This window comes from Lathyrus oleraceus, chromosome 7, assembly GCF_024323335.1.
Source record: "Lathyrus oleraceus cultivar Zhongwan6 chromosome 7, CAAS_Psat_ZW6_1.0, whole genome shotgun sequence".
In the NCBI taxonomy this organism is placed as follows: domain Eukaryota; kingdom Viridiplantae; phylum Streptophyta; class Magnoliopsida; order Fabales; family Fabaceae; genus Lathyrus; species Lathyrus oleraceus.
Window position 1 is genome coordinate 507,150,259 of NC_066585.1, and position 72,089 is coordinate 507,222,347.

The following is a 72,089-nucleotide window of genomic DNA, read 5'->3' on the forward strand; positions in this document are numbered from 1 at the left end:
CATATAAAATTACCATGACCAGTGTGGATGGTGTTGTTGTACCTAAACCGGAAGCACAATGAAATACGGATGATGAGAAAAATGGTCTTGTGATTGGAAAGCAAGGAATATTCTAATCTCTGCTTTAGGAGTTGATGAATATTACCGTGTTTCTTATTGTGAAACCACTAAAGCTATGTATAACTCATTACTAGTTGCCCATGAGGGTACAAATAAGGTCAGACAAGCTAGAATCAATACTTTAAACCAAGAGTTTGAACTCTTTCATATGAAGCATGGTGAAACCATTACCGATATGCAAAAGAGGTTCACTCATCTTATAAATCATTTGAATTCACTTGGTAAGCCAGTTTCTAATGAAATTGCTACTAACAAAATTTTGAGATGTCTTAATAGGTAATAGAAACCTAAGGTCACCACCATCAAGGAAGCTAACAATCTATTGACATTAGACACTACTAATTTGTTTGGTAAGCTTGAAGAACATGAGAAAGAGATCATTTGTTTAGAGAATCATGAGAAGAAGATTAAGAAAGAAAAGAACAAGGAAAATGAGGTGGAAAAGAAGTCAATTGCTCTTGTGGCTTCTAGTTCCAATTCCTCAACAAAAGAGCATGATGAAAATGGATCTAGTGATAAGGAGAAGTTGGATGATGAAGAAATGGGGTTGTTTGTTAAATGGTATCATAAATACACTGTGATAAGGAGAAGTCAGATGATAAAGAAATGGAGTAAAGCACTCCGACAACAATCTCATCAACTTTAGAAGACAAGTTAACTCCTCGAAGCAAGATGAGAATAAGAAAGGAAATTCCAGAGGTTCATGTTTCAATTGTGGTAAAGCCAGACATTACAAACCAGATTGTCCATAACTTAATAAGGACAAAAGTAAGGGTCAATACAAGAAGTCTAACAAGCCTAGAATATCATACATAGTTTGGGAAAGTGGTAGTGAATCCTTAAGTGAAGGTAGCTCTAGTGAAAGTGATGAAGCGGTAACCTTTTGTCTCATTGCCCATCATCATAAGAAGAAAAATATAAGTCACTCTAAATATGAACCTTTTGATGATATGTATTATTCCAAATTCCAAATTGCTTTTGAAAATCTATATGGTGAAGCTGTAGATGCTTTTAAAATTCTTGCTTCAAATAAAATAATTTTTTCATACTTAGAAGGCAAAGTTTTAGAAACTGAAAAGAAAATGGAAGCTCTTAATCAATCCATGTTAGATGCTTCAAAAGTTGATGTTGGGGAAGATAAATCTTCTTGGTTTGGTTGTGAAACTTATGAAATTTGGAAAAAGAGGTTAATACTCTAAAAGCCAAATTAAACAAGGCTTTAGAACCAAAGGTCACGTTCACTATTGATCCTACAAAATTCAAAAGATCCTTAAATGTGTCGTACAAGAAGTATAATTTTTTTGTAAGGGAAACTAATAACAAAAGTCATTCACGCCATAATTTGACTTGTCACTATTGTTGTAAGAAAGGCCATACCATTTCTAAATGTAAATGTATGGGATTTTTGGTTCCTAAAGGTGTAGTTCAATGGTTCCCCAAATGAAACAATATTTCCACTCACCCTCAAGGACCCAGTGAAAATTGGGTACCTAGCATTATTAATTGACTTTGTAAGAAAAATGTATTAACTCCTTGAAGAGAGTATGGGATCTTAAAAAGGAAATCTCAAGGCATATAAAAGGTAAAATCTCATTATTCATTGACTTGGTGTCAAAGAAGAATGATGTTATGACCCATGAAGCTAACAAATATAAGTGCTAAATTGTGAAACAGGTAGTGTTGGTAAATCCCCATTTCACTACTATATTTTATATTATAATTGCTTGGTAATACTTACTATTATTAAGGTTGAATACATCACTTGTGACGTATTGTATCCGAGAAACGTCAGGAAAGGTTTTTTCTTTTTCATGATGCATATGAATCTCTAGAAGACATACTCAAAGTCACCAAAGATAGATTAGTCACTCGGAAATGGTAGAACTTGAGGAGGATAAAAGATGACCATCAATTCAAGAGAAGATAAGTCTTCTATAATATCTTGGAAACTTGACCAAAAGCATGACTATATGCTTTTAGATAATTATTTTCAGTTATCTCTTAAATTGCATTTCAATTCTTATCTTAAATCACTATGTTGTCCTCTTTGATGAGCATTTGCTTGGGGGCATGTTATTTGAGCTAAAATAATTGTGTGGGACTTTGTCCTACATTCGCGAGATGATCAATATATAGGTACCAAGTGTATTTGTGAAAACTAATTGGACAAAATCAAATTGATAACAAAGGGATTTCATTATTGGCTATGTAAGTAAAAGAAGTGTAGGTGATTACTTCCTCCATCTTTCGTCAGTGAGGTAATATTGTTTCACTTCTTTCTTTGTGTGTAAGTTTATTTTAAACTACATGTACTACTTGTATGCTATGTCTTATGTTATTTCTTGTTATGCTCTAAAATGTGTGATAAATGTGTTATATGATTAACCTCATGTGTTCCCACTTCCAAAAACTTCATTGAAAAACTTTGTGTTTTTCAACCTATAAGTGTATAGTGGCTTCATGATATTGTCTCATATGCATTTCCTCTTAAAAGTTAGTTACATTTTGATACATTACATGTTTAAGCGTGTTATTTATCATTTCATTCATGAAAAATGAGAGTTTTGCATGTTCTAAAGACTTCAAATCATTTCAAATGGACGTGAAAAGTGATTTCTTTAATGGCTATATAAATGAGGAAGTCTATGTTTCATAACCTCTAAGTTTTGAAAATCATGAGTATCCAAATCATGTTTTTAAACTAAAACAAGCTTTGTATGGTCTCAAATAAGTCCCTAGGGCTTGGTATGAGAGACTTAGTAAGTTCTTACTTAACCAAGGATACTCTAGAGGTAAGGTAGATACAACACTTTTCATTAAGCGTCAAGGAAAACATTCTCTTCTAGTTCAAATTTATGTCGATGACATTATATTTGGTTTTACTAACATGTATCTAGTCAAAGAGTTTTATAAGCTTATGCACGGAGAATTTGAGACGAGTCTAATGAGGGAGTTGAATTACTTTCTAGGACTTCAAATCAAACAGCTCAAATAAGGGACATTTATGTGTCAAACTAAGTACTGCCAAGAGTTGCTTAAACGCTTCAGAATGGTGCAAAGTCAATTGACACTCCAATGCCTGCAAGTGGGAACTTGGACATGGATGAAAATAGTAAGGATGTTGACTTCAAAAGGTATAGAGGTATGATTGGATCACTCTTATATCTTACTGAATCTAGGTGTGACATTATGTTCAATGTATGCTTGTGCGCTCGATATCAATCCTCTCCTAAGGAATCACATTTAAAAGTTGTAAAGCACATCCTTAGATACCTTCATGGTACTTCTAAGTATTGTCTTTAGTTTTCCAAGGGTAACAATTATAGTTTAGTTGGTTACTCTGATTCTAATTTTTCCAGTTGCAAATCGGATAGGAAAAGTACTAGTGGAACATGTCACATCTTTTCAAACTCCTTAGTTAGTTTGAATAGCAAGAAGCAAGTCTCTGTTGCTTTGTCAACTGCAGAGGAGGAATATGTCACAACTGGTAGTTGTTGTGCTCAAATTATATGGATCAAACAATAACTACTTGGCTTTGATATTAAACTTCAACATATTCCGAAAATAGTAAGGATGTTGACTTCAAAAGGTATAGAGGTATGATTAGATCACTCTTATATCTTACTGAATCTAGGTGTGACATTATGTTCAATGTATGCTTGTGCGCTCGATATCAATCCTCTCCTAAGGAATCACATTTAAAAGTTGTAAAGAACATCCTTAGATACCTTCATGGTACTTCTAAGTATTGTCTTTAGTTTTCCAAGGGTAACGATTATAGTTTAGTTGGTTACTCTGGTTCTAATTTTTCCAGTTGCAAATCGGATAGGAAAAATACTAGTGGAACATGCCACATCTTTTCAAACTCCTTAGTTAGTTTAAATAGCAAGAAGCAAGTCTCTATTGCTTTGTCAACTGCAGAGGAGGAATATGTCACAACTGGTAGTTGTTGTGCTCAAATTATATGGATCAAACAATAACTACTTGGCTTTGATATTAAACTTCAACATATTCCGAAAATAGTAAGGATGTTGACTTCAAAAGGTATAGAGGTATGATTAGATCACTCTTATATCTTACTGAATCTAGGTGTGACATTATGTTCAATGTATGCTTGTGCGCTCGATATCAATCCTCTCCTAAGGAATCACATTTAAAAGTTGTAAAGAACATCCTTAGATACCTTCATGGTACTTCTAAGTATTGTCTTTAGTTTTCCAAGGGTGACGATTATAGTTTAGTTGGTTACTCTGATTCTAATTTTTCCAATTTCAAATCGGATAGGAAAAATACTAGTGGAACATGCCACATCTTTTCAAACTCCTTAGTTAGTTTGAATAGCAAGAAGCAAGTCTTTGTTGCTTTGTCAACTGCATAGGAGGAATACATCACAACTGGTAGTTGTTGTGCTCAAATTATATGGATTAAATAACAACTACTTGGCTTTGATATTAAACTTCAACATATTCCGATAATGTGGTATAATACTAGTGCGATCAATCTAACCTAAAATCCAGTGCTACATTCTCGTACTAAACACATTGAGATACATCACCATTTCCTACGAGACCATGTTGAAAAAGGCGATGTTGTGTTTGAGCATGTTGATAGTAAAAGTCAACTCACTGATATTTTTACAAAACCTCTTGCGATTGAATCGTTTTTCAATATTCGTCAGGAATTTGGCATTCTTGATATCTCAAATCTTGCCTAATATATGTTATTGCATGCATTACTTACATTTGTTCTAACCTTCATTCGAAAGTTTATTTGATCGCATGTTTATGATCCAAGATTGTGTGATATATCTTGATGTATGATAAATTTCATGGTTATTCACTTCTAAAAACTTTATTGATTACCCTTGAGTGTTTTTCAATATATATGTTTATAGTGACGTCATGTTTGATCTTCATCACATATATTTCATGCCACTCATTCCTTACATTTTAAGTATTATAATGATATTCATGTTTTAGCATGCACTTCTTGTTTCTTTTATGCTTTTATTTTATGTATTTACCTTTATGAACACTCATATAACTATTGTATGAATCTTATAATTTTGTTATAAGTGTGCTTGGGTTGTTCTGTTTATTTATGTTTTGGCATTTTCATTATTAACGTCATTATATGTGAATGTGTATTGATATTCTAATTCTTTTGCAAATGCCTCTAAATGCTTTATGTGTGTTTGAAAGATTACTTGATGCTTCTCACGTTTAGGTGTTTTTTTTCTCTTTTTCTTGATGTTGTCAAAGTGGGAGAAGTAAACAAAGACGAAGTCATATAGTTGTGATGCACATATTCAAGGGGAGCTTTCAAGATATCAAATCAAATACTTTTTAAGTTTTGCCATCATAAAAAATGGGGAGTATGTGAGTGCATTTACCTTCTAGTAGTATGTTTTGATTGATGTCAAAACTAAGACACTTAGTATTTGTGTACATTGGATAATATTCTCTTAATCTAGGTGTGCATTTACATGACTAGGAGTGCATAGTCATCCTTATCCGTTTAGAGTCATTTACTAAGTTAAGAATAATGTTTTGTGTCAAAATGAATTTTATGCATCAACTCATAAATGCTATAGGTCAAGTCATACTGCACAAATAATGTGGGAAATTATTTTCACTCAGCATGCATTGACTCATAGCTGCTACAGGTCAATGCATGAAAACTTTTCATTCAGCATGCATCGACTCATAGCTGCTACAGGCCGATTCATGATGACTCAATTTTTAAAAGAAAACTCACTGAACAGTATGAGTCGACTCACCCATGTTATAGGTTGATGCATAGAAGAAACTTTTCTTCTATGATTCGATGCATAACTCTATAGGTCGATGCATAAGTCGTGTTTTCATAAATCATTTTCTCTATGTCCTTCACGCATCGACGCATGGATTTTATGGGTCGGCTGATAGCTCCTTTTTGTAGAAAAAAGTTTGTTATTCTTTGCACGAATTTTCTGTTACATTTCATCTTTCTCACAAACATATAAATACATTCATGCATCTCATTTCAAAGTATTTTAATCTGAAAGATACAAAGATTTCTCTTCATCTTCATTCTTATTCTTAGCATTCATTCAACATTTATACATAAACATTCTTGTTGAGTGATCTAGATTGAGAGTGATAATGTCCAAGTTAGAATTTATAAAATCTTAATTAGGTTGAGAATCTTTGGCGGTTTCATTGCTAAAACCAATTGGGGGTTTCCCTCCAATATTGGGATTGATTTAAGGGTTTTTGACAATCGTCTCGCAAAATTGAATTCAGCCGAGTGAAAGCCTTGAAAAATGGCGGGTTCTATCAAGGGAGTAGCGGTAACCGGGGGATTGTTTTGGAGATCTTGGGTTCACAAGAAGCTTGCAATTGGATTCAGCCGAGTGAAAGCCTTCAAGAATAGTGGTGCCTATCAAGGAAGTAGCGGTAATCAGAGGATCAATCAGAGTTCTTGGGTTACTTAATCTTGCTTAAGATCAAGAGGAGAGAAGAATATATGATCAACATCAAATACTAAATTTGAGGGTTTGCATAGCTTTTTCTTTTCTTGTATAAGATTTTGCAAAAGGTTATAAAACTATCTTAATTCCCGTTTGGAATTAGGAGCAGACATACCCATAGCAGGGTCGATTGAGGAACTTCCTAAACAAATATTCTCTCTCTCTCTCTCTCTCTCTACTTTTCATTTGGTATTATTTTAAATTAAGTGTGAAATAGTTAATTGCATAAAATTTCTAAGTGTTAGACTGCTTTTCAAACTATTTTTGTGAAGAGAATTTCAATCTAACAATTGTAATTAGATTCCACCATTATCAACACATAGAGAAGTTATACTTCGTGATCATTGCACACCAAGTGTTTGACAAATTGCTTAAGTCAATTTTGTCAACTTGTTTCATTGGAAATAATTTAACAAAGTGTTATAAAGTTCAAACGTGTTTTTAGAAAACTATATTGATTCTAATTATCATCTTGGAATTGTATTAAACTTTACACATTACGGTTTATACGCATATCCAGTTCACTCTCCAATGTTTGCCCTTTAAAAATTTATTGGTCTTCCACTATGATTTGAACCATCTATTACAAGAGTTTGTACAATTACTAGTCCAAAAATAAATGCTAAAAATTAAATTTCTTCTTTTTTGGATCTTGACTTCTACATATCTCCACAAACTGAACTCTATGTGAAATCTTTACTCTAGGTCGCTTCTTGAATCTTTCAGCCCCAACAACCTGCTCCTAAGTTTCTGTATGCAGCAGTTTCCACACAGTTCCGTCGGTATCTTAAGTGTTAGTCTATCCGATGATTAAAAAGAACTCATACCCCATCCGTATACTTCCATATAGTACTACCAATGTCAACCTATAGAGAAAAACCTTCTTCTTTTCCACTGGAATTTTCATAACAAGTCATATCACCACACAATCTTGCAAGCCTCTGGAATCTTAAACAAATCTTCAAAGAAACATTAAATTCAAAATGAATCTCCTCAATCAATCATGAATATTTCAAGATAGGATTATGATTCATACAACAAGGGAAAAAGAATGAGATAAAGTATGAAAGAAGTCATTTACAAGTGTACAAGAAGTATCCAAAACTCTTATGAAAATGAAAGAACAAGTGGTTTGTGAGTTTTCAAATCATCAATGAAAGAATTTGTTTTTTTTAACATTGTAAAAGGTTTGAGAGTTAAAAATGATTTATAGGTGCTATAGATGAAACACAAAAAGAAGTGAAAAAATAATGTTTGATTGGAGTCAATAACATTTGGTGATTTGAATCAAATGTCAAAGTAATGTGGAACAAGATCTACACTTAAATAGAGACCCATTTTTTATGTGATCCGTGTCAAAAATGAAGCATGACTCGAATCACATATGCAATGATTCTAGTAATGGTTTGGTCACAATTTGACTTAAACTTGGCAGTGGCTAAAGAAGAACTCGTAATTTGAATAGTGTACAAACTGTGATTTGAATCACATACTGAATGATTGAATCAAGAGCAAGTTGTGATTCGACTCACAATCTTACACAAAATCATGATTCTTCTATGCCTTGTTTGATTCGACTCAAGGGATTGTGTGATTCAAATCACACATCCAAAATCTCAAAAATTATAGTTTCAAAGATGTTTTGAGATTCTACTTTAGACATGACTTGAATCAATCTCAATTATGGTTCTTGTTCCAAAAATTTGACTAGTTGACTTAAAGCATAATGTTCATACTCAAACACAAACAGTTAGAATTATGCATGCTAAAATACAGATCTAAAACTCGATCATTAAAGATGCGCAATTAAAGAGGAGACTCAAATGTAAAATTAAATTCAAATTAAATCTTAAGAGACAAGTAACAAAGCACATATATGTATCCCGCTTAATGTATTAGAGACATGCAACTTCACATCGGTCGAGCTCTCGAGACTGATGAGAACTCTTTTGATATCCTATAAAAATACTTGCAAACTAATGACCATGGAATCATATTTGTGAGGTAATATTCCTATAACATCTCAGTGTGAAATGACAATCTAGGATAATGATGTTACCTTTAATCTAGATAGTGACTCTGAAATATGCATAACATGGCATGCATATCTCCTATAAGAAGAACTCGGTTCTCACCCTCCTACAAACCATCTAATGATGGTATAGAGTGCACGCAAAATTTTCTTGGCATTTTCCAGGTCCCTATTTCTTCGTTGATAGGTATTTCTCTATTGACTTATTTTAGTTGGGGAGGCCTTTCTCCTACATTATGAGAAGTTCCCTACACGTATCTCCTTAAATGGCCTTCCTGAATTAGACGTTAAACCTCCCTCTCTCTCTCTCTCTCTCTCTTCTCTCTCTCTCTCTCTCTCTCTCTCTCTCTCTCTCTCTCTCTCTCCAATTGGTGGCAATCATCTATATGATGCCCTTCAAATTTATGATACTTGCACTACCTATCAGAGTCATTTCCAATAACATATTATCTTGGAATTCAGGGAGGTGGAATGACCCTAGTATGGTATACTTATTGTAATATTTGATCTCTTCTAGTGTTGAGAGGTGTACAATTATTTATCGGCCTTCGTGATGATTTGAATGCGTTCCTATCTATGGCTGAATGATTTGATTCTTTTGAGAATTTTATATGTCAAGTTTCCCAACACTTCACTCACTTGCATCTCTCGTTCTTTTATCACTGTTACTCCCATATCCTTTTACATAACTTTTGACTCTTTACACGATCTCCTCCATTGAATATGTTGCTTTGAGCGAGCAACTCACTGAATTGTCCTACCTCGAGGCCATTCTAAAAAACCATATGAACATTTCCTAATTAGAATGGACCGCCTCAATAGTTGCTTCATTAAAACTGACCAAATATTATTCCAGGGATTCAACATTGTAATACCCCAAAATTTACCCTTCATTTTTCCTGAAAAAAAAAAAAAAAAAAAAAAAAAATCGAAAAAAAAATCGAAAAAAAAAAAGAAAAAAAAATATTTAATTAATTAATTAATTAATTAATTAAATAAATAAATAAAATATAACAAATTATTTTGGACTTGGGTCTCCCTCATTTGAGCCCATTACCCACGAAAATCAGTCTATAAATACTGAAGTTTCAGTAGAGGAAAACACACTTGGAGTTACACTGGGAGATTCACTTGAGAAAAAGGGAGAGAAGCAAAATACTCTGAGGTTTCCTTGGAACAAAACCCCGAGAAAAAAGATAGTGAGAGAAGAACTAACAGAGTTCAAAGCAGCCTCCAAACCCTGAAGGGAAATCAACTTGTAAACCTCACGGGTGCAACTCAATTTCAATCAAGCTCTCCAATCAGGTTTGCCCTATATCCATCATCTTTATGCCTTTAATTTGAATGCTCTAAATGTATGAGGTATTATGGGTGAATTTGATACCTTTTTTGTGAGCCTTTTGTGAATTTTGATGGAATTATTCATGTGGTTACATTTTGATTTAGGGGCAACTCTGGGTTACCCTATTTTGTTTATTCTAACCTGTCTTGTGTTTCCATGGCATTGTTTTCTCTTGATTTCATCCTGCTGCTCTAACCCTTTGTCGAGTTTTGTGAGGGCTCACATGGCTTTCGCAGAGACACTCGCGTGGTTTCCCACTTTATTTGTGGGATACCCCCTGGAGTTTTATTCTGATTATTCGTGTTGACTGATTTCCTTTGACGGTCCAGCTGGAGACATTTCAGGGTTTCTTGCCCCTTTAACTGCTATAGCTTCGGATCTTTATCCGTGTGGTAATTTTTTCCCTTTCTCATACTTTATCGCTTTCTTAGCTGGAAGACCTCGATAGGAGGCAATGTTTGAGCCCCTGGGTGGCATTTTACTTTGAGATACATGTTTTGTGTTTTGTATTCATATCCCCACATGTAGCGCGGTTCCTTCGTCAAGGACTGCATGTTTGCCCTCGAGCATCCCAAACCTTAAAACCCAAAGCAACATGTTTACTCCTTCTACTACAGGCGAGTAAGTCTTCGAAGGTCGAGCATCCGGTAGATTGCGTAGTGACGTCGTTCGTCCAAAACCCAATCCATAACCCCGTAGTTAGCCGAACTACGGCTTGCTCTGATTCTCATTCCAGATGAGATACGTAGGCATAAGACGCGATGTCTTAGCGAGCACACATCCCCCCCAACCCATAGGTCAGCCGAGCTACGAAGACTCTGATTCTCATATTCAGATGAGATACGTATGCAGTGGATGCGACATCCGCGCGAGTCATTTCTCTTAACCTTTTAGTAAATAGTACATTAGATAAACTCACACCCTTTAGACAAAAGCTACAAAAGTGGATCCCGTAGAGTACTATGGATGCGTAGGGGTGCTAATACCTTCCCTTCGCATAACCGACTCCCGAACCCAAGATTTGGTTGCGAGACCCCGTCTTGTCCTTTCCTTTTTTCAGGTTTACTTCGAGCGTTTCCTTTCCCTCCTTTGGGATGAATAACGCACGGTGGCGACTCTCCTGTCATTCTCTTTCGCCGGTTGTTTTTTTCGCGCACTGTATTTTTCAGGTTGCGACAGCTGGCGACTCTGCTGGGGACCCTAAGAAGTTGACCTCTTGCTGGTCCATCTTCCCTAAGCGAGTCCCTCCTAGCTTTTGTAGTTTGTTTGTGTATTGGGTGTTCATGCTTTTGTACAGTTATTTATTTACTTGGTTTACCTTATTACATTGTGTACATATCATTGTTGTATCTGTTGGTTGGCTATGGCTGCTTGGTGATCTTTGTGAGATGAGTTCTATACCCGAACTCGAGTGCACTTAAGATAGGAGAATGGCATAGTCCTGTCAACTTGTGTGGAGTATTCCTTAGCGAGTTGACTTGCAAGCCCATTCACTTGGTGGAGGTCATGTTGAGATCAATAATGTCACATAAGTAAGTTGTGGTTAGACATTACTTGTTCCAATATAGACCTAAGAAGCCAAGGACCTTAGTTTACCTAACCCATCTTGGCCTATTCGTAGGACGTAGTGCGAAAGTCGTTCAAGTGTAAGATTTGATACGATTGTTACGCGATACTACACTCATAAGAGTCTCTCTTGAGAATATTGTTGGAATACGAGTAGTCGTTCCTCTAATAATATCCGAAAGATGGGATTATGACTATGGGAACCTTTTGTAGAACATGTTTGGCAGGTTTAAACCTTAGTACACTCCTTTTGGGTGGTTCTTAACCTAAACTCCATGCTCGTGACTTGCGACAAACCCTTGATTCATGGTTGATCCGATCAGGTATCCTTAATATCAATGAAACTCGGGTGTTGATAAGGTGTAAACCATAATCCGCCGAAATGGGTGGTTGATATTAAGGATAACATGATCCATCCCATGACCTTTGTTTGGTGTGCTCTTGATTTCTCTCCAGACAGTGCAACCTGACAGATGTTCAAGCAGATACAGCAATCCTGATTCCCATGCCACTGCACTGCATTCACATCATTTTGCATCACATCATTTTGCATTCATAATCATTCACACATGTTTATCCATTTCTGTGGGGTTTATATCTTCCACTTGATTCTAGTCGGAATTTTCTTGGTTCTCATCAACGGCTTAGTCTTTTTTTTACACTGTTTATCAAATGTGAGACTGGAATCAAGGGGGTAGAATACCTTTGGAATTGATAAACATGTCATTGCATTTGCATAGTCATTAGCATGTCTTGCATAACAGGTACTGCCGCAGGGGTGACCATTCCAGCTGTAGCACCACTACAACAACAACAATCACAACGTCAACCAGCTCAGTATCAACAGCAGCAACAACCGGGTAACAGACCCGCTTATCAACAGAGGCAAAGGATGATGGACCGACGTTTCGACACCCTTCCAATGTCGTACGCCCAGTTGCTTTCTAGTCTTCAACAACTAAAACTTGTGCAACTACGCACTCTGGCTCCTCCTGTTGGTAGACTTCCGGTGGGTTACGACACCAACGCTAGGTGTAGCTTCCACTCTGGGGCACCTGGCCATGACATTGAGAACTGCAAAGCTTTTAAGCACGTAGTTCAGGACCTCATAGATTCAAAGGCCATCGACCTTGCACCAGCTCCAAATGTCGTCAACAATCCCATGCCCCAGCATGGTGGTGCGAACGTTAATTTGGTAGAGGGAGAAGCCAAGTCCATTAAGGATGTGTTGAAGTTGAAGACTCCATTGTTGGATATCAAAGGATGCTTGCTGAAGGCCGATGTCTTCCCCGGTTGTGGGAAGGGTTGTTTGGATTGTGCCACTCAGAGTGGAGGTTGTTTGAAACTACAACAGGGTATTCAGGCCTTGCTCGACAAAGGTATCCTCCAGGTTGAGGGTCTGTCTGTCCAAGAGTCTGCGGAAGGGGTTGAGGAAGAAGGGTTTGAAGATGCTACTGATGAATTCGCAGATGTTGTTCCTACTGATTCTGTAATCCATGATGTAACTGAAATGGATTCCGATGTTTAGGATGTGTGTACTTCAACGCCTCAGACTCGTCAGGGGCCGATCACTTTCTCCAGTGCTAGCATCATTCAGTATGGTCAAGTCTCTGCAGTCAACGAAGAAGATGGGGATAGTGATTGTGACATTGACAACTGGGTGCGTCCGAGGATCCCGGGTGAAGTCATCAACAATTGGTCTTCTGAAGAGATTATCCAAGTCACTCTTCTTGAAGAGTAATTTTCTTTGTTTATTCATGCATGTCCAAGTCTTACGTTCCGCCCAGGGCGTAATGACTCATTGTAGGGCCCATCTATGTGACGCTTGCATTTTTTTATCATAAATAAAGGACGTCTTTTTGCATTCAAATATTTGATTCCATGTCTTTCTATTTTTCCAGTTTTTTAAAATAAATAAAAAATAAAAAAAATGGCAATGTTTCGTTTAGTTTTCACTTCTTGTTCACACTCATAAGCACATACCATCACTCATGCAGATGCACAACACCGGATCCTATTGATAACGGTTCTGCTATGGCTCGTTTCGACTTTGAAAATCCAATCTTTCAAGCTGAAGAAAAGGGTGATGAAGACTGTGAACTCCCTGAAGAACTTACCAGGTTATTAAAACAAGAGGAAAAGGTTATTCAACCGCATCAAGAGTCTGTTGAAGTGATTAATCTCGGCACCGAAGACGCCAAGAGAGAAATCAAAATAGGGGCTGCTTTGGAAGATAATGTGAAGAAAGGGCTGATTGAATTGCTGCAAGAATACGTTGACATCTTCGCCTGGTCTTATCAGGACATGCCTGGGCTGGACACAGACATCGTGGTACACCGCTTGCCTCTCAAAGAAGGTTGTCCTCCGGTCAAGCAGAAGCTCAGAAGAACAAGACCAGAGATGGCTGTCAAGATAAAGAAAGAAGTGCAAAAGCAGTTGGATGCAGGGTTTCTAGCAGTCACCAATTATCCGCCATGGGTTGCGAACATCGTCCCAGTACCTAAGAAGGACAGAAAGGTACGGATGTGTGTCGACTATCGGGATCTGAACAGAGCTAGCCCTAAAGATGATTTCCCATTACCTCACATCGACGTTTTGGTGGATAATATAGCTCAGTTCTCGGTATTCTCCTTCATGGATGGCTTTTCTGGCTATAACCAAATCAAGATGGCACCAGAGGACATGGAAAAGACAACTTTCATAACCCCATGGGGCACCTTCTGCTACAAGGTGATGCCGTTTGGTCTGAAAAATGCCGGAGCAACATATCAGCGAGCAATGGTGACTCTGTTCCATGATATGATTCATCATGAAATTGAGGTTTATGTGGACGATATGATTGCCAAATCTCAGACAGAAGAAGAACATTTGTTGAATTTGCAGAAACTGTTTGAGCGTTTGAGGAAATTCAAACTGAGACTTAACCCGAACAAGTGCACTTTCGGGGTGAGATCGGGAAAATTGCTGGGTTTTATCGTTAGCGGAAAAGGGATTGAGGTGGATCCCGACAAAGTAAAAGCGATACAGGAAATGCCAGAGCCAAGAACAGAGAAGCAAGTCCGTAGTTTCTTAGGGAGGTTGAACTACATTGCAAGGTTCATCTCTCACCTAACAACCACGTGTGAGCCAATTTTCAAATTGCTGAGGAAAGATCAGGCTATCAGGTGGAATGAAGATTGTCAAAGGGCTTTCGAGAAGATAAAAGAGTATCTACAGAAACCTCCAATCCTTATACCTCCAGTTCCAGGGAGACCTCTGATAATGTACCTGTCAGTGACCGAGAACTCGATGGGGTGTGTATTGGGACAGCATGACGAGTCTGGTCGAAAAGAGCATGCCATATACTACCTTAGCAAAAAGTTTACCGACTGTGAAATCAAATATTCGCAGCTTGAGAAAACTTGTTGTGCTTTGGCCTAGGCTGCTCGCCGACTGAGACAGTATATGTTGAACCATACTACCTTGTTGATTTCTAAGATGGATCCAGTGAAATACATATTCGAGAAGCCAACTCTCACCGGAAGGGTCGCTCGTTGGCAAATGATTTTAACAGAGTATGATATTCAGTACACGTCACAGAAGGCCATCAAAGGGAGTATTCTGTCAGACTACCTTGTCGAGCAACCGATTGATGATTATGAGCCAATGAAGTTTGAATTCCCTGATGAAGACATCATGTTCCTCAAGATAAAAGACTGTGAAGAGCCAGTTGTTGAGGAGGGACCTGATCCAAACGAAAAGTGGACTTTGTTGTTTGATGGGGCTGTCAATGCTAGAGGAAGTGGAATTGGCGCTGTCATTACTACTCCGAAGGGTGCCCACATGCCTTTCACCGCTCGTTTGACTTTTGAGTGCACAAATAATGAAGCTGAGTACGAGGCCTGTATCTTGGGTATTGAGCAAGCCATTGATCTGAGAATCAAGACTCTGGACATCTTCGGAGATTCAGCTCTGGTGATCAATCAAGTGAATGGTGATTGGAATACTCTCCAGCCCACTTTGGTCCCCTACAGAGATTACACGAGAAGACTTTTGACTTTCTTCACAACGGTAAAATTGTATCATATACCTCGTGATGAGAACCAGATGGCAGACGCACTTGCTACTCTATCCTCCATGATCAAGGTAATTCGTTGGAACCATGCTCCCAGGATCGATGTGATGCGCCTTGACAGGGCCGCGTATGTGTTTGCTGCTGAACTGGTAGTCGATGACAAGCCCTGGTATCACGATATCAAGTGTTTTCTGAAGAATCAAGAGTACCCTGCAGGGGCATCCAACAATGACAGAAAGACTTTGAGGAGATTGGCAGGCAGTTTCTTCTTGAACAAAGACGATGTGCTGTATAAGAGGAACTTCGACATGGTTTTGCTCAGATGCGTGGACAGACACGAGGCGGACATGTTAATGCAGGAAGTTCATGAAGGTTCCTTCGGTACTCATGCCGGCGGACATGCAATGGCTAAGAAATTGTTGAGAGCGGGTTATTATTGGATGACCATGGAATCAGATTGTTTCAGGTATGCTCGGAAGTGCCATAAATGCCAGATTTATGCTGATAAGGTGCATGTACCGCCGAATCCTCTAAATGTGATGTCTTCGCCGTGGCCGTTTGCCATGTGGGGCATTGACATGATTGGAAAGATTGAGCCGACTGCTTCCAATGGGCATCGCTTCATCCTTGTTGCCATCGACTATTTCACCAAGTGGGTCGAGGCAGCGTCGTTCGCGAATGTCACGAGACATGTGGTTGCCCGTTTCATCAAGAAAGAAATCATTTGTCGCTATGGGATTCCCGAAAGAATCATTACTGATAATGGTTCTAATCTCAACAACAAAATGATGAAGGAGTTGTGTCAGAACTTCAACATTCAGCATCACAATTCTTCCCCTTACCGCCCTAAGATGAACGACGCTGTTGAGGCGGCAAATAAGAACATAAAGAAGATTGTACAGAAGATGGTCGTCACGTACAAAGATTGGCATGAGATGCTACCTTTCGCCTTGCATGGGTACCGCACTTCAGTACGTACATCGACCGGGGCAACCCCTTACTCCCTTGTGTATGGTATGGAAGCAGTCCTACCTGTTGAAGTGGAGATTCCTTCCCTAAGAGTCTTGTTGGATGTCAAGCTAGACGAAGCTGAATGGATTCGGACAAGGTTCAATGAGTTGAGTCTTATCGAAGAGAAGCGAATGGCAGCCATTTGTCATGGGCAGTTGTATCAGAGTCGGATGAAGAGAGCCTTTGATCAGAAAGTGCATCCTCGTTGTTTCCAAGTCGGAGATTTAGTGTTGAAAAGGATCCTTCCTCCTCAGACAGATCACAGGGGCAAGTGGACTCCTAACTATGATGGACCGTATATTGTCACCAAGGTTTTTGATGGTGGGGCTTTAATGCTTGCAACTATGGATGGTGAAAACTTCACTTCCCCTGTGAACTCAGACGCAGTTAAAAAATACTTCGCATAAAATAGACCCGCTGGACAGTAAAAAGAATAGTCCAGGCAAAAATGGGCATCCCGGCGAACCAAGAAAATGAAAAGGTTCGGGCAAAAATTAGGGACAAAAATAAAAAAAAAGATTGTACACCCGGTAAGTTGAAAACCTGAAAAGGCAACTTAGGCAAAAATGGGTATCCCGGTGGATTGAAAACCCGAAAAGGGCGATCCAGGCAGAAGTTAGGGATTAAGCGAATGACTGCGTTCTGAGTAGTTCTGAATCTCATCTCGTGCCAATGACTGGAAATTTTTGAAGGATAGGAAACAGTCCAATCACTCTTTCAGAAAGCTGGTCATCTGGAGGATCTTGAAGACGGGCAAGTCATAGTAGAATTGGAACCCAATAGAAATCCATTTCACATTGCCATTAGATTAATTTCTGTTTTTATCTATTGTGCGATTACCTCTTTCCAGGGATTGCTTCTTAGTGTAAATGCCTATTCAGAGGCCATTCAATCAATAAAATCATGTTATTCAGTATATCTCTGTTTTCATTTTCATTTTACTGTTTTGTTTGCAAAAATGAAGTCCGAATTTTTGATAAACATTGCATCATGACACATAAGGGCTTTACAGGTACATGCTTAATAAACATTTAAAATTGCTGTAAATTTTAAGTGCTTTGGATCGTCTATTCAGAACAGATACCCTCGGGGCATTCCATTAAAATCCCCTGCGGACGATCGTGAATATCTTCCCCAGTGAAGTCGCCAACAGACGAATCTGGTGTTTTATCCCTGCAGAGCTGATCAGAGTGTTGGATTCTTCAATCCCCAGCAGGTTCTCACCACTGTACTTCCCCAAGCGTTTGTTTCAGGACATACACTCCCCAGTAGAGTTGACAGTGCCAGACTATATATCCCCAGCGGAGTTGACAGTGTCAGACTGTATCTTCCCAGCAGAAGTGGCTGCTCCTTAGAGTTCGATGCCAGATCGATAATCCCAATGCCAGATCCATGGTTTCTTTTCTTGAAGCAGAACCTCGGTACCGTATCAGTGTTTGCTCCCCCTGCTGAGTCATCTCTCGCAAATCATGGTTGCCAGAACCATTGTAGCTTTCCTCAGCAGTAGGCTTCCAATGCCATTCTTTCCCCGATCAGAGTCTCGGTATGGCCAGAACACCGCATGGCTAGTCATCTCCCCACAGAGTTCTTTGCGCTGTGCATCTCCAACAGCCTTGCCAGGGTCCAGAAGATGGTGATCATTTCCCCAGTAGATCCCCTTGCCTCAGCTTGGCATTCTACCCAGCATTTCGCATCCCTGCATGTAGAATCATATTGCATTGCATCCTTCCAAATCGCGTAGCATTTCCATTTTCATGGAGCATTACGCCATTGAAAATTCAAACATACGCATGTAAGCATAAAACATTCTCGGTATCCCAAGTGATAAGCTAGAAGTTGTTTCCAGTACTCAGACTGAAGATTGTTCATGACTTACCTTGTTATCCCCAACAAGTGTCATTGGCCCATGCGTCGCCTCTATTATCATTCCCTATTTCTGCCAATGCTGACAGGCATGAAGTTTTCCGGTATCCAGACCGAAGTGGCATTCAGGCCAGTTTTCCGGTATCCAGACCGAAGTGGCATTCAGGCCAGTTTTCCGGTATCCAGACCGAAGTGGCATTCAGGCCAGTGTTCCGATGTTCAGATCAAAGAAGTTTCCGACGGTCAGGTCGATGCGACTTGTGGCGTTCAGGCCAGTTTTCCGATATTCATATCAAAGTGGCATTCAGGCCAGTTTTCCGGTATCCAGACCGAAGTGGCATTCAGGCCAATTTTCCGATATTCAGATCGAAGTGGCATTCAGGCCAAGTCTTTCCGATGTTCAGATCGAAGAAGTTTCCGACGTTCAGGTCGATGCGACTTGTGGCATTCAGGCCAAGTTTCCGATGTTCAGATCGAAATCCTTTCCAGTATTCAGACTGATGAGCGGCATTCAGGCCATGGTTATTTCTGTGTTACCATTTATTTTGGTATCCAGTTTAACATTCTTTTTCGATATTCAGACTGACTCTCACCGTACCAGACGGATTCTTCTTTCAAGACCACCTCTTTGCCGATTCTGACAGACATTGTTACTTCACTTCACTTCAGTGCAAATTTTTGGGCTTTTATTGTATTCAATCCCTTGATACCTCGAAAGCACGAAAGCAGCTGTCATCTTCTTTCCGGGTCTCCAGTTGATTGAATAGGGGCAGCTGTAATACCCCAAAATTTACCCTTCATTTTTCCTGAAAAAAAAAAGAAAAAAAAAAAAAAAAAAAAAAAAAAAGAAAAAAAAATTTAATTAATTAATTAATTAATTAATTAAATAAATAAAATAAATAAATAAAATATAACAAATTATTTTGGACTTGGGTCTCCCTCATTTTAGCCCATTACCCACGAAAATCAGTCTATAAATACTGAAGTTTCAGTAGAGGAAAACACACTTGGAGTTACACTGGGAGATTCACTTGAGAAAAAGGGAGAGAAGCAAAATACTCTGAGGTTTCCTTGGAACAAAACCCTGAGGAAAAAGATAGTGAGAGAAGAACTAACATAGTTCAAAGCAGCCTCCAAACCCTGAAGGGAAATCAACTTGTAAACCTCACGGGTGCAACTCAATTTCAATCAAGCTCTCCAATCAGGTTTGCCCTATATCCATCATCTTTATGCCTTTAATTTGAATGCTCTAAATGTATGAGGTATTATGGGTGAATTTGATACCTTTTTTGTGAGCCTTTTGTGAATTTTGATGGAATTATTCATGTGGTTACATTTTGATTTAGGGGCAACTCTGGGTTACCCTATTTTGTTTATTCTAACCTGTCTTGTGTTTCCATGGCATTGTTTTCTCTTGATTTCATCCTGCTGCTCTAACCCTTTGTCGAGTTTTATGAGGGCTCACATGGCTTTCACAGAGACACTCGCGTGGTTTCCCACTTTATTTGTGGGATACCCCCTGGAGTTTTATTCTGATTATTCGTGTTGACTGATTTCCTTTGACGGTCCAGCTGGAGACATTTCAGGGTTTCTTGCCCCTTTAACTGCTATAGCTTCGGATCTTTATCCGTGTGGTAATTTTTTCCCTTTCTCATACTTTATCGCTTTCTTAGCTGGAAGACCTCGATAGGAGGCAATGTTTGAGCCCCTGGGTGGCATTTTACTTTGAGATACATGTTTTGTGTTTTGTATTCATATCCCCACATGTAGTGCGGTTCCTTCGTCAAGGACTGCCTGTTTGCCCTCGAGCATCCCAAACCCTAAAACCCAAAGCAACACGTTTACTCCTTCTACTACAGGTGAGTAAGTCTCCGAAGGTCGAGCATCCGGTAGATTGCGTAGTGACGTCGTTCGTCCAAAACCCAATCCATAACCCCGTAGTTAGCCGAACTACGGCTTGCTCTGATTCTCATTCCAGATGAGATACGTAGGCATAAGACGCGATGTCTTAGCGAGCACACATCCCCCCCAACCCATAGGTCAGCCGAGCTACGAAGACTCTGATTCTCATATTCATATGAGATACGTATGCAGTGGATGCGACATCCGCGCGAGTCATTTCTCTTAACCTTTTAGTAAATAGTACATTAGATAAACTCACACCCTTTAGACAAAAGCTACAAAAGTGGATCCCGTAGAGTACTATGGATGCGTAGGGGTGCTAATACCTTCCCTTCGCATAATCGACTCCCGAACCCAAGATTTGGTTGCGAGACCCCGTCTTGTCCTTTCCTTTTTTCAGGTTTACTTCGAGCGTTTCCTTTCCCTCCTTTGGGATGAATAACGCACGGTGGCGACTCTCCTGTCATTCTCTTTCGCCGGTTGTTTTTTTCGCGCACTGTATTTTTCAGGTTGCGACAAACATTTCCCTGACGAACATTAAATAAACTAGTTGTCGAGACCCTTTTATGTTTTCTCGTTGAGAACTGATGAACCTGCTTCCCGATGAAGTCCTACTAGCTGAATATGGTGTATCTCAACAAGTCCATGTACCACCTTAGTACTGCCTCCTTGAGGGTTCCTGCTAAGAGTTTGCATTTGAGAGAGTCTGCTGCAACAATTATGGCCATATGGGTATTGTAGGCGATGATATGCTCATGATGACCACGTCTTCCATAAAAATGTGTTGTTTCCTTTATTCCACAACAACTGGTTATTATTGTTATTGTTGTTGTTGCATTTCCCGCTAGTTTCATACATCACCTTACAAAGCTTCATTTTTTAGTTGTAATTCTTCCTTAGCGGCCAACATTTCTATTATGACATGTTGATCATCACTTTTACTACTTGCGGTATTTCTCACCATCGGGAAACAATGATCTTGTTATGGAACTTTTAGAAGGTGTGTCATAGGAAAGTTTTACAGACTCCATGATGGGCGCCAAATGTATTAGAACAATGTAAATGGTTGTAGCCTTGATGATCATATAACCAATAAAGCTTTAGTTGTAGTATTATTTATTGTTCGATCCTTTCTCCTTTACTACCCTTATGTCTTCTATAACTCAACTTCCCCCATATTTCCCCGGTGGTTATGACTTTTATTGTATTTATATTGGTTAATATTGTTGTCCTTTCATATGTAACGACCATAATGACCATTAAATGATGTTACCTTACATGGGCCTAATAGTCACAAGGGTTATTAATATTGTTGACTCCCTATATTCCAAACTGATCAAGATTGTTATTTATGACCACATGTAGGTTATTGATAGTTGGTTTACATCTCGCCCTTAGCTTTAGTATACCACGAGACTCTACGAGCTTATATAAGGGGTATGATTCATTGATGTTAAGCCCATCATGAGATCGGGCGAGCTCGCCACCTCTTCGAAATAACGAGCTCTCGTGGTTCTCTCGACTCTTTCCCTCTAAGTCTTCTACGGGCTCTATGCTTAAAGTGCAGAGGTTGATTGATGTAGAGTGAATCTTGAGTTGATATGTACACAATCCCCTAAGCACGAGACATGGATGGGCAAAATGCTTTGAAATACAAGTAAACCAAACATATAGAGATTGATATAGGCATACCGATACAATATTTAAATCATAAATATTAATATTTTTGCTAACTTTTTAAATATTTAAGATAACAATATAATATTTTTTTTTATAAATATTTATTTTATTTTAACAAGATTTGATAAAAAAACATAGTTGTGAATTTTAATAACTATTCCCTTGTGATTATAAATGTCACTTTTACAATGTTAATATGTTATAATTTTTAAAAAAAAAATTGATATGATATAATATTTGAAATTATTTATTAATATATTTTTATTCATTTTATTTCAATTTATCTATATTTTAATAAATAAAATTATTAAAACTAATAAAATTAATTATTATTTTAAAAATTATACAATTTTAAGATAGACAAATATTCAAACCTCTTTGAAGTAGCTTATCAATTTTCACAAATCCACCATGATATTCAGTGACAAATTTAGAGATGAGAAAAAAGATTAACTTGGCTTGCCTACCTTAGTTGGTAGATATAAATGGAAAGATTTCAACTACATCCTTGATAGAGTCCGAAAGAAATTTAACAGATGGAAGGAGCAGAACCTCATATATGTTGGAAAAACCATTCTAATACAAGTGGTTGCCCAGGCCATCCCCACTTACACTATGAGTGTTTTTAGGCTCCCGGATAGCCTGTGCCAAGAGATTGACAGGGTTATAAGGATTTTTTTTGTAGGGAGCTAAAGATAAAACTAGGAAGATCTGTTGGAAGAACTGAGAGAAAGTTTGAAAAGAAAAGGACAAAGTTTGTTTGGGTTTTAGAAGCATGACATATTTTAATGAGACTGTCTTAGCTAAGCATGTGTGTAGAGTTCTAATTGAAAATGATACCTTAGTGCACCAATGTTTAAAAGAAAAGTTCTTTCATAATAGCAATCTCATTAAAGCTATTATGAAACCTACTAATAGTTATATGTGGAAAATTTTGGTCCAAACTAAGGAGAAATTACTTAAAGGCTATATCACTAAGATTTGGGGTGACCATTAGCTACCGTACCAAGGAAGGTTTAAAATACTAACTTGGAATGTATTCCGAAGTGTTTTGAGTTAGGGACCTAATTGGTCATGATAGCTAAACTTGGAACATCCAGCTCATCGATCGAACTTTTCTTCCCTGTGACAGTGAAAGAAATCTTCAAATTTCTTTAGGAAATGGTGAGGAAGAAGATGTTATTATATGGATGACCACTAAGGATGGTAATTATACTATCTGATCAGGTTACCATTGGTTCAATCAACAAACTTCCAAGGATATTTCTGAGACCTCTAACTTGGAAAGGAGCAAGAAAGTGTGGAACAAGTTTTGGAGCATCAGAACTCAACCTAAGATTCAAGACCTTGGATGGAGAATCCTAAATAAGGTTATACCTACCAGGAGTGATCTTAGTAAAATAGGTGATTCGTTTCTATTATACTGTCCCAACTGTCTCACTCAGGAAGAAACCCTTGAACACCCATTTCTAAAGTGTGATAAGGATATGAGAATATGGTTTGGTTCCATCCTCAACATCAATTTCAACCAAAACCATAACATCAAATTCATTGAGTGGCTATGGCAAATTATAGAAATGAAAGATAAAGATATTATAGAAAAATGTTGACTTATCTATACTATATCTAGTGGGCCAAAAACAAAAAGATTTTTGAGTGCGAATATTTCTACTGAGGAAATTATACAATATGCTAATTACATGCTCAATAACCAAAAAGGCAACCAAATTGACAAGAAAAGCACTAATGAGAAGGGAAAGAATGATCACTTGCTGGATACGTCTGAGTCTAGCAAAAGAAGGAGAAATCAATTACCCTGCAAACATTAGACTCGAGGCATGTAGTTGAGGAAGAACAATAAAAGAAAAAATAACAACAATCAGAAGTGGACTCAAATTGAGTTCAGACAAAAGAATAATGACCAAAAAAGACACATAAGGAATACCTTTAAAGTGGACACATGTCAAAATTATGACACTTACATGAACAATGAAGGCACCAACAAAGATCAACAAGTTGGCAAGTCTGTGAATAATACCATGAACCGAACGAAGAATGTTAAGCAAAATTCCCACAAACAATGGGATACCTACATCAGCAACAGTAATATAACTAAGTATAACAAGAAGGGTAAAAGGAAGGAAGAAAAATCACATACCTTGCAAGAAGACCGCACTGATAGGCTAGAAGATCATCATGAAGATAAACATACTAAGCTAAAGCAAAACAAGGATAAGAAACCAGTGGGTAATAGCTATACTAGCATCAACATGGAGACTCAAGACACAACAAAAGAAATGATACACATGAGGGAGAAAGACCATAAAATTACTTTGCAAGATGGGCGCAATGGGCAGAAAGGAGGAACCTCAAAAGTCAGCAAAGGGAAGAACAATAATGAATACAACAAGGTCAGTAAAAAGGAAAAAAAATGGAACAAAATAGTGAATCATTTCAAATGGGATAACAATAAACCTTTGTGTATCAAAGATACCCACGACAACAAGACGAAAACCATTAAACACAAAGCGGAGAATCATCCAGAGGGAGAAAAGTGTCGAGATCACAACATGCATATGAAAGACAATCAAATATGGTAAGAAACGAGAAGGTGAAGTTAGGGGAAAAACATGCAACTGAACATCGTAAATAACATCAGTAAGAGAAAATACCTTATAGAGATATCTCAACTTCATCATGATATAGGGAACAAAATAACTGATTTTCAGAATACTAAACCAAATCACCTTAGTCATAGGTGCAACAATAGAGAAAACAAGGATTGTCATGAAGACTATAAAAAAATCGACGATTACAATAAGAGGGATACCCGATCTACCCGAACGAATAACATGCAAATGGAAACCTGGAATGATGAAGCTTTCAACAATGATGCCAAGGAAGGAAAGTGCGAAAGAAACCCTGGAAGCAAATTTCTGAATCACAACGAAGATAAAAAAGCAAAAGAATAGAGAAACAAACAACATTTATAAGCACAATAAGAGCGAGAATCAAAATGTTATCTCCATGCCGTTAAAAATGACGAATTCAGATAATGATATTCATTACATAAGCACTGATGCTAATCTCGCCATAACAGGGGTTTGGAACATGAGAGCCCTTATTTAGATGAAGAAAGGTTATATAAAGGCTAAAATAACATAACGACAATGAGGTTATCCAAATCCTACGGCAGTGGAAGCACAAGCTATTATGAATGTGATCATGTTGGCTCAGATGATGAAGCTGAGGAAAATTTTCATTCTCACTAATTGTGAAACTATGGTGAAGAAAATGAATGAGAAGAAGAACGGCGTTACACATTTGGACATGACTCACTTAGGGTATTAATGTAAACTAATTAAGAAAACCCTAATTAAGTTTGACTATAGTGGCATTAAGCATATAAACCGTACCCAAAACCACAAAGCCCATAACCTAGCTCAAATAACAATCTATTATCAACCTTTCAAAATACTATTGGATTATTTTCCAAATTTGCCCTTCCAACTTTTTCATTTTACATTAACATTTGAACATATATGTAATCAACAAATATCACAAATAAAGCTCAACCAAACCTCTATTTGCATGCCAAATGTCAATTAACCATTGACTATCTCAAATAAATTTTTTCCCCCTTAATACATATCAAATATTTTATATTCTATTAAATAAATTTACTCGTGCGGTCATACGGATATCTAACAGGTGAATTTGGAGAATCCCAATAATATGGTAACCAAGGCTTTCATGGTCATTTTTAATTAATCAATATATTTCTGAATTAAAAAAATGCGACGTATGAAGTAAGAAAATAAACTTAGTCAAAAAAAAAAGAAGAAGACAAGTAATTAGGATAAAAAAAAAACAATTTTAAATTTTGAATTCAGTTGATGTGGCTTACATTAATTAGCTCGGATAAAGACACTTACGTCGGCAACCCTTAAATCCGGCATAATCACTTAGTACGTCGGTAACCCTTAATCAGTAAGTAACAACCACGCGCTACGTTCCGCGATTCGGCTTTTCTACAATAAACTAATAACTCTTATATTTAATTTCATTCTGAATTTACTTTCCAAAACGAACAAACACAGAACACACACAGATCCATCGTCAACGCCATTTCAAAAGCCACAAAAATCAAACAAGGTAAACACAATTTCCCAATCCTCTCTTATTATTATTATTATTATTACAAATTGATCATTATTTTTTTCGTTTATTTTTAATTTCTTGAGATCGATGTTTGAATTTCGGAAAATTGTGTAATTTGCAGGTTAATTTAATGGAAATTTGTGTGTTACTGAATCTGGATTGATGTGCAATGCAGAGATCACGTAAAGCTCTTCTTTCAAGAAGAGCTTCTCTTGTTCATAACCCTATTAAAAGTTCTTCATCTGGAATAAGTAACAGTTTTTGTGAAGTTTCTTTGGTTTTTGTTTTGTGGGGGTTACTTATTCTTTTCAGCTTATGGGTCAGTTACACAGGTATTACTATATACCTTTTCATTTGTTATCTTGTGTTTTCATAATGTATTATTATTATGTTTAAGACAACACTCAAATAAGATTTTGCTTTTATAAAGTGACAACAATTTTGTCGCAGACATGTGTCTTATAGTTTTGTTTACCTGTTTATTATTTCTGTATGTAGATGGTTCTGAAGAGATTTCAGATGGAGTATCGAATTGGAAACAAGTTAACCATGGATTTTGTGAAATCTCTGATACCGCTGATAAATATTTTATTAAAAGAAATGATGCCTGCATTCCGTCGGAGACTTTGTTATACTCTCAAGGTGGAGGTACTAAGGCTAATGGTTTAGTTGGCGAGTCACTCACGTTAGACTATGCAGTGCCCGGTGATTTTAGTAGAGGGGAGCATGTAGTTGAGAGTTCTGAATCTGCTGTCAAACTTGAAAATGATGTAAAAAAATCTGATCTCTTATCTCGGGCTGTGCCTCTTGGTCTTGATGAATTCAAGAGCAGGGCGATCAGTTCGAAAGTTAAGTCAGGCACGGGTCAATCTGGAAGTGTAATACATAGATTGGAGCCTGGTGGTGCAGAATATAATTATGCTTCGGCATCAAAGGGAGCTAAAGTTTTAGGTTCTAATAAAGAAGGCAAAGGTGCCTCTAATATCTTAAGCAGGGACAAAGACAAGTATCTTCGAAATCCATGTTCTGTGGAGGAGAAATTTGTCATTATAGAACTTTCAGAAGAAACCTTAGTAGATACTGTAGAAATAGCTAATTTTGAGCACCATTCTTCCAATTTGAAAGACTTTGAAATCCATGGAAGTCTGAACTTTCCAACAGATGTTTGGGTTTTCCTTGGGAATTTTACTGCCTCAAATGTGAGGCACGCTCAAAGGTTTGTTCTTAAAGAGCCAAAATGGGTGAGATACCTAAAGTTGCATCTTCAAAGTCACTATGGTTCAGAGTTTTATTGCACACTAAGTGTTGTTGAAGTCTTTGGCGTGGATGCCGTGGAGAGGATGCTGGAGGATTTAATAAATACTCAAGATAATTTATTTGCATCTGGAGAAGGTAATGATGATAAGAAGACAGTATCATCCCATCCTGATCCTGCTGAGAGTGAACATGTTCATCAAACTACTATTGAGGGGATCAGTTCAGACCCTGCTTCGGATATCTCTTCTGGCAATCATGAGACGGCAAACACTAAGGTTCCTGATCCAGTTGAAGAAACCCGTCAACAAGTTGGCAGAATGCCTGGGGATACTGTTCTCAAGATTCTAATGCAGAAAGTCCGTTCTCTAGACTTAAATTTATTTGTTTTGGAGCGGTATATGGAAGATTTAAACTCTAGATATGTCAATATTTTCAAAGATTACGGCAAAGACATTGGAGAAAAAGATATACTTCTACAGAAGATCAAAGAAGACATTAGGAACCTCATTGGCCAGCAGGATGTTATAGTATGTTAATTCTATCACGGATATTGTTGGCAATATTTGCACTTGCTTAAATAAAATTCATTACTTTACTGCTTCTTATTCATTTTGGAAATGATTTGTTGCTCATGCAGGCAAAAGATGCTAGGGATCTCAATTCTTGGAAGTCTCGAGTTTCTTTGCAGTTGGATCATTTACTTCAGGACAATGCTGCTTTGAGGTGAAAATTAACAATACAAGTTTTTCATAGCTTCTCACCCTATGATATGAACTCAGTAGCTAATTCAGGTTTAGTAACTAGTGTAAACTGACTGCAAAGGTTTTTAAAACCATAGGAGTAACATCTCTTGGTCTCCCTTTCTTGGTCTTTCAATCAGGGTTTGATGGCTAGAGACCAGACTGGTCAGTCTGACAAAAAACTAGTGAATTACTGACAATGGCTAAGAATTAGAATAAATTTTCCACCCAAGTGCGGCATTTGGATTGCCATCATTGCAACCTTCAACAAGTTGATTGTTTTGGGTGTGAGATGATGAATTTAGTCCCACATTGTAGAGATATTGCAGAGTGTGTATAAAACTTGGGCAGTCCTCACCTAAACCTTACTAACAGGTTTTGTATGGTTGAGTTAGGTCGCATCCAAAATTTAGATCTGTTGTTAGGCTTCCACGCATCAAGACCATTGGGCTTGGGCATGAGCGTTGTTATTAAATGGGGACCATGGCAGAATGGCATGGCAAATTTTTCGACACCCTCCACAGCCAATTTCTGAAGAAATAGTTGCCATGGTGGTGCCTAGGCCGCAGTGCTGTGCTTATAGGGAGGATTTTTGGCCTTCCTCCATATTCTACCATCATCCATTGACAGCGTTGTGTGTGAGGGTGTGTGTTGGAAATTCCGCCGTATGTGCAGTCATGCCCATAGCCGCATAAGTGAGTTAGGTTGCCTTCATTGCAGCCTCCAGGACCTTAATTGTTTTTGGTATGAGAGAATGGATTTAGCCCCATACTGTCTGAAATATGGCCTAAGTAGTGTTTATAAAGTTTTGGCTGATCTTACCTTACAAGTCGGTTTTATAGGGGTGTGAGGTTTTTCTCCGAGGCACATTCTCGTTGTAATCCTCCCCGATTAATCCCCTGTTTCTGCATCCAATTCACTATTAGTTTCTTGACGTCGGATACATGTGTGGTGTGTTATGTGGCCAGTTTCTTGATACTCTTTAGAAAGCAAAACTATTTTTCCTTTAACAGATTATGCTTTCAATGATTTAGTTCTTTGGAATCTTAAAAATGTTTCTTAATATTTCAGGTTTGAAGTCGAAAAGGTCCGGCAGAAGCAGGTCTCTTTGGAAAACAAGGGTGTAATTGTGTTTTTATTATGTTGCATTTTTTCATTGATTGCTGTGTTATGGCTGTGTTTGGATATGGCTAAGAATATCTGTAGAGCACTATTATGTGTTGATAGAACAGCTGACTCCAGGAATTTTTGTGTAGGCTCTTCCTGGTTTCTTCTATTATTTAGTTGTATCATTATTATTTTCATATTAATTTTATAATAGTCCATTTTTGAGATATGTTTTTATCTTGTGTCAGATGCTCAGTAATGAAGTTGCTTCTTTTAATATTGATATTAGAAACTCCCTTTCAATTTTAACTTATAGTGGACGTAATTTTGATTTCAAAGTTATGATGAAGTTGCTTGTTTATGATGAAGTAGCCTTCAAAACCTTCAAGCCACATAGAAGCCACTACACATGTGAACAACTTCTTAGTCATCCAATTCCACATCCATAGTTGCTTCCACCTTTATCAAGATGTTCTTAAAGTTGCAGGTTAAACTACTTCCTTTTCTCCTAAGCAATAAAATAATTTAATAAAATATATAAGATTCAGGTTTATAAATAACATAATCATAATGGATGGCAAGCAAGGAACAAGCTCAGCTGCTAAACTTTTTTTAGATGACCGTCTGAGCTATTTGTAAAATATTTATGGTCTAGTGTCAAATGCATATAAAATTTGACCACTTTGTTTGAAGTGGTTATTAAAGTTGTCTTTCATAATAAAGTAAAATGCATATAAAATTTGACCACTTTGTTTGAAGTGGTTATGAAAGTTGTCTTTCATAATAAAGTATTATGTCCTAAGGATATTTCAGTCCGGGCCACGTATGCATGTTTCATTCTTATTCATATGTATATTAAAATATTTGCCGGCCTAAGCATCAATCTTTCTTGTAAAGGGTCGATTAAAAAATTTACCGACACTCCTTTCTTCACAAAATACTCTCATATGCTTAAATATATCATAAAAGATATCTCTAATAAAATTATGTTGGTATAGGAAACTTCTTTCTATAAAGTGTGTGCTCTTTAAAAGTGTCGAGGGAGTGTGGCTCGTGTTGTCCTAATTCATTAATAGGAATAGCTACGAGAAATCATGAGTATGAATTATCTGAAAACATACAAAAATTATTATTTTTTTCTTGGTCATGTCAAACTTTATTTCTATATTTTGACCAGTTTAATTAAGAATGCATTCACCATGGTCTATAGGGGTTGTGGTGTTCTTGATAGTAAATATGTTAAGATCAAAAAGTTAAAATTATACCACTAATATCATCCAAAGTTTAAAATCAAATTTCATACTACATATTCTACGATATCTCAATAGGTGATTTTTTACCACCTAAGATTGGGCTCTAGAAGCCACAAAAGGTGATTTTTTACCACCTAAGATTGGGCTCTAGAAGCCACAAACCAGTATGAGGAAATCTATATTGTTGAATATATATCAAAATTTCAAACCTAATAGATAAATCAAAATAAAAAACCTTACAGGTAAGGAAGTCATCATTAATTGAAAGTCTTTGAAGAAATGACTTCCACCAACTACAATATCTTCGATCAGTCCTCACAAATCTTTATCTAATCATATAATTTCCTCTTCCACGTGAATCGATTAACATGGCCTTAAGCCAAAAAATGTTTATGACAATACCCGTACGAGAACAAAATAGAAGAAAAACACTTTATGAATCCCTTAATCATTGAAGCACGTGCATTAAATCAACATCCTCAGGAGCTTTCTTCATGAAAAATCTCCCGATAAAACTTTAATCTCGATGAACAATGTAACACCCCGATAAAAATAAGATAATTATTTAATTTAAGTTAATATTATATTTATTAATTTAATTAAATAATTGGAATTATTGGATTAATATTATTGGATTATTATTATTATTGGAATAATAATTATTGGAAAGTATATAAGTGGGAAATAAGAAAAGAGTTTCATTTTTGGTAAAGAGGGTTTTTACGTGAAAAGCAGAGAAGCGGCTGAAAAGAGGAAAAGGGCAAAGAGACAGAGCAAGAGGAAGAAGATTGGAGCTTAAGGATTTGCTGGATTAACTCAGGTAAGGGGGGTTTATCGTCGTTTAATGGGTATTATGGGTTAGCATGTAATGGGTAGTGATAAACCGTTGAATTGACCCTAATTGGGATTGTCGAATGCTGAAAATTGTGATGAATATGTTGTGTAAAAACTGAAATTTAACCTGTAATTGAGTGTGTTGTAATTCCCCTAACGTATAGCTTTTTACGGAATTGGAATCGGAGGTCCGGAAGTCCTCCAACGGCGGAAAATGCGGAGAATTCTGCATTCTGCTTTGTGTTAGCGCAGGAACTGCTGTTTTGTCTGCGTTAACCGGTTAACCCAGGGTGTTAACCGGTTAACACTGTTGCGAATTATGAAATTAGTGCTGTTTTGCCTGCGTTAACCGGTTAACCCAGGGCGTTAACCGGTTAACGCTGATACGTTTTGGGCAGTAAGCGTGTTTTGCCTGCGTTAACCGGTTAACCCAGGGCGTTAACCGGTTAACACTGTTGCAGTATGGAAAAATTGTTAAATTAAATGTTGTGTGCCTAATGGGTGGTTGCCTATATCAGTGTGTGATATGGTAGGGATTATTTCCCGCTATTTTGAGCAGTATAGGTATTAGTAGAGTGTGCTAATACTGTGGTTGATTATTTGACATGATATGATGTTTTGATACATGTGTTGATGATGTTTGATGGTGTGCATAATGTTGTGAATGTACATGTTATGTATGCAATTGTGAATGGACTGGTGTATGGCTTAGAGTGCGAGCATATGTCCATTGTGGATTTTGTTGTTGATGTTGCATTGCTAGGCGATTAGCATGCATATTGTGGCCTTTAGGGTGGTAGCTAATTCCCATGGTGAGGAATTAGTGAGTTAGTCATTTTGGACTGTTGTTGATGTTTGCATGCTAGGTGATTAGCGTGCATAGCATGGCCCAATTGGGGTGGTAGCTAATTCCCATGGTGAGGAATTAGTGAGTGAGTCACTAGGTCTCAAATGAGTGGGACTAGTGGGCTTGGTAGCCGTGCCTGGATTTGGACGGTGAGGTGAACTATATGTTCACAAAGAGTCGGTACCGCATGCATGGAGTCTCATTGCATAATTGATGTATGGTGTATAATATGAATGGATGTATTCCAGTATTATACGTGTGTTGTGTGTTGTGTGTTGTGTTGATGTTGAGTATGATTGAGTTGATATTGCTGTTACTGAACGTGTAATCTGATTTGGGTGATGAAATGTGTTAAATTACTTAGCATTACATGATATTTTATAATGCTTATTATATCGATTGAGGAACTCACCCTTACAACTATTTTTCAGGTAACGAGCAATGAGTTGAGTAGAAGTTAATGCTTGGAGTCTAGTGTAGTCTCCTTAGTGGGTCGTGCTCTGATAGATGTAACATCGGGATGGGATGTTTTAACTTGTTTTAAATGTTTTATTGTTGGTGGTGAACCATTTTACATGTAATGTCTTACATGATTGATGAGATTTATATCCGCTGCGTTTTATGCAAATGTTTATGTTTTGAATTAATAAAGGAGCATGACCGTTATATTGTTGAATGGTGTGGAATATTGTGTGACACCCTTAAATGGCATATTTACTCTGATTGATATATGTTGTTATTTTAATTAAATATTTGGGGTATTTTAGAAGGGTGTTACATTAGTGGTATCAGAGCATAGTCGGTCGAGTCGAGTCGTAATTATTCTGTTTCCCTGTACGGGATAGGTGTTGTGTACCCCTATCAGTACTTATTGTTTTAGCTTGTTGGGTTTTCAGAATAGAGATGGCTGGAAGAGGTAGAGATGATGCTGCGATTGCTGAGGCTCTGGGTATGCTAGCTGGAGTACTTGGAGGGAATCCGAATGTTGTGGGAATGGGAGCTGCTCGTCAATTGAGTGAGTTCCAGAAGAACAATCCTCCAATGTTCAAGGGAGCATACGATCCAGATGGTGCTCAGAAGTGGTTGAAGGAGATCGAGAGGATCTTCCGAGTAACTGAGTGTGCCGATAACCAAAAGGTCAGGTTCGGTACGCATATGCTGTCAGAGGAAGCAGATGATTGGTGGGTTGCTACCCGCACTGAGTTGGAAAATGCTGGGAATGCTGAGATCACTTGGGCTGTGTTCAGAGAGAGATTCCTGAGGAAGTATTTTCCAGAGGATGTTAGAGGAAAGAAAGAGATAGAGTTCTTGGAATTGAAGCAGGGCAATCGGTCGGTTACTGAGTATGCTGCTAAGTTCACAGAGCTGTCGAAGTATTACACTCCCTATAGTGAGGCTGCTGGAGAATTTTCGAAATGTGTGAAGTTTGAGAACGGGTTGCGTCCCGAGATCAAACAGGCTATTGGATATCAGCGGATCAGAGTGTTTTCTGACTTGGTTGACTGTTGCAGGATTTTTGAACAGGATTCCAAAGCCAGAGCAGAGAGCTATCAGCAAAGGGTTGATAGAAGAGGCAAGAATCAGAATGATCGTGGGAAACCGTATGCAGCTGGCAGAGGTTTCCAGAGTCAGAGTGGGATGAAGAGGCCTAGTGGGGGAGACTCTAGTGCTCCTGCTAAGTGTTACAGATGTGGTCAGGCTGGACATCGTGTCCATGAGTGTACCAGTGCTGAGAAGAAATGTTTCGTGTGGAAAAGGTGGTCATTTGGCTGCAGAGTGTCGGTCGAAGACTGTGACTTGCTTCAACTGTGGAGAGGTGGGTCATATTAGTCCACAGTGTCCTAAGCCAAAGAAAGAGAATCAGTCGGGAGGCAAGGTCTTTGCTTTATCGGGTTCTGAGACTTTTGCAGATGATCGTTTGATCCGAGGTACGTGTTATATTAATGGCTTTCCTCTTGTAGCTATTATCGACACCGGTGCTACTCATTCCTTTATATCTTTGGATTGTGCTGTGAAACTTAAGTTAGAGATATCTGAGATGTTTGGTAGTATGGTGATTGATACTCCTGCGAAGGGTTCAGTGACTACTACTTCAGTTGTTTGAATTGTCCTTTGAGTATTTTTGGTAGAGATTTTGGGATAGACCTTGTGTGTCTTCCACTAGTGCAGATTGACGTTATCTTGGGTATGAACTGGTTGGTGTTTAACCGGGTTTCCATCAACTGTTTTGATAAGACTGTAATATTTCCTGAGGTTGAGGTAGGAGAGAGTGTGGTTCTATCAGCGAGGCAGGTGAATGAGGCAGTAGCGGATGGGGCAGAGTTGTTTATGCTGTTAGCGACTTTAGAGGCTAAAGATAAACTGGCGATTTGTGATCTAGCCGTGGTGTGTGATTTTCCTGATGTGTTTCCAGGAGAAGTGAATGAATTACCGCCAGAGCGTGAAGTTGAGTTCTCGATTGATTTGGTACCTGGTACTAGACCGATATCGATGGCTCCGTATCGTATGTCTGCTGTTGAGTTAGCTGAATTGAAGAGTCAACTGGAAGATCTGTTGGATAAGAAGTTTATTCGTCCGAGTGTGTCACCGTGGGGTGCACCAGTGTTATTGGTTAAGAAGAAAGAAGGTACTATGAGGTTGTGTGTGGACTACAGGCAACTGAATAAAGTGACGATCAAGAATCGGTATCCTTTGCCGAGGATCGATGATTTGATGGATCAATTGGTTGGTGCGAGTGTGTTCAGCAAGATAGATTTGAGATCTGGGTATCATCAGATACGTGTGAAAACTGAGGATATTCAGAAAACTGCTTTCAGAACAAGGTATGGACATTATGAGTATTCTGTAATGCCTTTTGGTGTGACTAATGCGCCTGGAGTATTTATGGAGTATATGAATAGGATTTTCCATCCGTACCTAGATAAGTTTGTTGTGGTGTTTATTGATGACATTTTGGTGTATTCGAAATCTGAAGAAGAGCATGCTGAGCATTTGAGAGTGGTTTTAGAAGTTCTCTGAGAAAAGAAGTTATTTGCTAAACTGTCTAAGTGTGAATTTTGGTTAGGGGAGGTTAGTTTTCTTGGTCATGTGATTTCAAGAGGTGGTGTTGCTGTTGATCCTTCTAAGATAGAAGCGGTGTCTAAGTGGGAAGCTCCGAAGTCTGTTGCTGAGATTCGAAGTTTTCTTGGCTTGGCTGGTTATTATAGGAAGTTCATTGAGGGATTTTCTAAGTTGGCGTTACCGTTGACGATGTTGACTAGAAAGGGGCAAGCGTTTGTTTGGGATTTAAAATGTGAAGAAGGTTTCCAAGAGTTAAAGAGAAGGTTGACTACTGCTCCTATTCTGATATTACCGAGTTCGTCGGAATCATTTGAGGTTTACTGTGATGCTTCATTGTTGGGTTTGGGTGGTGTGTTGATGCAGAATAAGCAGGTTATAGCTTATGCTTCGAGACAACTGAGAGTTCATGAGAGGAACTATCCGACACACGATTTAGAGTTGGCAGCCGTGGTATTTGTTCTGAAGTTATGGAGGCATTACTTGTATGGGTCAAGATTTGAGGTTTTCAGTGACCATAAAAGTTTGAAGTATTTGTTTGATCAGAAAGAGCTGAATATGAGACAGAGGAGATGGTTAGAATTTCTGAAGGATTATGACTTTGGTTTGAATTACCATCCGGGTAAAGCAAACGTAGTGGCTGATGCATTGAGTCGGAAATCATTGCATATGTCTATGTTAATGGTTAAAGAATTGGATTTAATTGAGCAATTTAGAGATTTGAGTTTGGTGTGTGAGAGTACTCACAATAGTGTTAAATTGGGAATGTTGAAGTTAACGAGTAATATTTTGGATGAGATTAGAGAGGGTCAGAAATCCGATATGCTTTTGGTTGATAAGTTGACTTTAGTGAATCAAGGTCAAGGTGGTGAATTCAGAGTTGATGAGAATGGTGTTTTGAAATTTGGTAATCGGGTGTGTATTCCGGACGTTACCGAACTTAAGAAGAGTATTCTAGAGGAAGGACATCGTAGTGGCCTGAGTATTCATCCTGGAGCTACGAAGATGTACCATGATTTGAAAAAGTTATTTTGGTGGCCGGGAATGAAGAAAGAAATTGCGAGTTTTGTTTATTCCTGTTTGACTTGTCAGAAGTCAAAGATTGAGCATCAGAAGCCGTCTGGGCTAATGCAACCGTTGGCTATTCCAGAGTGGAAGTGGGATAGTATCAGTATGGATTTTGTTTCTGGTTTACCGAGGACAAGTAAGAATTGTGAAGCTATTTGGGTGATTGTTGACAGATTGACAAAGTCGGCTCATTTCATTCCGATCAGAATGGATTATCCGTTAGAGAGATTAGCCGAGTTGTATATTGAGAAGATTGTAAGTTTGCATGGTATTCCGTCGAGTATTGTTTCAGACAGAGATCCTAGATTTACATCGAAGTTCTGGGAAGGTTTGCAGAGGGCTTTGGGAACTAAGCTGAGATTGAGTTCTGCATATCATCCGCAGACTGATGGTCAGACTGAGAGGACGATTCAGTCACTGGAGGATCTTTTGAGGGCTTGTGTTTTGGAAAAGGGAGGTGCTTGGGATTGTTATTTACCTTTGATTGAGTTTACCTACAACAATAGTTTTCATTCGAGCATTGGTATGGCACCGTTTGAAGCTTTGTATGGTAGGAGATGTCGGACACCTTTATGTTGGTATGAGTCCGGTGAGCGTGCTGTGGTTGGACCGGAGATTGTTCAACAGACTACGGAAAAGATTAAGATGATTCAGGAGAAGATGAGAATTGCTCAGAGTCGTCAGAAGAGTTATCATGATAAGAGGAGGAAGTCACTTGAGTTCCAAGAGGGAGATCATGTGTTTCTTCGTGTTACTCCGATAACTGGTGTTGGTCGAGCTTTGAAGTCAAAGAAGTTGACACCTCGATTTATTGGTCCTTATCAGATTTTGGAGAGGATAGGGGAGGTAGCCTATCGTATCGCTTTACCGCCATCACTTGCAAATTTGCATGAGGTCTTTCATGTGTCTCAGTTGAGGAGATACATTCATGATCCGTCGCATGTAGTCCAAGTAGATGATGTACAGGTGAGAGATAACCTGACTGTTGAAACATCGCCTATGAGGATCGAGGATCGAGAATTGAAGCAGTTGCAGGGTAAAGAGATTGCCTTGGTGAAGGTAGCTTGGGGAGGACCAGCAGGTGGCAATGTGACTTGGGAACTTGAGAGTCAGATGAAGGAGTCTTATCCGGAGTTATTCGATTGAGGTATGTTTTCGAGGACGAAAACTCTTTTAGTGGGGGAGAGTTGTAACACCCCGATAAAAATAAGATAATTATTTAATTTAAGTTAATATTATATTTATTAATTTAATTAAATAATTGGAATTATTGGATTAATATTATTGGATTATTATTATTATTGGAATAATAATTATTGGAAAGTATATAAGTGGGAAATAAGAAAAGAGTTTCATTTTTGGTAAAGAGGGTTTTTACGTGAAAAGCAGAGAAGCGGCTGAAAAGAGGAAAAGGGCAAAGAGACAGAGCAAGAGGAAGAAGATTGGAGCTTAAGGATTTGCCGGATTAACTCAGGTAAGGGGGGTTTATCGTCGTTTAATGGGTATTATGGGTTAGCATGTAATGGGTAGTGATAAACCGTTGAATTGACCCTAATTGGGATTGTCGAATGCTGAAAATTGTGATGAATATGTTGTGTAAAAACTGAAATTTAACCTGTAATTGAGTGTGTTGTAATTCCCCTAACGTATAGCTTTTTACGGAATTGGAATCGGAGGTCCGGAAGTCCTCCAACGGCGGAAAATGCGGAGAATTCTGCATTCTGCTTTGTGTTAGCGCAGGAACTGCTGTTTTGTCTGCGTTAACCGGTTAACCCAGGGTGTTAACCGGTTAACACTGTTGCGAATTATGAAATTAGTGCTGTTTTGCCTGCGTTAACCGGTTAACCCAGGGCGTTAACCGGTTAACGCTGATACGTTTTGGGCAGTAAGCGTGTTTTGCCTGCGTTAACCGGTTAACCTAGGGCGTTAACCGGTTAACACTGTTGCAGTATGGAAAAATTGTTAAATTAAATGTTGTGTGCCTAATGGGTGGTTGCCTATATCAGTGTGTGATATGGTAGGGATTATTTCCCGCTATTTTGAGCAGTATAGGTATTAGTAGAGTGTGCTAATACTGTGGTTGATTATTTGACATGATATGATGTTTTGATACATGTGTTGATGATGTTTGATGGTGTGCATAATGTTGTGAATGTACATGTTATGTATGCAATTGTGAATGGACTGGTGTATGGCTTAGAGTGCGAGCATATGTCCATTGTGGATTTTGTTGTTGATGTTGCATTGCTAGGCGATTAGCATGCATATTGTGGCCTTTAGGGTGGTAGCTAATTCCCATGGTGAGGAATTAGTGAGTGAGTCATTTTGGACTGTTGTTGATGTTTGCATGCTAGGTGATTAGCGTGCATAGCATGGCCCAATTGGGGTGGTAGCTAATTCCCATGGTGAGGAATTAGTGAGTGAGTCACTAGGTCTCAAATGAGTGGGACTAGTGGGCTTGGTAGCCGTGCCTGGATTTGGACGGTGAGGTGAACTATATGTTCACAAAGAGTCGGTACCGCATGCATGGAGTCTCATTGCATAATTGATGTATGGTGTATAATATGAATGGATGTATTCCAGTATTATACGTGTGTTGTGTGTTGTGTGTTGTGTTGATGTTGAGTATGATTGAGTTGATATTGCTGTTACTGAACGTGTAATCTGATTTGGGTGATGAAATGTGTTAAATTACTTAGCATTACATGATATTTTATAATGCTTATTATATCGATTGAGGAACTCACCCTTACAACCATTTTTCAGGTAACGAGCAATGAGTTGAGTAGAAGTTAATGCTTGGAGTCTAGTGTAGTCTCCTTAGTGGGTCGTGCTCTGATAGATGTAACATCGGGATGGGATGTTTTAACTTGTTTTAAATGTTTTATTGTTGGTGGTGAACCATTTTACATGTAATGTCTTACATGATTGATGAGATTTATATCCGCTGCGTTTTATGCAAATGTTTATGTTTTGAATTAATAAAGGAGCATGACCGTTATATTGTTGAATGGTGTGGAATATTGTGTGACACCCTTAAATGGCATATTTACTCTGATTGATATATGTTGTTATTTTAATTAAATATTTGGGGTATTTTAGAAGGGTGTTACAAACAACCCTTTCAAGCAGTTTCAACCCCAACACCAACTTTCCAATGTCCGAAGGGAACAACCTCTCACGAAGTTTATCACACAAAGGCCAAAAGATTTCGGTCTTTCGAATACTTAAGTCAAAGTCCAGCTCTTAAATTTAGTATCCAGATGATACCAAAGACTTTAACCATCTCCTCCGAATCTCTTATAAGTTATGATGATCCTAAACATACCAAACATTAATTTATTTTTTTACAATTCTTTAATATTATGACTAAGATAGTGTGACACAAGAGAAAAAAGAGCGACCCTAAATAGGTCACTCTGTTGCACCTGAATGTATCTCGAGACATTTTTGTGTGAAGGATAACCTTTAAAACATCTAACAATATAAATTTTATTCTTCTCTTTTTTAGACTTTTATTTTCTCATTTCTCCTCGTCTTAAAACTCCATTCTTCCCCCTTTTTTCTCCACTACACTCAAACAAGATGCAATTATAACTAGTAGGTAAATGTCATATTCAATCTCTTAATTAAAACAACAAATATAATTATTATAATCTATAAAAAATTGAATAACACATTCTTTCATACAAATATACAAAAATAATTCATTATTAATTATAATTGAAATCATAGTTAATTATTACATTTAAAGTATAACTTTCACAACAAAATATATCCATAAATCGATTTTACAATGATCGTAGATTTTAAAAAAAAAGATGTACATGTAACCTTTTTTCTAATATATATTACACTTATATAATAAAATCGACTGACTTAGATTTAGCAAAAAAAATCAGACAATTAAATAAATTACGGTATATGTATCATAATTCTTGTTACAAAACATAAAATAAATCACATTATTAGTCTCAACTAATGTGAATCGCTATTATTTAAATAGTTTTAAGGATAATCAAACAAGACTAATAGAGGTATTAAAATTGTTTTGTTTACAAAACATAAATGGATGAACTAACTCCACGAAGGAACCATAAATGAAGGCAGTTAGATAACTGGTGATCTTGAACGGTGATTCTAATCTCCTTTATGGTGGTGCAGGGATGAACCTATATGAGTAGCACTCCAATGCCCAAGTTAGTTCAAGATTCAAGATGAGTATAACGAAAGTAGAGATCAAAATTGCACCTTGCTCTTAGCATGTGAACTATTTTATACTTTGAGTCGAGTATAGTCGACTTGAGATGGATTAAGCTATAGTCATTTGGGTCTTTTGTCGGTCCATAACAGTTGTCCACAAGGAATTGTCGATCACTGAAGGAGCCAGGGGAAGCCTTAAGCATCATTGATTGACCTTCATGTCGTGATCCGATGCGAAATGGAACTGAACCACTTGAGATCAATTTTGAGAAAGTAATAGGGAGCATGAGGATTTAATGCAGTTCCATCATTGAAACACTTCATTACCCATTATTGACACGTGCAATGACGTGACCAGCTAGGGTATGACGCAGTTTAAAGAGAGTAATTGCGTGCACTCGAGTTTGGCGTGTATCCATGAGTAGAAATCTAGTAATTGATCTTATGATTTATGTTCATAGTTGGTCTTGATCTTTCAGTTGTCGTTGCTTATAAATAGAGTGGTTGAATATTTGGAGGTTTTTTCGTAATCTTTGGCCTTCGAACTCACAATTACTTTTTAGAAGAGTGCCCTCGCTTCTTCTTCCCTGGGAGTATAACCGAACATAATTATACCCATATCCGGAGATTCTGACTCAGAAAGACATTGTGAGAATTCCTTGGGAGAAGAAACTGCTTCTTTTGGGTCGTTAGACGCCCTCATATCAAATGTTGGTGGAGGAATGAATCGCGACGAGGCCCTTATGCCCCCTCCAGTCTTGTCTGAAGAAGAGGTACGTCCAATTTGCAAAGAAGGGAATATGTTAGGATTACATTCAGGTGCATCTGCGGACAGAAGGTTGTGAGCCTAGTGACAATGTAGTGTTAGAGCACTTAAATCTTCAAAATTTGTCAGATGTGCGGATGTATGATTGGGTGAATGCAAAAGTAATGGATATCTCCTCGGCTCTGAGCACTAAGATCTCCTTGAAAGGCGTCAGCATCGTGGTCGGTGATCCTTCATAGGTTTAGTCTTTATGGTACCAAGGGAGAAGAGGATATGTAGTTCTTTCAACAACTGCATGGTCTTGTTCCATGAGTGCTTGTTTTCAAGAGTATGACTTTGGCTGCTTTTTCTGAATTTGAGTTAGTCATACTTAAACATTTAAAATTTGTTCCTATCCAGCTTCATTTGGGGTCGTGATAATTCATAAGGGTCTCCTAGCTCTGTTCCGAGTATAAATCTTGGAGACCTTCTCTTAGCTTATTTTTTTTATCTTTTCCATCTAAGCCATACTTCCCTAGACAAATTTCGAAACCATGGGCTTATTTACTTCCATCCAACTAACCATTGGTTCGGCCCCTTTACTCTGGACTGGGGCAATTTTCTGGGACGTTTCATATTGCTGAAACCCATCACCCTAGTGGCTCACTTTGTTTTCTGTTACCTTTCAGCCGATTCTCCTTACTCCTATCGGGGTTTGTACCCAAAATATTGATCCAAACTCTACTTTAACTAGTATTATCACTCCTATAGTACCAAGTTAGACCCACTTTCTCTGGACGAGTTGACGATGAAGGAGGAAACGCAATCCTGGTTTCAAAGGCTTGCCTATGAAGATGGGTTTGACCCTGATGAGGTGTCTTCTAATGAAGTGAGGAAAAGGAAAATTGATACACATGTTATCTTTAGTGTAGTTAATCTTAAGGAGATGAGAGAGAGAGATTTTTGGTGAGAGTGGAGTCTTCATGTTTTTTTACATGTGCGATTGCGTTTTGTAGATAAAATAGATAAGATAATCAAGTTGGACATGTTCTACAACCCTGGAGATACTCAATCTATTTAGGTTGTGGTGAATATTGAGACTTTTGCCTCTTCCCCACTTCTCTAGTGACCACTGCTTCCTCTCTTACCCCGGATGTAAAAGCTTCTGCTTCTGTGGGCGAAGTGGATCTTCTTGTGGATCAACCAATTTTATAGTGGAGTAACCAACCTCACATCCTGTTTCGACAAAGAAGGCTTATGAGGAGGAACAACAATCTCCTCAGGCTAAGTGTTCTCCAAAATGGACTCGGTTTCTGAGGATGATACTTCCGGGGAGGTGACTCCCTTTATAAAGATACCAAAATGTTTTCCCCTCTCATCCTCCATGCACTCCTGAGCATGTGTTTACTGGTGAATTTGGTAAGAAAAACAAGTTTCTATTAATACTTAATGGATCAAACTCAAAAATATCCTGGAACATATTTGTGTGAATTATAGTTTTTGAACATGTTGCTGTCAAAATCGAAAAGTAGTGTTTGAAAGATAATGATTCGAACTTAAGTGAAATCGAGTTATAAAAGCTTTGCAAATAAAGTGACTAAAATCGAAATGCAAAGATTTAAAGATAAAATGATAGAAAATAAATTGAATGTAAAATGCTTTGAATTTATAAATATGGAACACATACGTATATATTTCCTCACTCGTTTCTCAATACGCAAATACTTTGAGTTTGCAGGAATTTTAGTACAATTGTGGATCCCTACAATATAAGAAAACGCCTACTTATATACTAGTCTAAAAATAACTAACCATAAAGGCCGACTAGACACATTGTGCCACGTTTCTTCTCCATGCAACTGTTATCTTCGACGAACTTCCACATGTCTATGTATAACCACCCGGTCTTATCTACGCCTGACTCATTCGAATGATCAAAATAACCAACCTAAATATTGGAAATTTTACTAAGTACACACTTCATAAATACCCCTTGATCTTTGACTAGTGTTCGACTTGGAAATGTTAAACCATCCTTAGACAAACCAAAGTCACCGATTCAACCTATGGTCTCAATCGACCATGTTCGACTTCACAACTCACCATGGTATGCTTTTGTGTCTTACTTACCATTACAATCTATGTTAAAAATACAAGGTAACAAATTTCCCCCAAAAATGCCATGTTTCAATTTAGATTAGAAAAGAGAAAAGTGGCATTTTTTTGTATATTTTCGACACTGTTCCAACTTCACCGCTGACGTCATCCTCATCGTTACCACTTTACTGCGCTTTATCATTTTCCATAAGATTTTCTCAGAATCTCATCATCACCCCTAGTTTCTAGGAGAACATGAATGTGCACATATTCACTAAGTCCCTCACCCACATTAATGCTACCACTCTGTAACACACGAAATCGTTCCACTACCTCCACACGCATGCCATTTATCATATTTTGACCAGCAATTGAGATTATAAATACTCAACTTAACTATTCTTTTCATCTTCTTCGTTCTTGCACCTCTTTAACTCTCTTGCACAAACAAACCTTTCACTTTCTCTTTGCAAAAACCACTATATTTAATAATGGCAGGCAAAACTCCAACTCCAAAGTTTGACACTGGTAACAATCCTTTAGCATTCACGAATTTTCCAGAAGAAAATGATGAAGGGAGGGATTTCATACCTGAACCAACATTGTTAAAAGAAAAAATTTCCAATTGGGCAAACCAGGTACTTATTCCTTTTTCTCTATCTGGAAAACTCCTTGCATTCTTAGGGCATTAGCCAACTGCAAAGTCACATTCTGGGAAAGTTAAGAAATTATTTCTAGGTTACCCAATTACAATGCCTTAGGCGTTCAAAGAACACGCTCTCAACCGGTCTTTTATGGACAAACATGCACGTGTCTTTGTATTTGCGCCTCCGACCCAAATCAAATAGTATCTCACTTGACTCGACAAAGTTAAATCCCAAAGGAAAAAACAAAGGCAAGAATTATGTATCTACGACATGATCAAATATTCTAGAACTGACCCTAGATATAACCTAACCATGTTGTTAGCGTCGATATTTTTCTGGGAAGGTTTGACTAACACTTTATAATTCCCTTGTGGCATGTTAACACCAACTTTATTCAATGTGGCAACCATCACAGGACTAAACCCTCTAGGCAAAAACTTTACTCCGACCTTAGAGATAACCAATGAGTTCACCATCGAACGATTTAGTTTCAAGAATTTTATCATCGACAATCACGACAAGAAAACCACTAAAGTCTCTAACCAGGAGCACATTTCCTTTTTAACCCTTTGGATTTCCTACTACATTTTATGCTCCGGTTCCTCATAAGTAGTTAAGAAATTCGTACCTTTAGCTATTCATCTTCATGAGGGTTGAAATATCTCATTAAGCAAACTCCTCTTGGCGAACCTTCATCAATCACTTGGTAGAACTTCCTACAAATTGAAACATCTTCCAGAAACTACTAAGTCATTTTTGCTTTATGGTCCTTTACGGCTTCTCCAACTCTAGTTGAATTCCACATTTGAGCCAAAACTTAAAATAACTGAGTCCCACGCTTTGATAGAACAGAATGGTTGCAGAGCCATCGAAGGCACAAGGCTTGCTTTAACCACTCCTTGTGAAACCCCCTCACGAATCACATTTATGAAATACATAGAACTGTTTGTCAAGTCGGCCACTTTTGTCTTGACCATGGCTCTTTTTATGGACCGATGTGTTGTCCCATTTTGGTTCAGAAATAGATTTCCTAGCGTGTCGCCCTCAGCCGCTGCCATGTCGAATTCTGTTTGGGCAACCTTTTTGACTCTCACGCTCCTATCGACCATAATTGAAACTGGAACCCATGGCTATGGATTTGTCGACTATCAACCCAACTTATTAGCTAGGAGATTCGGCTTCAGCCAACTACTACCATACTCCCTCTACACTCGGGACACTGACATTTGTTGGTATGAGAGAATATTCAGCATCGAAGACTACAAAGCTTGCACGACATTTGCTCGCAACCAAATCCTAGAACTATCTACTTTCCAGTAGTAACAGTCTTTCTACATGACGATCGAATATCACAATTGGTGGACACAATACTTTGAAGGCTATTTTCCATAAGAAAATTTCCGAAAAATATTATCAACTGCCTTCTCCACTGTCTTAAATCCTCCAGAACAAAAAGGTAGATATTCACTATCAATTTCAAATTCTCATACATCTTTCATTTTCTCATGTTTCAATTTCAGGTGAATATGAAACACAAATTGATACTAATGTCGAAGGACCTTCCGACGCAGGAGAATTTAAGAAAAATGAAGAGCCCAAGAAAAAGGTAAATCCTTTCTCATCGAAGTATTCTAATCATCGAAAGAATTTTGACATAGTTTGTCTTTCAGAATTGAAAATGTGACCCTAATTCTCCAACAACTACCAAACCCCAACAGAAGAAAAAGTCCAAGACCACTTCGAAACATGTATATATCACTTATTTAGAATCCCTTTTATGGTCGTTGATAATTCCTCTGTCTGATTTGGCCTAAACTTTCCAGACTACTACCACTCCAAAGCCAAAGAAAACGTTGGTTTATAATGAAAGCTCACAGGACACGAAGGAACCTCTCATCTTTTCGAGGACCAGACCTAGAGATTTTCCTAATCCAAGTGTAAGTCATAGGAATAAAGGAACCCCCAAAACCTAAATCCAAAAAAGAAACTGTTGCCTCGACCACTGGTCCTTCCCACCAAGAAAAAGGAAAGGAAACAGAGAGAGAGAGAGAGAGAGAGAGAGAGAGAGAAAACAACAAAAAGACAGAGAAGAAGAAGGACAAGAGACAAATCAAGACCTTCATCCTCTTGATAACCAAGCACCAGATGAACCTCAGAACAAAATAGTTGAAGAACCAGACAACATCAACCCTAAGGTAGTTCTCGTCTCAACTTGTAATTCTTTATGTACTTCTTAATTTGGACTTCGACTCACCAACTTTTTTTCCAGGAAACAAAAGAAACCAACAAGAATGAAGCAGAAAAATCACCAGGTATCCCTTGTTTGATTCCTTCTGAAACCTTTTCTCACACACATTAGTCGGACTCTCTTGATTCCAGCATTTCATATGTCACTCCATCCACCAAGCCCATCAACGAAATAATAGATACATCTCCACAACCACAACCTGAAGTCGAAGTTAACATTGAACAACTTTCCCCATAGTGCAATAAGGAATTGGATGATACCATTGCCTCCGTCCATGACAATATAATTTCAGATGACCCGAATCCCAACAGTCCAAAAAAGTTGGTGAAGAACAGAACGTGCCTGATGTCGAATCGGTCCCGGCCACAGAGAAAGAACCAACTGCTGCCAAAGCCAAAGAGCAACCTCAAGCCACCGTTCATGATTCAGCGTTGAATACCTCTTTAAGTCAAGAAGAAATTTTGGCTCTTAACATAAAGAACCCAAATGAAGCTCTTAAATGCCTCCAAAAGTTGTGCAAGCTTTCGACAAGCTCCAAATCTGTCCATTCCTCTGTGCTTCTTTGGCTGATACAGGCAATGATTCAGTGAGTCTCCTTACTCAACAATTAAAAGCCAATATTTTTTAGACTGATCTTCTGAATGCCATCGAAGGAGACTCCCGACTTGGTACTGATATTCGACGATTTCTTGCTGAGCTCAACAAGCAATGAGTGTCTGACTCTATGGTTCAATTCCTTTTTGAGTTTGAAGCCTACTTCAATCAAGTTTGCAAGGACATTGATCTCAAGCGATCTAACAATTCCCGACTTCAACATGTGAAAGATACCATGATTATGGCATAGGACTTAAGTAGTGCGTCTGAGCAGGAAGTTGATAAGCTCGAAACCAAGCTCAAGGAGTACACCGAGAAGAAAGATTTACTTGACGATCAAATTTCACAACGTCGAGCAAATATTTTCGAGTTGAACAAAGAGATCGTCAACCTGGAGTTGGAGAAGGTTGAGCTTGCGTGGGAAAATTCACTTCCTACCAGGGAGATGATCGATGAAGAATCCCCCAAAGGTGTCGAACATGCTGAAGATGCCCTCAATTTGGGGCTTGCTAGAAGAAACTTGTGATCGGGTGACTGCCAGACTCGACTTCTCTAACACCAAGCTTGCAGAATTTAAGTCAAAATTTCATGTTTAAGCTGTATATTTTTATTTCCCTTGACTTTGATGTTTGTAATGACAATGCCATTTTGGCACTTTATCTAATACCATTTTGGCGCTTGTTTCTAAATGCATATTATTCTTTAGTTATTCGAATTTCTTGTAGTATAGGCTTATACCTCTTCAGGTATTTACCATTTACTCTTAGAATTCGTTTGTCAGATGCTAACTCTTTAATTTCATAAGCATTATTCGAAAATGACCGGATAATCCGAAATGGGCTTCCTAATTAGGAGACCATTTGCTTAGAGTTTTATCTCTTCGATCCATAGGTAATATGACCTTCCAAACGAGATCCCCAATCGAGAATGTTTTTACTTTAAACCTCTTATTATAGGCGTTAGAAACTCGTTCTTTTTGTATTATCAAGACGTTTAGATTTGCTAGCCTTTCCTCATCCATATCGACCATTTCATCCAACATCATACTCCAATAATGGTCGGACGAAATCTCATCTTGCCTTTGAATTCATACTTATTGTAAATAAATTTTGACAGGCAATACAACCTCATGTACATAAGTCAATCGAAATGGAGTAATATTTGTTGCTTCTTTAAGAGATGTTTGACATGCCCATAAGATTTGGTCTAAATTCTTATGCCAATTCTTCGGTTTCTTCCCAGCATGCTTCTTGATCAAACTAATGACAATCTTACTGGCCGCTTCGACTTGGCCATTAGCCTTGGTATAATAAGGTGTCAAAGTTAATAGTATAATGCCCATTTCAGAGGCGAATTCTTGCATCTTTTTACCAGTGAACACCGACCTCTGATCTGTCGTGAAAGTTTCAGGAATTTCAATCCTATACACAATGTGTTTCTGAGTAAACTCTATTATCGCATCTTGGTTAACATTTACTACAGGAACAACTTCTATCTATTTTGTAAATTAATCAATGCCGACTAGAATATATTTCTGACTTTTAGAAGATGTTGGTCGAATTTCCCCAATCAAATCCAAAGCCCACCCTCTAAATGGCTATGGCTTCACAACTACGTGAAATTCACTTGCAGGGACGTGTTGAATGCCTGAGTGTACTTGGCACTCTTGAAAATCCTTGGTAAAACCTGAAGGTGGAGCAAACAAGAAAGGGAGGGGGGTTTAATTGTTTTCATAATAACTAAAAACTTTTGCACGAGAGTAAATGCTAACAACACAAGAAATTTATCCTGGTTCGCTTGAAAATCAAAGCTACTCCAGTCCACCCGGCCAAGGTGATTTCTCCTTCAATAAGGACTTAATCCAATAATATCAATATATTACAAAAATGTCCAAGAGTTAAGCAATCTCTTAGCCCTCTCAAGTCTACAGACTTCAACAAGTCACTTGAGGAAAATCAATAACTTTAAAGAAATACAAGTGTTTGCCTTAGTGCTTCTAGGTAAGAAGTATGAACACAATTAAGAGCAATGATCAATGATCACACTATGAGCAACAACTCTTATGTGATTGTTGAATTTTACAATGAAAAGTATTGAGTATATAGATCGAAGTGTATGTAGAATTCTTGTGAAATTGCTTCGTGTCTTTTAGCATGATGATGATGAGGCCTTTATATAGAACTTTGAGATGATACCGTTGGAGGGAAATTAATGGAGACATGTTGCCAATTATGGGTCTTAATGACATTAATTTTCTTGTCCTTTCCTTAGCAGTCTTGGAGTATAATCCAAAATTTCCTTATATTGATTTGTACCATACTTAGAATACTTCTTGATTAAGTTTATGATTTTGATGAGTCAGATGATTTGTTGAGCGTGAATCACAGTGGGCAGAGTCAGAGTCTTTGAGCAGAGGCTTGTATTCTTTAGATATTTGTTTGTTGAATAATCTTCAGATAAATGTTTGTTGAGTAGTCTTCAGATAGATGTAGAGTCTTCAGATGTTGAGTCTTCAGAGTCTTCAGATGTAGAGTCATCAAATTTAGAGTCTTTAGAGTCTTCAGATGTAGAGTCATCAAAGTCTTCAGATGTGAACTTGAATGTTAGATTTTGTATATGATTCTTTTAGAAGTGTTTTTGTTCAGAGTCAAATATGATTTCTTCATTGTTGAATCAACTATTCTGGACTTCGTCAGATGCCAGATATTATTTTCCTCATATTCATTTTTCCTTAGAAACCTGCACACTTAGAGAAAATTATCAGGGTACCAAATTGTTTCATTCTTTGTTATCATCAAAACTTAGAGATATATTGCAGAACCAAATTCTTGTCCAACAAAATCAATACAATCTTTCAACATCGTAGGCCAATAGACATCTTGGCGATAAAGCAACCATCTTATCTTGTGCCCCACTTGATGGGAACCACATGCCCCACTATGGGCATTCGACACAACCAATTATGCCTCACTTTCATCAAGGCACTTAAGCAACACTCCTTCAGGCATTTTCTTAAATAACTTATTCCCTATAACCACATAACTTAGGGATCTGTATTTCACCTTCTGATCAGTTGTCCCGGTCGTATTTTCCAAGTATTCAACTATTTGTTTTCTCCAATCAGTATCAGTCAAATTTTCAACAGCAAAGTCTTCAAAGTTTTATGGATTTGTTGATCCTAACTTAGTTATTTCTAGATCTGACGGAGAAAATCTTGTCGATTTTACTCTTCCTCGCTCTTCAATCAAGTTTTCTAGCTTTTCTCTTGGCACTTTATACCCTGAAGCAATTTGCGCCAACTCATTCTCCTTTTGATTCTCAATTCGAGGAACATGTTGAACATCCACAAAGTCAAAACACCTGATTAATCGATTAACTATAACAAAGTACATGATTAAGTTCTCCTTAATACATATATACTTTTTTGTTACTTGTTTCACCACTAATTGGGAATCACCTCTCACTTCGACTCGCCTTGCCCCCAAATCTAACAAGATTTCAAGACTAGCTATCAAAGCTTCAAATTCAGCCTTGTTATTTGAACAAGTGTAGTTAATTCTATATTTGAACTTGGTCAGAATCTTGTTTGGAGAAATGATTAAGATTCCAATGCCAGTCCCATTCTTATGACTGGAACCATCGGAGTATAACTTCCATGGTTCTGGCTCTAAGGTATTTAAAGGTGTCTCGACTATTGAATGATCCACGATAAATTCGGAGACCACTTGCCCCTTCACGGCCTTTAAAGGCACATATGTTAAGGAGTATTTTGTTAAGGCAAGAGCCCATTTCCAAATTTGGCTATGTAAGACCAGCTTAGACAACATATACTTAATAACATAAAAAATGAGAAGACACATATACATTGATCGGTTTTATACAATGCTTCAATTTCATACATGGAAAATATAAACAAAGGCACATCTTTTCTGTAAGATTATACCTAGTTTCTGCATCATTCAAGACTCAATAGAGGTAATATATGACCCTTTCGACGCCATCATCATCCTCTTGAGCTAACAGATTTCTTATAGTCAAGTCTGATGAAGAAATATACAACCTCATGCGCCTATTTCAAACTGGAAGGGACAAAGTCAGAGGCTTCATCAAGTATTTCTTTATTTCGTCAAAAACCCTTTGATGCTCTGGCTTCCAAATGAACTTTTCCTTCTTCAAGCGGAGTAACGACGAGAACGCTCGAATTTTTCCACTTAGGTTTGAAATGAACCTCCTTAGAAAATTAATTTTCCCTAAGAGATTGAAGCTCTTTCTTGGTCGAAGGTAGTTTAGTTTCCATAATAGCTTTAGTTTTGTTTTGGTTAATCTTAATTCCCTTCTTATACACAACGAAACCAAGAAAGTCCTCAGCCTGCACACTTAACAGGATTCATTTTCAGTCTGTGTTTTCTCATCCTTTTGAATGACTATCGAAGGTTGTCAAGATGACCATTTCTCAACGCTTACTTAATGACTATGTCATCAATATACACCTGCACAAATGTTTCAATATAATCATGAAAGATATAATTCATCACCCTCTGGTAAGTTTCCCCAACGTTTTTAAAGCCAAATGGCATCACTACCCACTTGTAGGTTCCTAAAGCTCCTGGGCATCAAAACGCCATCTTCGGAACATCTTCATCTACAATGAAAATTTGGTTATAACCAGAATAACCATCAAGCTTACTAAGATACTTGAAACCCGTCGATGAGTCAACCATAATCTCGGTGACAGGCATTGAGTATTCATTTTTTGGGGTTGCAGCATTCAGATCTCTTGAGTCAATGCACACCCTTAACGTTCCATTTTTCTTAATTACTAGAACGATATTCACAATCCATTTGGCATACCTTTCCGTTCTTATGAATTCGCTTTTTATGAATCTTTCGATCTCCTCTTTTATCTTGAACATGACCTCTTGCGGAAACTGCCTAGGCATTTGCTTGACCGGCTTTTCCCCCGGTTTTATTGGTAATTTTAACTCCACCAATTCCCTACTCAAACCTGGCATCTCGTTATAATCCCAGGAAAAGTAATCTTTAAAGTCATGAAGTACATTAATTACCTCTAACCTTAGTTTTAGATCGATGTTGGCACTGATGTAAGTTGGCCTTTTGGTAATTCCATTGCCCAAATCAATTTCTTCAAGTGGATCCCGATGTTGTAGCTTTGTGATAGACGCGACATGATCCTTTTCAAAACCTAAAGGTTTATCATCATAGATTCAATTGAGCCGCTGGTCTCCTCAACCATCATTTCCAAGGCATGTTGTCTATGGCTCCTCGATTAGTGTTGATCCAACACTTATCCTTTGACTTATGTCGAACAATTCCATCTCATTGGGTTCGACAACCATGCGTGGTACTTCGGCCTCTAGGGTCGCTTTTAATTTGTTCTCGGCTATGTAAGCCACTATTCATTTTAATGCGTCGAATTCAAACACTGTCATCAACTTCCTCACCCCATCTAGTTGGTCGGATTGTGTCATAAGTCCTCTCACCCATTATCTATTTGTACCACATAAAACCATGGGTTCGGTGGAGTCTCAAAGAGTAAAATTCCACTTCTAGAGGCATGTAAGCAAACCCTGTTGGTGTGCAAGGGGCTATGTTGGCTAGATTCTTATCAAAATTTCTTTTATCTACATGGTTCGCCTTTGCCATTTAGTATCTTTGGTCTGCTTCAACATTCTCCATTATCCCATCACTTTTCCAGATTGTTATTCTTTGATGAAGTTAAGAAGGAACCGTTCTCATTCCATGGATCCATTCTTGACCCGAGAGTAAATTGTAGTTAACCTTTGATGTTATAACCATAAACATTATGGTTCGAGTTATTGACCCTGTTGTTACATTAACCTGTATGACCCCCATAGTCTGTCATGTCTTCCCTTCATAATTTAAAAGCACCATGTTATGGGGCCTCAAGTATGAGTTGAACTTTCCTATTTTCCCCAAAAATGAATAGGGCTTTAGGTTAACAGTTGCCCCTCCATCTACCAATATTTTGTTCATCATCGTATTCTCTACTTTTGCTCTTATGAGCAAGGATTTCAAATGACTTTTTATCCCCTCATGAGGCCTTTCGAAAAATGCATTATGTTCTTCGATACACCTGTTATCCATCACGAAATAGCACACCAATTTATGCTTATCCATCTCTTCTTCCTCACAATCTTCAGGTTCAACCACTTCTGTTACACAATCGTACTCCTTTGGAAGTACTGACACCATGTTGCACATCACGTCAAGATTATCTTCCAACCCAGAGTCAAAATTTCCAGTCACTAACTCGTCCTCCTTCGACGGTACCTCTTCTTTCGCCTCTCCTTTTGACTGACTTGTTTTAGGAGAAAAAAATTGTCTCATCACTGGTTTCTTCACCTGGTTTTCCATTTGACTTTGATATTCCTGATTATTACTTGATTTTGTGGCTTCCTTCTCAGCTTTTTTCTTTATCTGAAACCTTCTCCATTGAGTTCTTGACATTGGGTTTCCCTTATAATTACTGGGACCATATGAACGCTTCTCCGACATCTAAAATTTATCTCGATAGTTCATTAATGAACCTCAACCCATTTCAAAATTCCTCCACTTTTGATTCCCAGACTGTTGTCATTTGCCAGCAGGTTTCATCCACCTCCCATGGGGAGCATTAGATGTTGGTATATAAGTACGAAGCTTACCCTTTTGTTGGGTAGGAAACTATTTTTTATTCTAAGGGCCCCCTCTTTTGTCGAAATAAAACTTAGGTCTATTCTTCCTCCATTTCTCGTTCTTCTTTGTCTGATAGGCTTTTCGACCTTCTTTGCAGCCTTTTTTTCGAACATAACATTACATCGAGGACACAACATCACTTCTAAATCTTCAGCTTTGCACCTGTGGAGAAATTCTAGCAACCCCTCTCCAGCCTTAGGGTAAACAACCTCAATCTGGTTCTCACATTCGAACTCAGCCATGTCCGAATCCACAGTAATTTCGACCATATCAATGGTCACAAGCTCTATGTAACTGGCGTCCCCGACTTGTATATACCAAAAGCAACTGAGCCATATCTCCCAGATATTGTGTATCTAATTTCTTCCTAATAGAGTAATCTAATCCTCTAGTGGCCATTTCCACTAACTCGTGCTCAAGAACTTGAGTAAAATATCGCATTTTTAATAATCGGAATCGATTTAGGTAATCGTCGATTGATTCAACGAACTTTCATTTCATGCTAAAAAATTATTTCAGACTAATCTTGAATTGCCCCGTGTAAAATTGCTCATAGAACAACCTTTCTAATCGAATCCAATCATTGATGGAATGGGAAGGGAACATTATAAACCATGTAAAGGCATTTTTTGTGATAGAACTAGGAAAATATCTCATTCTTAAGTTCTCATTATTTGTTATGTCTCCCGCCTTTGTCAAATATCGGGTAATATGCTCAACAATAAACTCATTTTATTCACCAATAAATTTGGTGAACTTAGGGACTTTCCATTCCATTGGCAATTCAGCTTGTAACACATATTCTGATAGAGGAGATGTATAATTTGGCCTTTCCAGGCCTATGTTCACACCATTTTGAACCACTATCCATTTGATAATGGTTGTAAGCTTGTTTTCTTCCAACATATTTCCTTGTCAAACTTGGCGAGTGACTTGATCTGTGTCTTGGTTTCGATTAAAAATTATGACAGGTTGACACTCAACTTCCCTAGGTATCCCTTGTTCGACTACCTGGGGCATAAATTGTAGCCCCTGATTTACCGTGTTTTCTTCTAAAGCTACCCCTTCATTTCTAACTTGCCTAACACTTGGGGTTGTACCACGGCTCGAACTTGCAATGGCGGAGCACCAAAAAAACAACAATTCAATTCATTTGAGTCACCAACTATTGGTAACTCTAATTCGTATTTTGAATCAATGGGTTAAATATAGTACCCATTTGTTGGGTAAGAGAATTGACCATATCGTGGTTACTCACATCCATTTGTTGTCGCATTGCCATTATATAATCCGACGTAAATGTTGGCATTTCCTGGGAACCAAATCCCATTCTCATATGGGGTGGAATAGTTTGACCATGGTTACCTATGGCCAACCCAGACACTAATATTGGTGAATATGTATTCGCAGCATTATCTGCAAAAGTTGTAGGATTAGTATGTAGGCTTGCCAACACTAATGTTGGCATTCTTTAAGGTTGGTCACGCCTCGACAAGGGCATTGTAAAATCGGTGGCAAAAGGCTTATATTATGTTTCCATAATTGGTCTAGGAGTCACTGGGTGACTCTGGGTTATTGGAGGGAAAAATTGTCCTTTCTTGCACAGTTGATGGCATGGTCGTTATGCTAGCAAAAAAAGGGATCGGCTCAGTCGACGTTGCAGTGATCGTGCCTGCCCCAGTGCTATTAGAGGGTTATTTTCCATTGTTGTTTATGGGAATAGCCATTCTTCTAATGTATTTCGTCGTAGGTTTCCTAATTTCTCTCTTAGTTATCCTACCACTTCTCAATCTCATACACACGCACAAGATGAGAAGTCAATGAAATGAAGAACTTAAAAAAAATGAAAGTTTGGTGAAATGAAAACTAATGTTCACACAAAAAGGCTCCCATTGGGCGTGCCAATTTATTTACTAGTGGATTTGGTAAACAAAACAAGTTTCTATTAATACTTAAAGGATCAAACTCGAAAATATCCTGAAACATATTTGTGTGAATTATAGTTTTTGAACATGTTGTTGTTGAAAACGAATAGCAGTGTTTGAAAGATAATGATTTTAACATAAGTGAAATCAAACTATAAAAGCTTTCAAATAAAGTGAATGAAATTGAAATGCAAATATTTAAAGGTAAAATGATAGAAAATACCTTAAGTGTAGTAATAACTTGAATGTAAAATGCTTTGAATTTATAAATGTGGAACACATACGTACATATTTCCTCACTTGTTTCTCAATACGCAGATACTTTGAGTTTGCGGGAATTTTAGTGCAATTGCGGACCCCTACAACATAAGAAAATATCTACTTATATACTAGTCTAAAAATAACTACCCACAATGGTCGACTAGACAAATCGCGCCACGTTTCATCTCCATGCAACTGTTATCTTCGACGGACTTCCACGTGTCTCTAAATAACCACATGGGCTCATCCATGTCTGAATCATTTGGCTGATCAAAATAACCAACCCAAATATTGGAAATTTTACTAAATCTAGACTTCATAAATCCCCATTGATCTTTGATAGTGTTCGAATGGGAAATGTTATATCACCCTTCGATAAACCAAAGTCACCAATTTAACCTATGGTCCCAATCGGCCATGTTTGACTTCACAAATCACCATGGTATGCCTTTGTGTCTTACTTACCATTAATATTTATGTCGAAAATCCAAGGTAATAGTAGGATTCTACTATTGTTTCCCGAAGTTATCCTTCGTCTAAAATCTCTTTAAGGATGATAAGATGGAGATGGTTTCTCAGCTTGCTCTTAGCATGATATGCTTTTATTTTTTATTTCATCTCAATTAGACAAGGTCATGTTTTGTCCCTGTGTAATATGTCTCAAGAAAGGGATGCTTGGAAAGGGAAGGTCGGAGTTATGGATCTGAAGTGCCTATATCTTTCGAAGGAGCTTGTCGTACTGTGTGAGGAATGGAAAATCGTCACTTCTTTATAAAAGGTGGTGGAGATACATGGCTCTCCTTCGGCTCTGGATGCTCGTGTGACTAAGCTAGATGGTTCTCTTCAAAATATGGAGAAGTTGTATAGGCTTTCTTCTAATTCTGTTGAGGAGAAGGCTTGTCAAATGGAGGTGCATTGGAAAGCCTCTCTTCAAGTGACCAAGGCCCACACAAAGGCCTTGAAAGCTCTCCAGGATGAGGTAGTCAGTCTAATACTGGCGCTCCATGACTCTCTTCAGCAGACAATGTGATACATATTTGAAGTTCGCGAGCGAGTTATGGAGCAAACAAGGAAGTTCTTCCCTAATGCTATAATTTCTGCTAAGGCGACAGATCCCTTTAAGTCTACTCTCGGGGTGACTAAAGGAAGTGGTCATAGCGCCTTGGCTTCAAATGCTTCAGATTTATTTATTTATGCTTTGTACTAATGATTTCTTACCATTTTTCTTAGGCTTTCATGCCTTGGGTATGATGATTTTGATATGCAATGAAACATTTTACCTTTATACTTTAAGTATTGACCACTTTAGAGCTTCGCTACGGTTTTTATTTTACCATTATCGTTGCCTACGAATTGTCATAACTTAGGGCTTGTTCTTTTAATATGTGAAGTTTTATCCATTTTAGAGTTTAGGTCGGACTATCGTTATTCATCAGATACGGCGGGATATCTATTTTGGGCATGAGAGCATCTATTGTTTGCTTTATGTAAGAAACAACGCATTTGATTGGAATGAAGTGGCAGATATTCCTAGAGAACTTTTCTTCTTTTTTCAAATTGGTACATTGAACAACGTTAGCTACCATTTTTGGGCTGATAAACTTATTTGTTGTATTTAGCATTTGATGTAATAGTATACTTATTTTCATTTCGTGTTTAGAGAGTCGCTCGTGTTCTCCGATACAAAGCCTAGGATCAGCGAAGTTGGGGTCAGGTAGTCATACTTTGTACTATGCTCTGTATCATATAGGATTGTTCCTTGACCAAGGATAGGATCCCCATCCCTGCCCCCAAGGATTAACTCGGATCGAGGTGGACGTCTTCGAGCTCTACCACCTATGCCCTAGGATTGGCTAGATCCGACAGGGGGTGCCAACTACACATAAATGCTTTTAATAAGCATCGGATGTAAGGTGTACATTTTAGTCATATCATAATCATAGAAATATGTTAAGTTTGTATCGGATACGATCATATACTCATTCATGCAGACAGTGAATTTAAGTCGTATAAGAATCACATAAGTACGTTAAGTCTGTGTTGATTACACATTCGTTCATGTGGTGAGTTTAAGCCATATCAAAATCTTAGAAATGCATTAAGTGTATATCGGATACGCAGTAGGCTCGGAATATGCTGAAGTTGTATTAGAATTTCATAGACGCGTCAAGTCTGTATCGGAAACATATTCATGCATTTTATCTTAGCTCCCCTGTTTCGAGTGTCCTAACAGAAAGAGATAAATAAGCATACAACATAGGAACAAAGAGATATATGTATATATAAATTTTTCATATTAATAATGAATTGAATTTGTTACAAATAATAAAGAACCAATGAGGTAGATAACCTTCAACGACAACCTCATAGTGGTTGGACTATGTTTAGAGTCTCCAGTCATTATCTTTCCTGGAACACTGGGTTGAATTCTCTTTGCGCTCCGAAGCATCTTCTTTGATTGGACAAACTTTGGCACATGTATTTCCTTGGGGCTTTGAGGTGGAATATCTTACTTGAGGACCCGAGGTGAGACTTATTTCTTAAAGGCATCTCCCTTAATTGGACAGGGTGTTGAAGTACCCCGCTTTGAATTTTTCTATTGATATATTATGAAGGTCGGATGCTCTAAGGAAGCATTTTAAGGATGAACATTTGATATTTTATGCTCGTCAAATTTCTTTGTCTAATGCTTAGATGATACGCTTTCTGATTACCAAAGTAGTGATTTCCCGACTTCGTTTCTATTTCAGAATGGATATCTACCTAAAGTAGATCCAGGGTTACACCTGTGATAAATCCGGCCTGAGGGTCGACTTCTCTCATACCTATAAATATTTTTGGGAATTGAGAATGTTCTTTAATAAGCTTGTCCAGCCTTTCCTTTGGAACAAGGACTCTAAGCGACGATCGAAGATTGCAATTGATCGGTCTCCTTGTAACTGGAGTTTGGGGTATCTTTCTTCAAGTATGCTCGACATACCTCTTCTTCTTTATCTAGCTTTAGGGAAATTTTATGCATCAAGTGGAAATGGTGTAGAACCCGCAAGATACATTATGGTATTGGATCAACGTCTGGTGTTAACTACAAACTTGGGGTATTCGGGCATCATTAACTATGAACTTGAAGTATCCTTATGATGTCACCCATGTAATCACATTGACAACGGAGTGAAGTATGGGAGGAGCCAGGTCATATGGTGGATTGCAAGGCTTCAACCCGAACTTCATGGAAATTTCCTTCAAATCCAGACGCAACCCTAGATCTGGGCATGAGAGTCTTCCTTTTGATATCTTTCAGATTTCTCGAAGAAATCAAAGATATCGTCTCTGAAGAAGCAGGGAAAAAGAGATGGTTGATCGATCTCCATCTTCTCTCCTGAACACTTTCCAATTCTGAGATATGAGGAAGTTGTGAATGGTGAGGATGGAAAAAGGAACACGAATTCCCAGAATATGTAAAAATAAGAAGTTATTTTGCTCTTGTTTTGGTAACCTAAGGAGGTTAAGTAATGGTAAATCAAAGATCTAGATCTGAACCATAAGAATATAGATCAGGAACTTCTGAGTTTGTTCGGGTATTTGCTATTCTGCAGAATTATCAATAGAATCAAAGGCCTAACTTCCAAAGAATAAGGTCAGAAAGGGTGTAAGCTAATTTTCTCTCAATTTGGTGACCTAGAGAGGTTGTGAACCGGACACTCTAAGGTTCATATTTGAATTATGAAATTCTAGATCTACAGCTTATGCGTTTTCTCTATAGCGCTTACGAGGCAAATGCAATTTTTATGGAAATCGTAGGAATTAGAAGTAGTTTCCCATATATTGCGCCATTGTTCCATTTGGGAACCACAAATGGGTTATCTAATTCCACGAAGGAACCATAAATGAAGGCAGTTAGAGAACTGGTGATCTTTAATGGTTGCTCCGATCTCCTTTACGGTGGTGCGGGATGGACCTACATGGTTAGCACTCCAACTCCCATGTCAATTCAAAATTCAAGAAGAGTATAATGAAAGTGGAGATAAAATATTGTACCTTTCTCTTAGCATGTGATATGTTTTATACTTTGGGTCAAGTAGAGTGGATTTAAGATGGATTGGGAATTAGTTATATTTGGGCATTTGGTCGGTTTAGAACAAAAACAATAGTAGAACAAGACATATTCACATACGTTTAAATAATTAAGAAAGAAACGAATAAGAAAAACATTCATATTATTTTATTACAACACATATTTAAGGAAATGGATAACATAAAACATCAATCAAAATTAACATGTTTATAAAATTAATTATAACAAGTTGTACTGGTAAAAAAGTACACGTGTGCATGTTCCCCCTATGGAGACTCAAAGGCCTTAGTAGGTTTATAATAATATGTGATGGTTAGGGCTTGCCCACAACAACGAGAAGTCTTGTATGATGGTGTTTTGGGTAGTTTAGGATATCTACTCACATGAAGTGAGAGACTTTGATGATGATCGATGATGCTTGATAGCAAATGTGTAGTTATAGACTGTCGTGTGTTAAGATTGTTGTGAGCACTATGCTTTTTAGGTTGTGGAGAATGTGTATCACTTAGGGTTTGCCATCTCTCTCTTTGAGGGGAAATGTATTTATGGAGCCCCCTAAGGCCTAGGGTTTTCTTGGAAAGGGCCACTGCCCATTCAATCAATGATGAACAGTTGAATCCCTATTTCCAAGAGAGTCGCATGTCAGTTAATGACTTAGACTTTCTTCCTGCCCTAGAATATTCTTATTCCAAGTTTCCCATGTAAGGGCATGGGAAACCACGGGGCAAGATGATACCTCCCTTTGGGTAGCATTCTATTGTCGCCTCCTCTAGAGCGATCTAAGAACATCATCTTAAGCAATGCCTTTTGCAAATATAACACTACACAAGTTACTATCGAATCTTTCTTCAACGATGATTTGACGGAGTAATTACTTCCTCTTAATCATGAATGTTGTAACAATGATTTTCACTTCTTTCAAATTAAGAATTTCACTTTCTTTTTATTGACAATTCATATGAGCTAAGACCACTAAGGTTCTGTTAGGTAAAAATAGTTGATAACTGATAAGCTAATTGATAATCTATAATTGATGATTGATAAGTGATAGTTTATAGTTGATGATTGATATCTGATAGTTGATAAGTTAATTGAAGTGTTCGGTAAAATAGTTGTTCTAATAGCTCAAAAATGTAAAATGATATAAAATGATATAAAATGAAATTCTTTATTAATAACTTAGTCATTTTATCATCTTTTATATATTATTATTATTATTAAATTTATTTTTATTTAAAACTAGACGTAACAATAATACGTGTAAATTTATTTTTATTTCAAACTAGACGTAATAATAAATTTATATATATTATTGGAAGAAGATGGATGATGGAGAAGGAGTGAGTATAAATAGAGAGCGACATTAGAATTGTCGGAGCAAGAGAAAAGAGGAAGGTGAATGGAAATGAAGGAGAAAAAGAATTGAGAAAATTTACATAAAAAAGATTCATAAACTTTTTAGATACAAAATTTGACTTTTTCTATTTATGCATTTAAAGTATATAACTTTATTTTATATTATAATAAATTATAAAGGATTAAAATAAGTTTTAGTTAAAATAATAGGATAAAAATGAAAGAAAAATGACAAATTAAAAACTACAAGCTCAAAAGCTACTTCAAATAGATTTTGAGAAAAAGTCATAAACTAATAAAAAAAACTACAAGCTACATATAAAAAAATAGTTACCCTACAATATTTTATATTTAATGTGAGCTAAAAAATTAAAAGCTAAAAGTTAAGAGAAATACTCATCCCACCTCATAGGGTAAGTCCCACACATCTGAAAACTCAAAAATATCTTTCATATTTTCGGAGATGCATCTCCACGCGCACCTAAAATCACATCACTCCTCGTAATTATATCATCCACCCTAATTTTTTTTACAGAATCTGGTCCGGAGATGCATCTTTGTATATTATTTTGAGTGTATCCAGAGATGCAACTTCATAACATCCCATGTACTCATTTATGATTTTTTTCACTAAGTTGGTTTATTTAACAACTCAGTGATGTTTCTAGATATGCATATCGAGGAATGTCAATCGGGAAATAGGATAAAATACCACCTTGCATGTTCTTCTCCCTCATGATCAAAGTGATCTTACCTTCAAAATCCTTTAAAAAAAATCATTTTCAATCAACTTTTTAACATCAAAACATCATTCTTGTATTTTATCACACCAAAGAGAGAAAATGAAGATATAATTTGAGGTAAATTTTATTCATTTCATCTTTATTTCCTAGTATTAATGTGTTTTTTGAGATGAAAGTACAAACGTTGAGTCCGGATATGCATCTCTGGACTTAGTTCATTTGTTCCGAAGATGAATCTCTAGATGTTTCTGAAACTTTGAATTTTAAATATGTTTTTCTGATATTGTTGGTATTAGAGATGATGCACCCAAGTATGTTTCCCAAAGCTACTACGAAAGTGGATGTTAAACCAGATGAAGTGAATGATGATGTTAAACCGGATAAAGTGAATGATGATGTTAAACTGAATGATGTTAAATCAGGTGCTAGACCGATTGTTGTTGAGGTAGATGTTCGTGAACAATTTATAAATAAATAAGAGTTTATTATTTGTGAACATACGCTACAAAGGGTCTGCATAGAGGTCAGGAAATTGGGATTTGGCATTGTAATCATAAGGTCTGAAGATGGTTCTGATAGTAGACAAGCATGTGTAACAATGAGATATGAAATAAGTGGAATGTGCCAACCACCGATTGGGAAGTTAAAATGTGATAACATCATATCGAGAAAATGTGGATGTTCATTTAAATTGCATGGATATCGTAAGGCAAAGGATATATTGAAATTTAATGTGGTTTCTGGTATACATGATCATGCCTTTAGTCACAAGCTATATGGTCATCCTATTGTATGTCGCCTTATTTCAGAGGATGAGGAGGAACTTGTTACGGGCATGACATTAAACATGGTGACGCCGAAAAACACACTGGCAACTTTGAAATGAAAAATACATCAAAAAGTTTCAAATATCAAACAAGTATACAATGTGCATGCCCGGAAGAACAAGGTAGTAAGAGGTCCAAGATAAGAAATGCAACAATTGTTGAAGCTTTTGGAGGATGGACACTATGTTTATAGGTACAGAGCTTGTGAGGATAAAGTCACAATTTGAGATATATATTGGACTCATCCCGATTCCATCACGTTGTTCAACATATTTCTCATTGTGCCCATACTGATTCAACATATAAAATAAACAAGTATATACTCCATGTCATACCCCAAAATTTGCCTGTTAATTTTTATGATAAATTGATTCATGCATGACATTCATTTCACATTTGCATTCATTCATTAGCATACATTCTCATATAAATTATAAATTTTAATTTATTTATTATGTGATACAAATATAAAAAATAATAATAATTTTGGTTATCTATATGATATAAATAAATGTTATATATATAAATAAAATAGTTTTAATTTAATGATAAATAAAAATAGATTTGAATTTTAATTGTATAATTAAAATTTTAAATTAATTTTATTTGTTAAACCTCATTAAATTATAATAACTATTTTTTAATTTAGTATTTATTTAGTAATTCACGTTTTTTACTTAATAAAATTTATTTATAAGAGTAACATTTTTTAAAAGCCCATAAATTATAAAATAATTTTGGTTGATATAAGTAAGAATAATTTTGATCTTTTTTTAAATGATGAAAGTAAAAATAGAAATAGGTTTAAATTTTAATTCAATTATGTAACCAAAATTTAAATTAATTTTTATTTAAATTATTCATTATTTATAATAATATTTGTATTTAATAAATATTTAGCAAGGTTAAACCCTAACTCTCCTAAAGTATAGGAAGGGATCCAAATGTTTAGCAAGGTTAAACTCTAACTCTCATAAAGTATAGGAAGGGATCCAAATAGTTAGCAAGGTTAAACCCTAAAGTATAGGAAGGGATCAAATATTTAGCATGGTTAAACCCTAATCCACACCATTATAAATACTTCATATGGCTGCAGCGAGAGGAGGAGGACGAAAAAAGAGGAGAGATACAACAGAAGAAGATACACAAGGCAAGGCAGAAGCAAGAAGATTCACGGGCAGGGAAAAGAGAAGCAACCATAAAGCACTCATAGCCTGAATAAGAACAACACACATACAATGAGCAAACTAGAAGAATCAAATCCCCAGTAAGTGTTCATTATGGAATTTGCATCCAGCATGATTACCTTGCAATACTCCTTAATTCATGCATGAATAATATTGGTTTAATATATATATTGAGATGATGTATTCATGGTTTGGTGGATGTTGATATTGCTTTATTCAAGTATGCATCTGTTCTTGATATGTCATAGCATGTTGGAGAAATTCTGTTTGCATGATTAAAGAATTATATCTGCCATTTAATTATTATTATTATATGAGTGTTGTTTCTAGCATGACTATGTTTATTTCACATGCTGTTATTACATAATAATGATGATGATGATATAATGGTGATAATATAAATCCTTGGTTGTCTTTAACATGTATGTGTAAGGTCTGTTTTATCATTATCACTTGCAGTAAAGAGAACTAATACATGAGTAAAATAATATAAGTTTCTTGATTTGTGCATGACTATTTTTATTATTGCATGATGATTACATATGATCTTATTTTATGTGTGTGGTTTGATATAAGATGAAGTTACAGGTTTGTTATATTCACATGAAGGCGAATAAATAACGAATGGACCAACGTGGCTCGTTGGTAGCTCCCCAGGGTTCGAGCCCCTAGGACTTATTTTTTAGCTTTTCATCGTTTTTACTATGTTTACTCCCTTTCCACTATAATTAATTCACCAACATTTTTCTGTTATTAAAATAAAACCCATTAATTAATTTTCTAATTAATATATTATATTAGTTATTTAAACTAGGATATAATTTAATCTAGTTTATTAATAAAATTTTCATATATCACTTAATTAATTAAAATGGGCTATTTTGAATAATAAAAATCTAATTATATTTTTTTTCTCTTTTCTTTTAAAATTTGTATCAATTTAGTCTAAGTTTTTCCATAAATTCATTAAAAAAAAGTTTCTATTATTATAGACTAAAAATATTCTTAATTCATTCTTAAATTTAGTTTATTTATTTCATTTGTCATGAACTTTCTATGTAATAGATTTAATTAGGATTTTTTTTATTTCTTTCTTTTTAGTTTAATTAGGTTTTATTATTTGATATGCCCTTTTAATTTTGTACTCGTTAATTAAGATTTAGATATTTTATATCCCCTTTTAAATTATGTACCCCCCATCCCGAAGCCATGTAATAGCGTAGTCTTATTTTCCGCACTTTAATTTTCCATACTGTGAATATAACTGTCTAGATGTATGCTAATAGGATTGCATGGAAAGATAAATAATCGAACTTAGATAAATTAATTCAAGATAATATATCATTTCCACACTTGCACCTCTAGGGTAACCCTCTCTTTGTTGCCTTACGATATTACGGTCATGTCCCGCGAATGTGGGGATACCCTTAGCAAAGACCCTTCCGATTAAATCATCATCATCCCTAAACAGATAAGTCATAGTCCATTCGATCAAAAGGTCAATGTCCCTACAAGATAAATCATAGTCCCTCGAACGTTGCCTTCGAATATATGACCTTGTCCCTCGAACGTTGCCTTCGAATATATGACTTTGTCCCTTGATGACCCTTCGTTGTAGCCTACGATTAAATGATGATCGTCTCTTCGAATGCTAAGGTATCCTTACAAATGTTGCCTTCAATGACCAATCGACGACCCCACGATGTCCCTTTACATCCAAAGGATAAGACTACTTACTTCTCAATAGTAAGGACAGTTTTACCCTCCTAAGGATAGGAAATACCTATAAAGACCTTGGTTAGGTATAACTCTTAAATTCTTTCTCACAGCTTAAAATACTCTTCACACCTCACACTTTTCAAAACATCTTTTAGAAAATCACCACTTGGTATACATTCGCACCAGAATCATCGCCGAGTTATATTTTTCTAAACATCTTTCAAAATCGAACGAGATAAACACTTTGTATACATTCGTACAAGAATCATTACAAAGTTAAACTCTCCTTTCAAAATATTTTCTAAACGCACCACATTTCTCAAACACTTTCTCAAACAAGGAAAACATAAGTGAGTTAAGCAATTAAGAGCCCATGGATAACCATGGATACAAAGGGTGCTAACACCTTCCCTTTGTATAATGTACCTCCCGAACTCAAAATCTAATCAAGGTCTTTCCTGTTCTTTTCCTCCTTTCCTTATTGGATAAAAGAAAAGTCGGTGGCGACTCTTGTTATCTGCAACATAGCTTTTCAAAGCAAAAACACAAAGTCAGTTCACCGTATCACAGAACTGGCGACTCTGCTGGGGAATCTTAAAAAGAGAGGTTACCTTAAAGATAAGATCACTTATGTTTTCGAATTGTTTCTTTGTCTGATTTACTTTTAAGGGATTGTTTGGGTATTCTATGCTTGAGTGAAAGATCCTGCACCCGGATCTAGTGTACCTTAGGTAAGTAGCAAGAGATCATCGCGACTGTCCGGCGTATACTGGAATGGTTAAAATGATGGCTACGGTTAATGTGACACTTTGGATGTCCTAATGTTCCTCATGTTTACTTGAGGAAAATTTTGGCGTCTGCGTGGTGTCATCAAAGCATTAACCAAACCTTTAGAACCCTAATTGACTCATCCTAGCCATTAGAAAGTAGTGAGATAACTGACTTCGGTTCCGACTGGGGTTGGTTGATACTCGATACTACACTCTTTGAGATTGAACTTTAGGGAAATTTTGGTCAACCGCTTGGTGTTGCACTGAAGTGGACTTAAGGAAAGGTCAATGATTTGAGATCCTTCTAGAACCCGGTTACTATTCTAGGACAGGTTGAACCAACCAAACTTCAGTGGGGAGGGTACTTACCTATGGAACTCATGAAAGCCTTAAAACCTAGGAATGATTGTGGTGTGACTTGTTTGTGCTTGTTGCTTACTTGACATCATAACATCATAACATCATGACATCATGGCATTGTACTAACCATTTTGAGGACTTAGGGATTTAACTTTGCTCTGTTTTGTAGGCTATGGCTTCCAGGAAGACCATCCGGATCAATTTTGTAGCGACCTCTCCTCAACTCAAGGATTTAGTGTCAGAACTTCCCGATCATGCTCAGTTCATCAAGAAACATGGTTATCTCCTCAATTTAGTTACCACCGGTTTCAAGGAAGATATGATGAGAGTTCTATTCCAGTTTTTCGATCCTAAACATCATTGCTTCACCTTCCCATATTATCAGTTGGTACCCACATTAGAAGAATTTTCTAAGTTGCTTGGGATACCTATCCTTGATCAAACACCTTTCAGGGTTTAGAAAAGATTTCGAGGTCTGAAGAGGTTGCCGCGGCTTTACACATGACAAAGTCCGACATTGAAACTAATTGGGTAACAAGAAGTGAAGTTAAGGGTTTACTTGTCAAATTTCTGATAAATAAGGACCGAGAATTCCTAAAAGCTATGAGTGTCCACGCTTTCGAAGATGTTCTAGAATTACTAATCTATGGTTTGGTGTTATTTCCTAATCCGGATCAATTCATAGACATGAATGCGGTTAAGATATTTCTCACTCATAACCCTGTGCCCACCTTGCTTGGAGACATTTTGCATTCCCTTCACACTCGTAATATGAAAAGGCAAGGGACTCTCATGTGCTGCGTACCTTTATTATCTAGGTGGTTTATTTTGCACCTTCCTCAATCAGTCTTGAAGAATGAGCAAAATTTGAAATGGTCTCAAAGGATAATTATGCTCTCCCATTCAGACATCCATTGGTGTCCCCAACCCAAAGAAAATGTTATCATCATTGACCGTTGTGGAGAATTCTCTAACGTACCACTCTTGGGGATAAGATGAGGTATTACTTATAATCCTGCTTTAGCCCTACGTCAGTTTGATTATGCTCGAAGAGATGGTCCACATGAAATAATTATCCAAGGCACTGTGTTTGACTATGACAACGATTCTCAAGGTCTCCGTCAAAGGTTTGTACGAGCTTGGGGCATGGTGAAAAGAAGTACTTTAGGACAGAAAAACTCTATTCCTATGGAACCTTATCTCAGATGGGTACACGCCAGAGGTCGTGAGCTTATCATGGCATATCTTGCAATCGGACCTCTGATTGTTGAACCAAAAGTTGAAGGAGGTACCCCTCAGATCATTCCTTATCCAGATATGCCTACCAATGTTGAAGAATTGAAGAAATCTTGGATCCAGTTGAGAGAGGAAAGGGATACTTTTGAAGCTCGGTTCTGTGCTGAAAGGATGAAAGTATTAGAGCTCACCAGCCAGCTTAATGAGGAACGAAGTCTCAATGCATATCTCCGCCCAAAAAGAAGCCGTCCCTGGGAGACTTGAGCTTTCATTTTTTCTTGTAATGAACATTGATTAAAGAAATTATTAATAAAAGTTCCCCTTTTTGGTGGTTTACGCAAAGTTAAATTCCAAAAGTCCTTGAAAACATTTCATACATTGCATAGCATAACATAACATTGCATAACAGGTACTCTAAAGGATCAATGTTCTCACGGTCTTCCTCTCAAACAGAAAAATGGCCCTCGAACAAACTGTCAAGGATCTCCAGGCTCAGAATGCTCAATTCCAGGAGATGATCTTGAACTTATCCAAGGGGCAAGAGGAACTGAAGACTCTATTGCTCGAGAAGAAGAAGGACAAGAAATCTGTGAGTTACATTAACCCGGGAAGAAGGCTTAAAGGACAGGCTCCAGGAGTCAAGATTGGAATTCCGAAGGATAAAGAAGATGAGACAGAAAATGATTCGGAAGATGAGAATGATGATCCCTTCAACCCTGAGAACGACTACGAAAATTATGAAAATGAACAGTACTCTCCGAAAGATGATAAGTATAAGTTGCTGGAAGAACGTATGCTAGCTATGGAGGGTCGGAAGGCTCCCGGTCTGGATTTCGAAAGCTTAGGTCTGGTCTCTAATGTGGTCATTCCTCGCAAATTCAAGGTCCCTGCTTTCACTAAGTATGATGGTGCGTCTTGTCCTCAGATGCATCTGAGAGCTTATGTGAGAAAGATTCAGCGGTATACCACTGATAGGAAGCTATGGATCCATTTCTTCCAAGAGAGTCTGTCTGACACACAGTTAGAGTGGTATTATCAGCTCGATTGCTCTAACATCCGCACCTGGACTGATTTAGCGACAACTTTCTACAAGCACTACCAGTATAATTCTGAATTAGCGCCTACTCGGCTACAGCTGCAGAATATGACTATGGGCTCTAAAGAAAGCTTCAAAGAATATGCTCAAAAATGGAGAGATTTGGCTGGCAGAGTCAAACCCCCTATGACTGATCGAGAATTAGTGGACATGTTCATGGGTACACTGACTGGCCCATTCTACAGCCATCTATTGGGAAGTTCCTCATCGGGTTTCACTGAACTTATATTGACGGGTGAACGTGTTGAAAGCGGCATTCGAAGTGGAAAGATACAGGCAGATACCTCCGCAAGCACCAAAAAGTCCTATCAGGGGAAGAATGAATCAAATGTTGTGTACGGTCAAAGGGGTCATAACAAGAAAAATCGTGACCATACTATTGGAACAGTTACGATTGCAGCACCGCCATCTCAAAACTTCCAACACAGACAAGACAGGCCAAGAAGGCAGTTTACCAAGATCAATATGACTTTAGCACAAGCACTGCAGAGTATGCTAAAAGCAAATTTAATTACGCTCAGAGATCCTCCTGCAAATCCCAACACTACTTCTCCTCGTTATAATCCCAATGCCAGGTGTGCATATCACTCCGATAGCCCCGGGCATGATACAAACGATTGTTGGTTGTTGAAGAATAAGATTCAGGATATGATCGACGCTGGAGAAATTGAATTTGATCCTCCGGAGACTCCTAATGTCATCACTGCTCCTATGCCTAATCATGACAAGACTGTTAATGTTGTGGATGACAATTCTCACATTACTAATGTAGCTGACTTAGCATCTCCTCTCCTGATCATCAAGAAGAATTTATTGCAAGCTGGTTTATTTCCAGGTTGTGCTGAAAATTGCGATCTTTGTATACTCCGACCCAATGATTGCTTGAAGTTGAGGAATGGTATTCAACGGCTGATGGATGATCGTACAATTCTCTTTGAAAAGATTCCTAAGGTGGAAAACCCTATTGAAGAAATATTTGTGATTGCTAGGTCCAAAGTTCCAGTGAAGATTACCGCTACTAGAGTGCCTGTGAAGATTACTGCTGAGCCCAAGGTAGCTCCCCTAATTATTACTGCACCTGGCCCAGTACCGTATTCCTCAAGCAAAGCCATTCCGTGGAATTATGGAGGTGATGTTTACATCCACGACATAAAGCAAGATGATAATTCTGCTAATCCTAATGACGTTGACATTGTTGGGACTAGTAAAATTACTCGAAGTGGAAGGATCTTCTCTCCAGAAATCTCACCTCCCGCCCCTGAAACTCGAGGAAAGGGACCAGTAATCAATCCTTCTCAGTCAAAGACACCAGTCGAAGTTACTACCGAAGATGTTGCCAAGCAGGAAATGGAAGAAATGCTGAAAATCATCCGTAAGAGTGATTTTGATGTGGTAGAACAGTTGGGGCATACTCTGTCTAAAATTTCGATGTTATCCTTGTTGTTATCTTCTGAATCTCATGCCAGTGCGTTGATAAAATTCTTGAAGACCGCACATGTACCTCAGGAGACATCTGTCGATCAGTTAGAAAATTATGTTGCTAACTTGGCTGTTGATAATGGCATAGGCTTTTCTGATGCTGACCTGACACCAGCAGGAAAGAATCACAATAAAGCTCTGCATATCTCCATTGAGTGTAAGGGGATCACCTTGTCTCATGTGTTGATCGACAATGGCTCTTCTTTGAATGTGCTACCGAAAGCTGTGCTCGATAAGCTTGACTGTAAAAGCATTGAACTGAAACCTAGTGACGTTGTGGTGCGTGCTTACGATGGTGCGAAGAGTGTTGTCCATGGTGAAGTGGTTCTCCCTATCAAGATAGGACCTCAAGTCTTCAACACTACCTGTTACGTAATGAACATTCGTCCTGCCTATTCCTGCTTGCTGGGACGCCCTTGGATCCATGGGGCAAGTGTTGTAGCTTCGTCTCTCCATCAAAAGTTGAGGTATCCAATAGAGGGCAAGATTGTCACTGTGTGTGGAGAAGAAGAGTATATTGTCAGTAGTGTGCATACCTTCAGATACGTCGAGATGGATGGTGAATTCTTTGAGACTCCTTCTCAGTCATTTGAAGTAGTTCCTCCGACCAGTCCTGTCCTTAAGCCAACTTCCCGTGTGCCCAAGGTTATTCGTGCTCCTCCTGCTATGATTTCTCTGAAAGATGCTCAAGCCGTGGTTGAAGATGGTGGTCGTACTGGCTGGGGTCAACTGATCGATGTACCGTACAAGTCTGATAAATTTGGCCTGGGGTTTAGCTCTGAAAAGATAGTCAAAGATCAGATTAATGCTGTAGAAGATGCTGATAGCGATTGCGACTTGGATAGCTGGATTTTCCCAACAATTGGTGACGGACTCAATAATTGGAAGGCTGAAGACACTATCCCGATTTCCTTTAGTCAGGAGTAATTGTTATTGCTTATTTTAGTGTTTCAAATTTTGTAATTTTTATTATGAACAATTGAACTTCTTAAAGCATTGTGTCTATGCCCGGGGCACAATAGCTAATTTGTTAAGGGTTTTGTCATTTTCATAAGCATATTCACATTCAATAAATCAATGGACTTTTTGCATTCAAATATTGCGCTCTTTATCTTTCCTGTCATCTTTCAAATAAGCTATGTTTTCTTACACACACTCACGTAACAAATTGCAGATCCATATCCACTCTGGATCCTGTTGATAATAATTCTGCTACTGTTAATTATGGCTTTAAAAATCCGATCTACCAAGCCGAGGATGGAAGTGAGGAAGATTGCGAAGTGCCTGGAGAGCTTGCCAGACTGTTACTGCAAGAAGAAAAGACTATACAGCCGCATGAGGAATCAATTGAAATTGTAAATCTGGGTACTGAAGTAGACAAGAAAGAAGTCAAAATAGGAGC

The 72,089-nt window shown here is 37.6% G+C and overlaps 2 protein-coding genes across 2 annotated transcripts; both read left to right on the forward strand.

Moving 5' to 3' along the window:
- The first annotated feature begins 24,063 nt into the window (after positions 1 to 24,063).
- On the forward strand, positions 24,064 to 25,053 carry LOC127104636 (uncharacterized). The gene is made up of 2 exons (XM_051041813.1): positions 24,064 to 24,492; positions 24,811 to 25,053. Exons 1-2 carry the CDS (start codon positions 24,064 to 24,066, stop codon positions 25,051 to 25,053), a joined length of 672 nt encoding a protein of 223 aa, XP_050897770.1.
- Positions 25,054 to 26,086: 1,033 nt separating this feature from the next.
- On the forward strand, positions 26,087 to 29,575 carry LOC127105972 (SUN domain-containing protein 4). The gene is made up of 5 exons (XM_051043197.1): positions 26,087 to 26,236; positions 26,364 to 26,574; positions 26,741 to 28,026; positions 28,137 to 28,222; positions 29,311 to 29,575. The coding sequence occupies exons 2-5, from the start codon at positions 26,412 to 26,414 to the stop codon at positions 29,555 to 29,557; spliced, it is 1,782 nt and encodes a 593-aa protein (XP_050899154.1). The 5' UTR covers positions 26,087 to 26,236; positions 26,364 to 26,411; the 3' UTR covers positions 29,558 to 29,575.
- The last annotated feature ends 42,514 nt before the right edge of the window (positions 29,576 to 72,089 follow it).

What these genes read in the sequence shown, in the direction of transcription:
- LOC127104636 (XM_051041813.1), top strand. Translation starts at nt 24,064, where the DNA reads ATGAACAATGAAGGCACCAACAAAGATCAACAAGTTGGCAAGTCTGTG. An exon ending in ACAATAATGAATACAACAAG is followed by an intron (nt 24,493 to 24,810) that starts GTCAGTAAAAAG and finishes ACTGATTTTCAG; the next exon opens with AATACTAAACCAAATCACCT.
- LOC127105972 (XM_051043197.1), top strand. Translation starts at nt 26,412, where the DNA reads ATGCAGAGATCACGTAAAGCTCTTCTTTCAAGAAGAGCTTCTCTTGTT. An exon ending in CTTATGGGTCAGTTACACAG is followed by an intron (nt 26,575 to 26,740) that starts GTATTACTATAT and finishes TTCTGTATGTAG; the next exon opens with ATGGTTCTGAAGAGATTTCA. An exon ending in TTGGCCAGCAGGATGTTATA is followed by an intron (nt 28,027 to 28,136) that starts GTATGTTAATTC and finishes TTGCTCATGCAG; the next exon opens with GCAAAAGATGCTAGGGATCT.